This window comes from Biomphalaria glabrata, chromosome 3 (assembly GCF_947242115.1).
Source record: "Biomphalaria glabrata chromosome 3, xgBioGlab47.1, whole genome shotgun sequence".
Classification (NCBI taxonomy): domain Eukaryota; kingdom Metazoa; phylum Mollusca; class Gastropoda; family Planorbidae; genus Biomphalaria; species Biomphalaria glabrata.
Genome location: NC_074713.1, coordinates 16,293,389 through 16,354,336, shown reverse-complemented (window position 1 = coordinate 16,354,336; position 60,948 = coordinate 16,293,389). Strand labels below are relative to the sequence as shown.

Genomic DNA, 60,948 nt, shown 5'->3' with positions numbered 1-60,948 from the left:
TCTTGACATTCAGTATAAACTATAACAGTCCCAGCCTAGTCCACTAGTTCTTGACATTCAGTATAAACTATAACAGTCCCAGCCTAGTCCACTAGTTCTAAAATCCTGGAGATATACTTAACAAGGGAGAAAGTGATACAAATGTTTTTCTCAGTTATACTGTAGCCTGGAGAGTAGCCTGTTGATTCCTAGTTCTTCTAAATAGTTCACAACTCTAGTCTGGATTTTTTTTTCCGCCGATAGTCCAAAAAAAAAAAGTCAAATTAAAAAAAAAAAATGTCAACGAATTATACATAATACAATACAAGAAAAAAGTAAGACAGACAATGTGAAGATGTGATATTTGAGCTATTTTAATAGCACTTGGATCAAATCAAAAGTTCGCTGCACACAAACTGGCAAACCAAAGTGTACATGTTATGAAACTAACATAAAATACTATGTGACTTCTGTTGGCTAACATCGTTTCAATTTTCTATTGGCTAACATTACTTAAGTGTAAGATCCTATCACAAGCAGACTTAATCAAGATCGACTGACAGTATCAGAATTTTGTTGTCTACCAAAATAACATTTTCGTTACTTTCTACTTTGACAAACAAAAACTAACAACCAAATGGAGCATAAAGTAATAGCTCTAGGAACAAAGACAAACTAAAGAGAGTCCCATGCATCAACGCTATTCAGTGGTGTCACAAGAAAGTAATTTCAACAACTAACATAGAAATATATAGACTAGCCAGGGAGACAATGTTGATTCATTCATTTTAGTGAGCTATCTAAATGTTTAACTTGATAGTGGGAAAACATAATGGCAGCCAGGGAGACAATGTTGATTCATTCACTTTAGTGAGCTATCTAAATGTTTAACTTGATAGTGGAAAACATAATGGCCATTAGAGATTCTGTGAACTGGCTCTTCACCCCATAGAAAATTATCTTTGGTTTAGTGAATCTAAATACAACACAATTCCCATAGTTCTGATTCAGATCCTACATCAAAAAGGAGTTTTTATAAATTCAACAAATTTTATGAAGTCATTATATTTTTAGTGCGATTTCTGAGGAAATAATAAATTAATCTAGCCTAGAGTTTAGTCAAAATCTAATAGGAAAATGAGCCGAATGTGCTCTCAGACTTTCAATGCTGTGCCACATGATTTAAACAGTACAAGGGATAATTTGTTTAAGTTAAAGTCATTTTCAACAACAGTGTAATGTCTAGACCAAGTTCTCAACACCTAGATTTTAACACCTACATCAAGTATAGACATTTTGTTTTATATTGGATAAATGTATTTTTAAAAAATAGACACACTAATTTGAACATTCATCTTCCAAACTGAAGACAATGTGCCATTGATTACAACCAAGCCTAGTCTAGTCTCTCTCACTATATCTATATAGGTTTGTGATTTCAATTTTGTAGAGAAAAAGAAAAAAAAAGGAAGGGAGAGAATTATATAAAGAGTAAAACAAATCCAATGTGATATAGAAGGTCAGACAAAAAAAAAATTAAGTTTTAAAAATTACAATAATTATATTACACAAATGGGAACATTGGGATGATGTCCCAAACAAATGAGAAAGATTTAGACTCGACTTTTAAAAATTAACAGCATAAAGATGAAGAATATAGAGAAGTGATTGACCAGTTGGTAAAAGATTTATAAATTGTATATTTAATAAAATAAAATTTCAAGGTATTGCTAGGAGGTAAAAAAAAGAACTAGAATCCTGCACCTGCAGACAACAGTTTTGTTTCCACGGGATGTGGCAAATATAAAGATCCTAGCTAGGACTGCATAGCCATGTGAACTTGTCTTTCATCTTTGAGCTTGAAAACAAGCAATATAACTATAGTTTAAATATCCAGGCTTGTAATAACTACTATGGGCTGGTAACTTTCAATACAAAGTGGCAAGTGCCAAAATTTCTTTAAATTTTGCCAGTAAGTTCTTTGCACACTTTTGTGCAGGTTTTTCATTACTTACAAATTATTTCCTTACAAATCTAAGATCTGTAGGATCCATGTCAAAGTAACAAATATGTGGAGAAGCAATTTAAAAATATTTCAAAACTTCAGACTCTGATCTCCCTTCAAAAAACAAAAGCACCTGTCAAAAACTTTTTTTTAAACTCTTTAATTAATGAAACAATCAAAAATTTATTTTAAAAAAAATAAAAATTAGCAACATTACAATAGGAATATAAACAAAAAAAAACACTTAATTATCAAAAGTGACCAAATAATTAGGTAAATAATCACAGCAAGCCAATAAAAGCAATATGTAAGTGGCAATAGTTAAACTCTGCTTACAGTGTGATGCTTTCAAAACATAGCTTCAAGGCATTGTCGTCAAAAATATCATACAACACAAAATATTGTTTCTAAAAAAAAAAGCAATAAAAAAAAAACAAGGACTTGTGATGTGTAAGGCGTAGTAATTTGTCATAAACTGATCATCATTAAATCAACACAACATTCAAATCTAAATTCGCTTTTATCATGATAAATATAATCTTCATATGGTTGTTTTGACAGCATTCATTTCAAAATAAGAACATGGAAATCTGGGAATGCATCTGACTTATATCAATTCTAAATTCTAGCATCACACCCAATTTAAGTTGGAGAATGTTATGCCACAAATTAATTATATGCCAAGAAAATCTGTGTAGTTGTAAGTTTAATCATTGCATCAAGTGAGTGGCCAAAGATTAAACCCAGAGGTCACACTTGCACACATTCAGTCTATTGCATTGTGATTATTTACAGCTTTATGGCTCTACCTTCAAAACCAAGCTATATTGCTCAAGAAAACATAGAATAGAACAAGAGCATAAAAAAAGTCACATAAAATTTCAATATTTTTTGTTTTGAAATGAAATGTATCCATTCTTTGTGTACAGTCAAATAGTAACTGCACATTTTCTATTGATATTGTGAGATTCTGATAAAATCTAATGATCATATTTTAATCTATATTCCCTTAGTTTAAAATATTTTAAAAAAAAATTCAACCAGTTTATTAAAACATCTATAAAGCAGACATACAATAGCAAGCCCAAGTAACACAGATTTTTAAAACATGTTGAAATACTCTAGACAATTTTTTTTAAACTGTTTATCAAAAAAATTAAGCTTTCAAATAGAACAATTTGAGGTGGATGCACAAACCATCAAACCAGAAAGGCTAAGTCGAATTAAAAACAACTTACTTACAGCTTGTAATATACAAATCAGAAATAAAATGTAAACGTTTAATTTTTGTTAAGAGCTTTTTAATTTTTTTCATAATTTTTAATAATAAAAAAAAAGTGTCACAAAAACTTTTATTGAAATAAAGAAAATAAAATAGTTATACATTAAAAATAAATTAAAAATAATGTATAATATATGCAATAAAGTTTGTGTGCTGTAAAAGCCAATTTAAGGGCAATGAAGCTATTCAAGAAAAAGTCAACAAGACACACAAAGAAAATGTAAAAAACCCTGTAAAATAGTAAATGACTGATATTTACACTAGTCAATTAGACTAAAATATATAGTTGTACCATTGTGGAACTTAAATTAAAAAAAACAACTAGTCTAAAGTAATTGTACTATATTTTTTCAAAGAAAAAACATTCAATTTATGTTGAAAACAGCATTTGCCTGCACACTACAGGAACAAAACCACAAGCAAATTAGGCTACTTTGTAATGATATGACACTATTCAAACATGGATGAAAAAAAAATTCTAACTTTGAAATGTATAACAAAAAGGCTGCTCTTTGTAAAATCTTTCTTGCATATAATATAATATTATAATCAAAGAAAATAATACAAGAAGCTATCTACATGTATTTGAAGTACATTCTAGAATAACTTCTTTTTTTTTTTTTTAAATTCATGTAAATATCAAAAACATAATTTTTTTTTTTGCTTAAATATTCACAATAACTATTGTAAAATAAAACTCATGTCAGACAAACATAAATAGTTGAGGTATAACTTCACAAAATATTTCAATAAAATTTCTAAATATGGAAAATAAATAAATATATATACAGTGCTTTTTTTTTTGAAAAAAAAAAAAAAAAAGGTGCCGGTACTCAGTGATTGGGTGCCGGTACTCAGTAGTTGATTGCCTAACTTTTAACTACTAAAAATTAATAATGTTAAAATACAAGAAAAGTAATAATTTGTTCAAAAAGGTGCCAGTATGCCCCGTCACAAAAAAAGCCCTGTATATATATATTTAAATTAGAATACATGCTGAAAAAAAAAAGAAATATTCTATAAAACAGAATATAAAAAGCTTATTGATGCATATTGGTTCTATTGCACTACATATCAAAGCTATTGAATTGGTAAGCTGCTTTGTATATTAAAGATTTATTCATGGGATTCAAAGTTTGAACATGGAATGTCATGAACAAAACCAACCTGATGCCCTGCTTAAATCTCAACCTCAATCAACAGGTGAAACTGCCATTCTACTTATTCTTTATTCTACTTATTCTTTAGATAGAGTATGAGCAGGATTTCCATTCCGAGTTATCCTTTCTATCTTGTAAGAATAAGCCTTCAATCTTCTTAATCTCTCATTTATCAGAAGCAGCTAGATTCTGCAGTCAGTTTCTTGCCCTACACTTTGCCATCCAATTTTTTGCCTGACTTAGGGCATGGCAGTATATAATACTGACTAACAAAAGATGTATATAAATAAACCAATGGAGACAATGTTAAACTCTCTTCATAAAGTGTGTTTGACTTTGACTAAATGGATTTTAATATCCTTGTCAATAAAATATAATATATATATTTAGAATAAAAGATTTTGATTCTTTGGCTTTCAAATCTAAACAAACAAAATTTAAATAAATAGTGCCGAGTCAAGATTCATTCCAAGGGCTTACTAAAAGTTTCATCCTTGATTTCTCAGCACTTTGACAAAAATCTGAAATTCATGACACACATAGAGGACAAATACTGTTCTATATAGACTACTGTGCTGAAAAAACAATAAGATTTATATGTAATTTTTTAAAGTCAAAAGTAAGCATGTTATTAAATTAGAAAGCAAAAAAAAACTTGAAGTATCTTAATAACCAGTTTAAAGGTAAATATGGCTTAATGGTTGTCATTTCACTTTCTTTAAAAATGCAGGAAAACTTAAGCCTCTCTAGTTTTCAATATTGGCTCTCATGAAATGTTCTAATTGTTTGTTTCTTGCTTACTTGGTAGATCTTGCTTGTTAATTGTGAAATTATTTTTTTTTACAAAATCTATTTACTGAAATAATTAAATGTATTTTTATCATACTAATCCTGATTAAAATAAAAAGAAATATCATAATTAATTAGTTTATTGTTCATTAAAATTTCAATGAGAAAATTTTTTTTCATTATGATAAATACCTTCATTTAAATAATTATAAATTGAAATAATACTGAATATTATCTAGATATCACAAATTTACCAGTGATTAAAATATTATTATAATTATTTAACACAACTTTATAATAAACAATAAAGTAAAAAAAACTATTAATTAAATCACAATTAAAGTAAAATTATATGAAGATTTCACTTCTTTCTCTTACAATTTGACATGAAACTTATGAAATAAAGGAGTGAATTATTCATAACTTCTTCATATTATCTTCATTATTCATATTTACCAGTTTATCACTGAATCCTTTTGTTTAATACAACTTATTAAATGTTACAGTGCAACAGAATACTGTAAAATGAATAGCATTAATTTTGGTATTTAAAAATATTAACACATCCAAATAGTAAAAGTTGCATTGAATCAAAGTTTTGAAAGGTTTTGAATTTTGAAGGAATATAATATAATAGAGTGATAAGTGCACCTTATATATCAAGTATCAACCTCAGGTCGAAACACCTGAGACAACTTCCTGGTATACAATTTGGCAGCCACAGAAGCATAGCTGCGAATATCACACAGATCAGATTCCACTTGCTCCCACCTTTTCCTACTGAGATCCAATCTACACACAACATTGTAGCGGTAGATTCTAAAAGGAGACCGCTGGTACTCAGAGGTCCCCATGGCATATACGCAGCCATTGACATGCATGAGGCCAACGTTGTACATCTCCTCAGTGAGTTCAGGGCCTTGCCGCCACTGGTTGGCTTCAACATTGTAAATTTCACAGGATCTCATGGCATCCCTTCGGATAGTGTTGGTGGAATGCGAATATATCTGACCACCAGCAACCAAGATCTCATTATCAATGACACAGGCACCAAAATTAAACCTTGGTGTGGGCATCCCAGCCAGGGAGGTCCATTCATTTTTTCGCGGGTCAAACTTCATGACAATATTGTGAGCCCCCACCCCAGTTCTTCCTCCAAGAAGGTATATCTCTCCACGAAAGACAACAGAACTTAGATCAACCAGCGTCGTTGGCATCATTCCAACATAATTCCATTGATTTTTATCAATATCGTAGCTCTCCACTATCTCTGTAGGATGCTGGTTTAATGTAAGACCCCCAAAACTGTAAATTTTATTGTCCACAGATGCTAATGTAAAATTAGATTTAGGAAACAACATTGGAGCTTTTGCTATCCACTTGTTATGATCATTGTCATAGAAATAAACATCTTTTCGCACAGACTCTTCATCTTCAAAATCATCAAATGAAACAGAATCCTCATCAGAAGGAGACTCTCCGTAATTTGCATGATAAATATAATTACCACCAGCTGCATAAATCGAATTGTCCTCCGTCACTATGACAGCGGGGTCCTCCACACAGTAATACCTTGAACGCTCCTCACACTCAGGGAATGTTGCCATGAAGAAAGCTTCACGGGTAAGAGGGTTGTAACAGTTTATTGCAGAGGGTTTATTCTGATCAATCCCTCCTACCAACAGGATGCAGTGCTCAGGCTGGATCATGCCAGAACGCAAGGGGAATGGGTCTTTTGTGTTACTTGCGCTGTACACTTTTTCTGGGTTTTCCAAGAACATACGAATGTTCCGAATCAGAACCCTTCCTTTCTCTGTCTCCAGAAGCATGGAGTTTTGATAAACAACATCCATAAGGAATTTAACACTCACTAGAGGAAATCTAAGATGTAACATGAGCTCCCCAAGATGCTGCCGCCGGTTTTTTAAATCATGTGTCACCCATGTTACTATCGCTTCATACACAGTTTCTTCTTTCTCCACATTAAGTTCATCAGAGGAAACAATATCCACAACCTTATCCAATGGTAAGTCTAAGAACTCCTCAGTTTTGCAAACAGAAGTAAAGTTCTTCTCTATGAATTCCTTAGCCTTGGTGCACAGCTCTTCACAGTTGTGTACAGAGGCAAAGCACTGGATGCCCACACAGTTAGCCTCATCAAGCTGAGTCTCCATGAACTTGGCACAGGCCTTCTGGACAGCAGACATCTGAAGCAAGGAAGCAGTTGACAGCAGACTCTGTGCATTAGCTGAAGTTATCTCTAGTTTGCCTGAGTACGCAAATCCAATTAGTAATCGCACAGCATCAGGATCTGTCTCCCTAAGCCAAACCTAAAGTAAAAAACAAAAAATTACAATGTTAGAATAGTGTAGTAAAAAACAAAAAATTACAATGTTAGAATAGTGTAGTAAAAAACAAAAAATTACAATGTTAGAATAGTGTAATAAAAAACAAAAAATATGCAACATCCTACTTCAACAGATAAAAACAAAGAATATATTAGCCACCTTTAAAAATAAACAAGGTAATTATACTCAAATTTAAAAAAAAAAAAAAAAGAAAAGTTTTTTTCAATAATTTTTCATGATAAGAACCCAGTTAAGCAATTAAAATCAAACAAGAAACTTTCTTGAAACCAATATCAAAAACATTTCAGATTCAATCCTGCAATTCTAAATAAAGTTTGACATCATTTATCACGCATCATGAACTTCAATGATTAATTTTCCTGCAAATTTATATCTATATAAATTATTCAAATGGTATATTTGTTTGTTTTTGTTTTGCTTGGTTACACCGTAGTGCTGATTATCTTTTAAAAATGCTTATATGCTAGAATTATTAATAATTTAATTTCTAATTTCCTTTGCAATATGTGTATGCAAACCAATATAACTTCAGAGAAAAAAAAAAGATTGGAATAGGGAAAAAAATGTTGCATCAAAATTTAACCATTAAATATTTCTTTATTATTTAATTCATTTTGACATTCCTTTTTTTAAAAAACCACAATAAATACTAGAAAAATGAGAAAAGTAACAAAAATTCTTTCTTTTTCTGAATTATACAGTGAATATATCTACAAGAGTAAGATCAGAAAGCAAATGTCTTGAGCTCACTTAGCAGATTTAAAAAATTTCTTTCTGATCAAAGCATTAAAAATAAGTTCTGGATTTTTTTTGCATAAATACAATATATGTTTGTTTATTTTTTATAATTTTTAAAAATAAATTGTCAAACAGTTTTTACTTTACTTTTTTATCTTCAAGTAAAGTATTTGAGGTGAAAAGCTAACTAGTGTTAACAGCTTCAAATACCTCGGAGCTATTGTCTCAGATGAGGGAACAAAACCCGAATTATTGGCCCGAATAGCACAGTCCACAGCAGCCCTTTCAAAACTTAAAATAATATGGAAAGATAAGGGCTTAGCCCTCGGCACCAAAATTAGACTGATGCGCTCTCTGGTCATGGCCACATTTTTATATGCTTGTGAGTCGTGGACGTTGAATGCAGAGCTTGAGAGGAGGATCCTAGCAATGGAATTGAGATGCTACAGAAGGATCCTAGGCATCACATTCAAAGACCGCATCACAAACCAAGAAATCAGAGACAGGGTTACTGTAGCGATCGGAGCCCATGACGACTTGCTTACTATTGTGAAAAAACAAAAGCTTAAAACCTTTGGCCACATTACAAGATCTACGGGGCTCGCAAAGACCTTTCTTCAGGGAACAGTGCCAGGGAAAAGAAGAAGAGGCAGACAGAAAAAGCGATGGGAGGACAACATTAAAGAATGGACAGGCCTGCCATTGAGAGAGGTTCTGAACAAGGCAAAAAAAAGGGAGGAATGGAGAAAGACGGTCGACAAATCTTGCCTGGTGCCTCAACGGTCCAACAGACTAAGGGATAGGTAAAGGTAAAAAAAGTATTTTAGGTGATGCAAGTTACCTGGGATTTAGTATGAAATATTGTTTTTAGAATTGCCACAATAAAAAGAAGCATTTTAAAAACAGCTAAAGGTTTCAATGAGTATGGCTGCCTGGTCAGTTAGGAACATCCCATACATGTAAAACAAACAAGTTATGTAACATTCCCTTCACATTTTTTTTTTTATTTTCTCATGAAAATAAAAGTAGAGTGTGAAAATGGGTTTACCCATTCAGCCATATTCATATCAAATCAAAGAAAAGTACTGTGAAAACGGGTTTACCCAAGTTGTTAAAAGTTTTGTTCTTTAAAAGCGATACAATTAGGTACTTTTTGTCTATTTTTAGAGCCCTGCGGTTGTGTGAGGGTCATTAAACATACACTACGTTTTTTTTTCAGGACATAAATATATACATACATATGCCTTTCTTATTGCCTTATGTTATAAAATTTCACAATTATCATAAAAAGTTTCTACTGACCTCTTGCTGCCTAGATTCATGAAGGTTTGATGTGAACATAGCCTTAAAATAGGGGCTAGCTGCAGCTAACACAGCCTTGTGGCATGGAATTCGATGATCTTGAATGCACATTGTGACATCCACTAGTTGGCCTTCCTCAAACATACCTTTCAAAGCCTCCAGTAGCTCTGTCTGGTGTTCTCCACACTCTAGTGTAGTGCGCTCCATTGTGACCACTCAAGACTACTCATTAATCTCAGTCGCTAAATGAAAGCAAGCATGGAAAATCTGTTAAGTTTATAAGTTTAGATTATTAAGCTCAAAAGATTCCTAAAGTATAGGTTGTAACTTCTAAGCTTTTCGAATCTATTGTCTGGTCTTATGAAGACATTTTTTCCTCCCCCACAAAGAACAATCTACAATCTTCCAACTTAGAACAGGACACACACCACTATTAAATTACCACTTGAACAAAATAAACTCCACACAACTCCTCCTTTGCAGACACTGTGCCCACCCCTTTGAAACAGTAAACCATATCCTCTATGAATGCCCCTCCCTAATCCACCTTAGGCAGACCCTACTTCCACTACAGCCCAACATAACCAACACCCTGTACAGCAGTGCTGAACAACTGAAGAAAACAGCACACTTTTTTTCCTTGGCACAGTCTGCAAAAGATCTCACAGCTCAGCAGCAATAAAGCTGACTAGAAGAAGAAGAAGAAGAATGAAGACATTTTACAAGGTCTGTTGTTGTAAGTCATTAACATTGATTTAAATGTGGTTGTCCCGTACAGCCTACAATTTAAACTACATTAATGGGACCCTTTTTGTGTTGCCTCTTATTTAGAAAAGTGACTTTTTTTTTATTTTATGGGGTCATTTTCTCAGCTATTAGTGTTTTGCTATTTTTAATGGCTGAACAAACTCTATCTATGGTACATTTATCTAAACATTCTAGACTAAAAAATATATAATCACCATTCAAAATTTCTAACTGATGTTACTGCAATGTAACACTAGAGAGTTAGAGAGAACCATTTATGTTTCAATGGTTTTTAAACAAGATTATCTAAAGATTTAGATTTTCAACAACATTATCCTAAGATTTAATTCGCACTCATCTGTATATCAGTTTCAGTAAACTGTTTCACTAGTTTAAAAAAGATAGTTTACTTGAAACATTCTGGTCATCAAGAGAAACTTCAAAGAAACTGTGGGGTCGAGGCCTTGAAATCTTGTGTAAACAATTATAATGGCCATCAGAAAAAAAAATTCCCAAAGGATATTTAGAGGAAGGGTTAAAAATAATTAGATTAGTATCTCTAGAATTTTTTTTTATGGGAAACTATAAATAGAATAATTCACTAGTACTATTAATCATGTCATCATTCTATCAGCCAATCTACTTAATTACATAATTATTTTGATAGGTAGATCTATATAATTTATTTAGTGATGGGAACTAAACTAACTTTTAAAAGTTAAACTAAAACTAGTTTTCAACTAAAATAAAGTAGTTAAACTATTAGTTTATCATGAATTTCAAAAGATAGTTAAACTAAACTAAAGAAAGTTAATTAAAATATATTGAACTAGACCTATATAGATATAATCATCCGACTGTATGCCTACGGTTCAATCTTATTCTTTTAACATTCTAGTAATATTTATCTATAATAAAATCAGTATTAAGGAAAATGTTTCTTACATAAACGTTAATGCACAATAAAATAAAATGTCTAAATAAATATGTGTGCTTGTATTTTTGCCTTGAATTAAAACCTTTAGAAAATAATGGTACTCTTTTTTTTTTTTTAAATTATATTAACTTATTATACAATGGAAAATCTTACTTATACTGGTAAAGTTTAACATCTCATTAAATAACATATATTTAGAATTTCAAATTTAGATCTAGTATCCAAAGAAATAGAAACGAAATCGTTGGAGTTTTTAATACATTTGACCTGTATAACTATTTTATAGTGTAAAATACATGCTTAACTATTTTCTTGTCTGACCACTAAAAATATAACTAACACTACACGTGTACGTCTATGTGGCCAGGTTGTTAAAATCAGTCTGACACACTGTCTATTTACTTTCTGGGCTGGGAGGGTGTATAACTATTTTAGTGTAAAGATATATCTACGAACATGCTTGACTAGCCAGGCCAGTGTGTTATTTTTTTTGTCTGACCTCTCCACATTAAGCAAACACTATTGCATAACGCTTAATTCAGGGTAGTCTTACAGTATTATCGACTACATACTTACAGTACACTAGGTCTACATGTGGTCATGTGTATGTCTAGCTGACCAGGTTGTTAAAATCAGTTGGACACAGTCTATTTACTTTAGGGTCAGAGAGGGTGTGGATTAAAATTTTTTTTTCTAGAGTTGGTTACCCTTATGCTTTTAGATCTATATAGGCCTAGCTGTTGATTTAGACTTAATAGATCTCAATAATAAGTCTTAAGACAATAAAAGGGTGTACTTGATGTTCCTGCAGTTAAAAAAAAATATTGTTTGCCGCAAATAAATTGATTAAAACCACTAAATATTGACCTAACTCACTAATCAGATTCCCACTAGAAACAGAAATTAAACACCTTCACACGGCTCACAAAAAAATTAGGAACAACCTCATTCATAATACTGCATAGAAGCTTTTGGCAAACATTTTATAATACCTGCTACTTTCAAGTGCAAATATTTACTCCCATAACTTCTACCAGGATCATACTTTACCCTCTTCAAATGCAGACTGTCTAAATAGATCTAGTTGTTAACTGCATCATTTTTTTTATTATCAAAGTTATTGATATCACATGACCAGAAAACAGGGAGTGCGTTTCAACCACATGTTGAAAAGTTTTACAAATTTTAATTAAACTTTTTAGTTAGTAACTAAAAAAAAATTAATTAAACTACGATTTTAACTAAACTTTTTTTTCTAGTTAAACAATGGCCTTAACTAATTTTTTTTAGTTACACTAAAAGTTTCTAACTTTTTAGTTAACTTTTGCCCATCACTAAATTTATTTACACACATTAATCATTATTTTTATTTGATGTAAAATGTAATATCATTTAATATGTAATAGTCTAGATCTAGTAATAGAATATAGATTCTAATAATTGGTGGATTATATAGATTATTATAGATCTATGGTAGATTCTTATAACTGAACACCGACTTTCGGGAACTAGGTCAATTTTTTATTTTATTTTTTTATTTGGTGAAGGTTTAACTTACAAAAAAAACTGAAAGCAGATTCTTATTCTGCAACTAAAGGACTATAAAAATAGCTGTGTTCCTTTGTATTACCACCCATAGTCAAGATTTTATTTTAAAATAAATTGGGTCACCTCATGCTCCTATTTTGAACGCAGTTTTTGGGCTTTCTCCTTTAGTTGAACAGTGAGCACCGGTGTTGAACACCACTATGTAATTGCTAATAAATTATATCTGTGTTACTTAAAAATTATTTAGATTGTAGTAAAAGAAATAGATTCACTTTTGCAATATGTATTTATAGTCTATTTCCTCATATACTCTCTCTCTATATATATATATATGTATATAATATATATATATATATATATATATATATATTATATATATATATATATCGTATATAGTTTATAACAGACAGAAATAAATTTATATAGATTATAGAGCTATAAATTAATTATTTTAATTTAATAAACATGATATTTTCTACTAGGCTACTTGTATTTTCTCTCTGTCTTTCTTTTAACTCCCATCCAAGGACCCTCTTCTTGTTTTCATAATTTGGATGTTCGTTTTGTGAAACCTTAACATCCCCTCCCTCCCATAGATGCTTATAATTCTTTTCATGACTCTCTCCCCCTTCCCTCCACTGCCTTTTGGATAGTTTGTGACACTACTCCCTGAGTGTATACCTCTCCTCACCGCCAGCTTATCTTGCGTGATCACATGCAGTGGGCATGGTCTCTGGCTTCAAATTAGCAGCCCACACTTTTTCTTTCATTCATAAGTTATATATTCTAGATAACTCTATCTAGGTCTTGTTTATTCATTGAAAAAATCATAGATTTATTAATCCCAATAATATTTCATAATACGATTTTGCTGTGTTCAAAAAGGAGAATTAGCTGAATTCATTATTATTTGTTTGGACACCCACTTTTTTAATTTTATTTAACAGCTAACGGTAAAAATGTGATTGGAATGTCTTTCTAAAGATGTTTGGAAGCTTATTTTGATATGCCCATCAGCCTACGATCAAACAGGCTCATGATATAGCCTTCATCCCTTATATGGGTATGAATTGCCGGGGGAGGTTAAAACAACAGCTTAACATACATGGTTACCGAGAATCTAAATAACTGCCATCTGCTTTGGAAAAACAGAACAAAATTACCGGAACTTATCTAAAATTGGATATGCACTGTCCCGAAACATCGTTTTTAGCTCCTAACATAAAAACAAATGAATTACAAACAAAAAAAAGCAACCCGTTCAAAAAGGAGAATTCAATGGGGTGTTCAAACTATAAGAGTATTAAGAGCCTCCTCTACCTTAATCATATTATTGACTTATTGAGTTAAACTTCTATCAACTTAATTTCAACACTGCCTTACTGCAGTGTGTTACAAAAAGTATTTGTAGATCTATGAGTTACTCAGAGAGACAATTACAAGTAACAATAGAATTACTCCAACCCTCCATAACAAAATGAAAATGTCTCAAATTCAAATATAGACTCTACTACCTTTAATCTATTTATTAATTTATATAATAACTAGACTGTCTTATATTATTAAATAAATTGGGAGGAAAATTATGACCCATTAGCCATTAGTAGGCATTAGCAGCCATAAATGATTACGTAGATCTAGATCTGGCTAGATTTAGATAGATTAAATAGATATCTAGTCTAGTATCATCTAGTATCTACCTGCTCTGCCCATGTTGTTTACTGTAATCAGATGCATCAGCTAAAATATGAGTCATCGAAGTTTTCTACAATTGGCATCTCTTTTAGACTAGTCTAGTGTTCTCCCTTTATTTTACCTTTTTCTTTGCTTCGGTTAGCTTTGCTGAACGACCATAACTTCCGGTAGACATCAAATCAGAGGAGACTACTCAATAATAAAAGGTTTAGACGTTTCTCCCTGCTAGCCTGCCTTGGTCCAAGTTAATCCCAATCCAATGATTGTGGACTTTTTTTTTTCTTCATACACAAATCACACATAGAAATTAGCACTTACATCAATACTAATAAAATACTCAGAAAGACAACAAAAAAAAAAATATGCTAAGACAAATTTATACAAGTGCTCTTTTTTCCGTAGTGACATTAGTAGCCTATTAGATGATTAATGTCTGGTGCAGGTTGCCTGAATCAGCCAGGAAAAGCAATGACTTAGCATATTTTAATTCTGTAATTTGTATGAATAGATTAACCATGCATTAACACTTGAATACGCATATGACGCAAATATTTTGTGTCTATAATTTATAAGATGAGACAATTCAAATATTGTAAGGTACATTTACCACCACGAAAAGGCCTACAAACAGGATACTAGTAGATAAATATTAATTAGATCTTCAACAATATTTAAAATAATGTTTAAATTGTAATTTTAAGCAAGGATTTAAATATATTTGTACCACAAACTATCTAAATAGCTAGCTACTATTAGAATTAACCCTTACCTCTAAGGGCAGCGTTTCTATAACATTAGGATGCAAAAGGGTGCTGTCAGGGAAGTTGGAATGCAAAGGCAGCTAGGAATTTGCCATCATTTAGGGGTACGGGGAGGCTTGACCTCTTTGGGGGGGGGGGGGGGGCTACAATTTGCGTAATATTTAATGTAAAAAAAAACACTCATTTGGGGGCCCCCCTCAAGTGGGGTCTCAAATGGATTTTTAAATTCTCCGCCTCCCTCCCCCACTCTAGCTACGCCTCTGTGCAAAGGAGTTTTCATTTTTTTTACTCACTTTAGCTTTATATTTATAAATACATACTTACTGAGCATTTGGCATAATCTAGTAAAAATGTTTAGAAAATGTAAAAGTTCCATCATGCGCGCGCCCACGCAGAGGCTAAAAAAAAATTAGGATAAATAACAAAAAATATAAATAATTAAATGGTTACTTTCATTGCACAAGGGAAAAGTAACAGTTCTGTTGTCACAGATAAATAAATAAATTACTGTAGACATTAATTAATAATAACATTAATAATAACAGAGACTTAGTGTTTATACAAGTAGACATTGAAGACTATCATTTTTTTATTACGCCACATCCTACTTTCTCACAAAACATGCACAACAATGACGCAATATTAACATATTAGCACAGTAACTAAGGATGCCCCCCCCCCCCAAACAACCCTAATCCTTTAGGACGGTGGAGTGTAAGGTGTTTGGTATTTCTGTGGAGAAATTACACAATTTTTGCGAAAAATTTATACATTTTTGTAAATGATCTGCTATTCCTATTTCAATACATTATTTTGTTTTTCTAATTTAAAAAATTCCAACAATAGTATAATAATAATAAGGCTTGTCTTTGAGTCCGACTATTAGTGAGGAGTGCAGTATTTACCGTGGATGAGCAGCCCCAGCTGTGACTTACATATTTTGCCACATCCAGGGCAAGCATAACCATTGTCCGCAGGTGGTCGATTTAGATTTTCTTTTCGCCGTCTGCGTTTGTCCTCGGCAGCGAGCTTTCTTTTGGTCTCAAATGTGTATCCCGCGGCCTTCGTGAGTGACCTCCAGCTGTCTCGTTCTGAGGCCGCATGCGACCAGGTGCTCTCTTCTATGTCAGCCAAGGAAGGTTGACGCCTAAGCTGGTCTTTGAAGCGTTTCGTGGGGCGCCTCTGTTACGTCGACCACCTTTTGGCTCACCAAAAAGGACTGCCTTTGGCATACGTTCGTCTCCCATACGGAATACGTGCCCCACCCAGCGTAACTGGCGGACCATAGGGGGTCCCTCTATACTGTCCATACCGGCGTTAACAAGGACATCGCTGTTTGTAGTGCGGTCTTGCCATCGTATGTCCATGATGGAGCGCAATAGTATAATGTTATACAATTATGTACATAGAACATAAACTTGAGTCTGTGTAATGTAAAATGTAGCACAGGCTTTCGTTTTTAAAACACATAAAAAAGAAGAACATTCTATGAAAAGAGGTTATTTTAACTTACGGTGTATATACATTGCAAGGGTACATGAAATCAAAACAAGCATATTTAAACCTAAGACAATATAATAAAGACAATGGCGTGATGATGCAACAGTAATACACATGGAATACTACAATATGAAATGTTATTAAATTGTTAGTTTTATGTAAATGAGGAGTTGATGCGTTTGCGCAATGTAAGCGCTTCCATAAATTTTATTAAAAGCAATTGATGTATTTATGACTTACAAAAACCACAAATTTTGAAATTCTTATACCTATTTTTGCAAAGTTATTTTCAACTTTATGTTTTTGTGGATAAAAAGAAGTTTAAAGAGTTTTAAAAATATATACAATATAATTGCTCATTAATATTATTCTTTTAGTTATCAGATAATAACAATAAAAAGTTATTTTATATAATTAATTAAAAGTATTTTAAGATAAATAGTACATTTATATAAAAATATATAATATATATATATAATATATTTACACTGGGTAAAGGAACATTTTCGTGTACTTTGACAATTTCTTTGTTACCTCCCCGTTATGTATGTCACCATGTCTGAGCTATGGATGACATGCTAAAAAAATGCAGACGTCTCATATCGTCTACCTTTATAATTATACATCTATCTATCTATCTATCTATCTATCTATCTATCTCTATCTATCTATCTATCTATCTATCTATCTATCTATCTATCTATCTATCTATCTAAGTGGCATGTGGGCCATATAGGCCTATAGGATACAGGCCACGCGAATGCAAAAAGATTATGGGTTTCATTATTGACTGTGAGCAGAAATTTCAATGGGCCGAATAGCTTCGCCAAGGGCCAGAAGTGTCTTACGGACCGTAGTTTTGAGCATCACTGATCTAAATCAACTAAGGCTTATTTAGGCCTACATCTATCTTTTTATCTTATATCCATTACAGACGTTACTTTAAAAAAATATTATAATAATACGCATTTCATTCATGTGTAAATCTATTCATGCGTGTCAATCAATGACTATAACATTGCTGAGTCGTTGGTTTTCCTGGCTGATTCAGGCAACCCGTTCCATTCACTAATGATGGCTCTGGGGAAGAAGGAGCACTTGTACCGACTATGGATCATCTCATGGAAATGACATGAATGCCTGGGCATTAGCTATGGTCGGAACAATGTCGCCCACACCACTGGCGGATCCAGGGGGGGGGCGGTAGGGGCGATCGCCCCCCCCCACTCGGCCGACCCCCCCCCCCCGAAGGGGGGGGGGCGGACGAATTATAGTATAGAATTCACACAATTTGTATGCGAATTTATTACTTATGTTAATAATATATACTAATTATTTATATTTCAACCTATTTTTAGATTATTTCGCCCCCCCCCTTTCTAGTATTTTGGCCGATTTGGTAGGGTCGGGAGGGGCGATGGCATCAATCCGCCCCCCCCCCCCACCATAAACTATCGAGTGGGGGGGGCGGTCCTATTTATTGGTAGAAATCACAGCTTGCTAACAGAATCAATTATCTATATGATTAAAACTTGTTATTGGTATTTTAACCGGTCTTTATATAATTTCGTTCACCTGTTGGCCGATTGGAAGGGGAAGAGCGAATACCTCCACCGCCCTTCCTATCTAAACCCTTTGAGTGGGGGGGGGGCGGTCCTGCTTTTATGGAGAAATCATAGTATGTGAACAAAATTAGTCGAATATCGGACAAATCAATACTTTTTCTTTTTGTATTATAGTAAGAAATTACAAAATTAAAAAAAATCTGTCACTAATATAATTTATATATGCTATAAAGTAAATTCTTATATCGAGTCGCCCAACCCCTATTCTTTAATGCAAAATGCAATCAATAGCAGAAATTATAAAAAGGAGCGAAAATGAATAGTTTTCATTTTACCGCCCTTGCCCTTTCCAGACAGAGTTTGTGTAATTTGACATGAATTTATCATAACTATTTTAAGAAAGACTTTGCTTTGGAAAAGTTATAATTCAAACGAAATTTTTCAATATAACAGTCTCGGTTGAGATGAGTTCAAAAGCCAGATAATCTTTTCCTAGTCGACTTTTTCCAACCTTTACTCTATCTCATATTTTTCTAGTTAAATAAATTTAGGACTATACCTCACAATGTATGCTAGAATTTTATTGAATATTATTAATCGAATTTTTTTTTTTTCGGCGGCGATCCTCAAAACCTTAATCTAAATATGTGGGGTATCTAATCTTTTCAAAGAACAAATAGGTTTTATTTGCAATGCAATGATTATAAATTCATATTAGAATATTTTTCTCATTATTCAAAAGGCACTTTATAATAGAATGAATAATGAGCTGTAGGGCACGAGAATGCGTTACTGCAGTGAAGAATGCCAGAAAACGCTTTTAGCGTCGAGGCTTCGCCCCGAACCTCACTGATGAATAATAAGCTGTAGATGTCAGGAGAATGCGTTTCTGCAGTGAGAAATGCAAGAAAACGCTTTTGGCGTCGGGGCTTCGCCCCGAAAACCACTAATAAGTAATGAGCTGTAGATGTCAGGAGAAGGCGTTTCAGCCGTGAAAAATCAAGAAAACGCTTTTGGGCGTCGGGGCATCGCCCCGAACACCACTAATAAGTAATGAGCTGTAGATGTCAGGAGCATGCGTTTCAGCCGTGAAAAATGCAAGAAAACGCTTTTGGCGTCGGGGCTTCGCCCCGAACCCCACTGATAAATAATGAGCTGTAGATGTCAGGAGAATGCGTTTCTGCAGTGAGAAATGCAAGAAAACGCTTTTGGCGTCGGGGCTTCGCCCCGAAAACCACTAATAAGTAATGAGCTGTAGATGTCAGGAGAAGGCGTTTCAGCCGTGAAAAATCAAGAAAACGCTTTTGGGCGTCGGGGCATCGCCCCGAACACCACTAATAAGTAATGAGCTGTAGATGTCAGGAGCATGCGTTTCAGCCGTGAAAAATGCAAGAAAACGCTTTTGGCGTCGGGGCTTCGCCCCGAACACCACTAATAAGTAATGAGCTGTAGATGTCAGGAGAATGCGTTTCAGCCGTGAAAAATCAAGAAAACGCTTTTGGCGTCGGGGCTTCGCCCCGAACCCCACTGATAAATAATGAGCTGTAGATGTCAGAAGAATGCGTTTCTGCAGAGAAAAATGCAAGAAAACGCTTTTGGGCGTCGGGGCTTCGCCCCGAACCCCACTGAAATAGCTTACAGCGCTCTCCCAGACCCCCAAGCTTGCAAGAGAAAGAATGTTTTTTTTTTCTGTTTTTTTCGCCGAAGATTGAGAAACAGTCTTATTTTATTCTCATATATCGAATATATATATATATATATATATATATATATATATATATATATATATATATATATATATATATATATGCTGTACGCACGTTTTTGCATAGGGTTAGGGTTTATTGGGCGTTAGGGTTAGGGTTTGGAAAAAAATCGCCCCCCCCACTCCAAAGTTCTGGATCCGCCAGTGGCCCACACACAGCCCCTCCCCCCCAACTCCACGCAGCTGATGTATTCAAAGGAAAAATCAGGAGCAGGCGACCCTAAGGCAGTTTGCAGCACCCAGTGCTACACTCTGGCAGAACCTGCGACGCCGCTGACCACAAACTGTATCGGCACTGCCGTTCCTTTGGGTTTTGCTATAGTATGGCGTTTACTCTAAGCAAAGTAGAGCTAGCAATAGGCCAACATATTTGTTAGCGTGTACGTAAGTATAGAATTCTATTTACATGTTAGTTAGTTATTTATACGTTACCTTAGCTTATTCTAGATCTATATGGGAAAGGACCAATGGCGAACGCTTTTGTGCCAGTTTTTAGTTTAGAATTTATAACTCTGCAATAGTTAAACTTATTTAAAAAAATGAAAACATCTGCGGACTCCTCAGCTATTGGGCGATAAAACTAAATTTGACTCTTTTTTCCATATCAGCTATTAAATTTATAATTCAAGTCAACTTGCGGTAGGGGTACGTCGGACCTAATCAGCGAACGCAATTTTCGCGGGAGTCATAAGGAGCGAAAGGCCGTAAAAAAATAGCGAAATAGCATGTTAAAATATAGGAAATTATGCTTCAATTAGTTCTATCATCTAACTTCTTCCATGAAGCATTATAACTATTGTCCTCCTTGTGGCATAGGCCTAAATTTGTTTTCACTTTTCTCGTGCTCCACATCTTTTTCTGCTTGGAACTGATGTCTATATAGCCTACGAAACTTGCGATCAATTTTTTCTTAAAAGAAAGAAACTACAAAATTCTATCTCGCCACCTCCCTATAGGCTAGTCCACGTCGTTTTACTCTCCATTTCATAAACTCTCGTTACTGCGACTATTTTTTTTAAGAGCTTATGTTCAGTGAACTTAATCACCATCAACTCGATCTCCCCCCCCCCCCCCCGCCACACACACACACACACGCTGATTGACCCAAAGGCAGATCTTGAATGCGATGGATTGATGATGTATGGAGACAGATCTACAACAGCAATTGCAATGGGCTTCGGGCATGGAGACGAAATGCTCAGGAGAGATCTTGTAATTTTATACATGTAGGCCTATATTATATGGTAACTCTTATATTTATTACTAAATATATAGTTCGCGTTTTTTCCGCTCCTGAAATCGAATATTTTCTCCTGGAAAACTCTTGGAAATCTCCTGAAATCCTAATCTAAGAATGGTGGGGGAACCCTGTGAAAATGAATTCTGCACTTCTTTTAAACATTTATACACATATTAATATCATTAATTAGTAACAAGAGGTTATAACCAGCCAGTTAAAAAAAAAGGAGGACGGCAGGTTTTATATATACCGGTATATATATATATATATATATATGTGGTGGGTTTGGCACAGAACAAACTAAAGGACAAGGCGACTCGTAGGGCGATTCAAAACTGTTTATTATACATTAAAGACCTGCAGCCATACGTGAACACATGGTGTAGAACCAAGCACAAAAGGGAGTGGAGACAACTTAGGTCCAGTAACATACGGACATTACAGCGATAAGAGATGCCGGTCGAATGGACAGTGCCCACGTTGGTCTGCCTTGTCATGCGCGGACACAAGGTGCCATCTAGGGTGAAGGGTCACGTGGATATCGAGGTGGCCGGTGTTTTCTAAAAAGATATCCACTCCACTACAGAGCCCCTAGCTTGAAACGACCCGTCCCGGGGCGTTCAGCCTAGTAGGTTTCTGAAAACCGAAACAACTGTTTCTTGTCAGTGTCTTCTGGGACGACAAACATCTTTCCAGTTTGTAACGTGCTGGTTCCATCGGTCATACAGAGTGGTCTGTCTTTCTCTAAACATAATGACTGGGAAGCTGTAGAAAGTGTGATAGGGAGCAGTGAGCGAAATCGTCTTTGTGGCTGGTTAAAATGCTTGTAGTTTCTTCTTTGTCTATCTGGCCTCTGGACTCTGTTATGCTTGTTCTTGTTTGGCTGCCCAGAGTTAAAGTTTCTATTTCTCGATGTTTGAATTGAGTGACTTGCATCTGTATTGTACATTGCATCAGCTTGTTGCTCATTGGTTCGTTGTTCTACTTGGTGGGTTGGCTGTGAAACAATGGGTTCACTGTTGCTCACAGATTGAACCTCCGCTGTGAGTTGTGGTGATTGCTGACAGTGACGCCTTACATGTCCAGCTTCCCAGCACTGGGTGCAGACTGGTGATCCATCATCAGTGTATGGGAAGAATCCTCTCTTCGTCCTTAACCACACAAGACCCGGCGGTGCTGTTGGTCGAATTCTGTTTTGGTTGCTATGTTTCGTGTGTCTTTGTGTTGGTCTGCGTTGACTATGTGGTTGACTAGAAAGTGGGTTAGTTGAGCTTGGCAGACTGTTATAACCAGACCCCTGGTGTTGTTGACTAGAGAGTGAGTTAGCGTTAGTTGAACTTAGCAGAATGTTATAGCCTGACCCCTTTATCTCTTCAAGTTGCTTCTCTAACTTGGCCAATTTTGCTAAGAGAACCTCAGACCACTGCTCTTGGGCTCGAGCTGCATCTTTGTTCTGGTTCTCCAACTTGAATGCATAGTTTCGTAGACTTTGAAAACTTATCTGGGGATGTTGCACTATGAACCTAAACAGCTCTCTGCGAAGTTCTGGATCTCTGACTCCATAGGCATATTGGTCCCTCAATCTTTCCTCCTTGAAGCAATCTATTCCTTCTCTTTTTTCTTGTCTTATGGCCGTTGTGAACTCCTTAAATAGTCGGTGAGAGAATTCGAGCAGTGACTCACTTCTTCTTTGCTGCGACATCAGAAATGTTATCTCTGCCTCTCGCACCGGTATGATTACTTCAAACGCAGAGGTAAGTGCATCGAGCAGAGCTTCTGGATCACTTCTGATATGAGGTGGCTGAAGATCTACCTCTACTCTAGCTGGACCACTTATATTCGCAATGATGGTTGCTGTCTTCTCTTGAGGCGAGAGGTAAGGTCGAAGTTCCCATAGATCTCTTATTTCTCTGACGAAATCTTCAATTGAAACTTCATCATTTCTGCCTTCCCCACTGAAATGTCTAATTTTTCTAGCAGGTTCTATGATGTAATGAGGGCGCTGCGAGGCCAGCTTCAATGCCTCAAGTTCAGCTTGTAGTCGAGTCAACATCCCCTTTGTGACACGTTCCATTCCCTCCGGCTCTCCTCCACTGCACATGGGACCCACGTTTCTCCCCTTCACTGAACTAGGTTCCACCATATTTCCCTCCATCTGGCTGCAGGTCTTAAGAAACTCTAACAATAATAGTAACCTAATAACGAAATCTATCTCAACAGAAACAATGTTCAAGCGAAGTAAAATCACAATTAAGAAAATATAAGCAAATTATATTAAAATAAACTAAACTAAATCTAACTACCCTGAAACAAAAAGGAGAAAACAAAAAATAGAAAATATTTGAAAGTACAGAAACAGGAATAAACTAACTGTTACTTGTTGACATCTACGTCTGGTTGTCACTTTCTTAGTTTCGGTTGTCAGGAAGCAGATTCTGAGACGACTTCTGGTCCCACAGTGTAGTCTCTCTTCCTGACCCCACTCGTGCTACCAAGTTTCTGTGGTGGGTTTGGCACAGAACAAACTAAAGGACAAGGCGACTCGTAGGGCGATTCAAAACTGTTTATTATACATTAAAGACCTGCAGCCATACGTGAACACATGGTGTAGAACCAAGCACAAAAGGGAGTGGAGACAACTTAGGTCCAGTAACATACGGACATTACAGCGATAAGAGATGCCGGTCGAATGGACAGTGCCCACGTTGGTCTGCCTTGTCATGCGCGGACACAAGGTGCCATCTAGGGTGAAGGGTCACGTGGATATCGAGGTGGCCGGTGTTTTCTAAAAAGATATCCACTCCACTACATATATTGCAATTTAACAATTACACATAGAATTAGTGAGGGGCCTATGAAAGTGCAGGGTCCACTGCGACCGCATAGGTTGCAGTGGCTTAAGACCGGCCCTGGTCTTAGATATATTATATTGCCTAGACCTAGAGCAGAGTAATTTAAAATTATTATTATTAAGAACAATAAGAGTTAGATGTTAATGTTAGATCAGATAATCAGTATAACATATAATATATATATATATATATATATAACCACTATATATATAGTTCTATATATATGTATACATAATTAAGTATAAACGTTAATAAATAAATTTTTAAAAATCTATTTTACAGAAAACATATGACATGTGGCATACAGACACGTTTACTAGATGGATCTTTCATCATTTTGGAAATACAAGAAGAGTTAATATTCCCTGTTTCTATTGTGAAACAAATCACAGAAACATTCTACAATTTTATTTTATATAAAAAATACCAATAAATGTAAATACAAAATCACATTTTAATAGAGTTCTTCATTATACACACAACATTATTTTAGTATGTTCCTTTTCACTTGCTAGGTTTAGACAAAGCTTCGAATCACGATTTAATATTATTATGTCATAGCCCAAAACTCCAGCAGGATGTTAGTTAATGGCAGTGGTCAATGTTTGAACCTGAGACCACAGAGAAGACAGTTCGGAGCGCAAACCACACAACTTTCTGCGTTTCGAAACGTATTGAAATTTTGATCATTTCTATGTTATTGCAGTTTTGAATGTCCATTGCAATGATGACTTGATCTGTAAAGGGGTTACATTTTTAAAAAATAAGAATTGGATCTCATTCTTCGAATGATAGCTATTTATTAGAAATTGCAAGGTGGAATAGATATTAGAGGCCAAAAGAAAATCCACTGCCGAGGGAAGACGTAGACGTCGTAAAGAACATTTAAATTGACCACCAGCTAGGGCTGCGTAGCCATGGAAAATACTGCATTCCTCATTAATCTTTTGACTCGACTGCCAGCCTTATTTATTTAACACTTTAAATTATGAAAAGCTCTGCATTTTTTAATAACAATAAAAATTTTAAAAATATTTATATATATGTTCAGTGATTAACTGGCAATAATTGGGTTACTAAAATTTAATAAAATGAGTTGCATATATAACTACATCAACAGTAGCCTATATGCATTACTGAATATTATATTGATGCTACAACTTATTTTCCACTTCCCAGAGAAAATAAATTTAAAAAAACTCCTTTTCCAGTAGGATTATAATCTCTTCTATTTATATATAGTCTAAACACAATTTAAAACTTTGTTACAGTTACAGATTAACTTGCTAACTTAACTATCTAATGATTCTATTCGTGAGATCAATGGAAATTCAATTTTTACATATAGATTTATAGAACTATTTAAGTAAGAGTGTAACAAAATCCATATTTCGTATATTAATAATAATATAGAATTGGTAGATCTGGGTCTAATTTTTGCCTGTTTTTAAAAATTTAGATCTAGTAGATCTAAATCAGACTACCTTTAAGTCTAGGTTAAGGTTAGAGCTATTTGCTAGTGTTGTACGAGGTTGTGACTCTAGATTCAAACTAAATATAATCGTGTACTACAATAACTACATTGAATGAGCTCAACATTGTAATTAATGTTGTTTTTTCCCATATTTGGCCTATTTAGGGACGACTATAGGTTAATAATCACTATTCAGTGTATAGATAGAGTATATAATTTTAAACTTTGTTTTTCTAGATCTAGGCCCAGCACCTCGATCGGATCAGGCTAGATAGATCTATATAGATATGGTCTAATCTCTAAATATCCAATAGGCCTACTACTATTACTAGATCTAGACTTCATCTAATTAAATTTAGGTCTACTTCATACATCATTAATGATCTGAGAAAAGACGATCTAGCTCTTGATCAAAAGCACTAGATGTAGAACTAGAATACGCCTGAAGCAGTAACATAAGCCATAAATTGCGTAACTTGACTAAAACGAATTGAGGCGCGCGGTACTGCGTGGGCTGAAACGATGTTCGCTTGACTAGATCATCAAGAATAAGCCGACAAACAGCAGATCTAACATGCAAAGCCATAAATTGCGTGATTTGACCTAATTTCCCCAACTCTAACATCCACTTTTTATAAATTGGTGTGTTTTAGTCGCCTTTGTTTTCAGAAACTGGCATTCCTGTAAAAAGGAATAGGGAAATACGCTAAGCCATAAACTGAAAAATTTGACCTAATTTCCCTTAAACTACGTCATCGACCTTGGTTGTCTGGGAAATACTGATCTCGAATGGCTTCGAGATTGTGAAATTTAATAGTCCCTAAAACGCACATTAAATTGCTTATATCTAAATAATTACAAAGAATATATGTCTAATATTTCGTATGTATGTTTTTTTAAGCATTATGAAACTAAAAAAAAAGTATTACACCGGTTTCCGCGTCTGACCCCAAAACCTCTTCAGTTGGTCTAAAAAATATGCCTATTATTTTAATATTTCAGTTTACAAACAATAACAATAGATAAGACAAAAAGAAAAACAGATTAAATCAGTAACTAAATTATTATTAATGGCTTTTTAAGCTTATAATAGGGGTTTCGCTAAATAGGTTTTCAGTTAAAATGGTCATTTTGAGCGAACACCCCATAATATTTTTTTTTCAACGGAATGAATAGCCTAAGCTATTCTAGCTAACTATTTCCTCATCTATTTAGAAGCATAATATGCATTTTTTTTTTTTTCGGCCGTTCTCGTTTATCCGGAAACGTTTTGAGAATGAAATTTCCATACATGTCAACTTTGACCTTCAGCTATGCTTTATTTTATGAGGGAAAACGAAAGTGAATATTTGGGAAAACGTGAATATGTGGGAAATGTAGAAAAATGGAGTCTTTGTAATACCCATATACATAAATAAATATAGACTGGCCGATTAAAGAGTTTTATGAAACGAAAATTTGTGACTTGCAATTTTGTGTACTTTATTATACAGCATTTATGAGTAGTATAAAAGTTAAAGTCTTTATTAGTTCTGCAGTTACTTTTGAAATAAATAAGAATGGATAAAAATTACGGGAGGTGTTCGCTTTATATGCCATTGATTTCGCTGATGGGCCTTTCCTATATATAATATATATATAGATATATTCTATAGATTATATCTTACTAGGTCGGTCAAAGTCTGATCTGTGTTTCAATTTTTTTTAAATATTATATATTATCATGTTGATAATCATTATCATTTCTAGTCTAGATCGATTAGCCTAGACTGGCCTAGACTTGACTAGATATAGTCTAGATTCTAGATGCTATACTTTCAGTTCCAGTTTCGGTGGAAAAATTATCTTTAGCCTCTACTGTGACACTACACTCTAATATTAGGCCTATTAAATTATTATAGTAGTATTAGTTGTATTAGTATTAGCTAATTTGTTTTTATTATTATTAAAAAGGATATTATTATAATTATTATCTTCCTCTTTTGACTCATTTTTATTTCCTAAGTGACCTAAGATTTCTTTTTAAGATGTTAGAATTTATTGGGTTGGCTTGCACCTCTCTATGCCCAGTATGTATTGGGATCATCATTGTGACAAGTCTGATAGTTATTCTGGCTGATGCAAATCTAATGCTAATTGTAAAATCTAAATGTGGAAAGAAAATTGGTAAAAAATGAATTAAATATTTTTTAAAACTTAATTCATACAATAAATAGTTTCTTAGTTGTTGTTTTAAATTGGCATATCTATATACATATATATTATATATAATTCTCTTCTTCCCTCAAGAGTTTAAACAAGAAGTAAAGGAAAGATCACTCTTTTATTTCTGCGTATAGTCCACGAGAAAACACAAGTGTAGTGTTCACACTACGGATGACTGGCTGCGCGCTAGACTGTCGTTTAAAAATTTATCAAACCCTGCCCGCTCCCATCCCCCTTTGTCCTGTGGAAGGTTTGGACTAGGAAGTAAACTATCTTTAACTCTGACGGAACATTCGAAACATTGTAAAACATTTTACAAACACAAAACAGCAGCACTGGACTTTATCATTGTGACCAAGAAGTCATGGAAAGAGATTAATCTACTATGTATATATATGTAAATAGCAGGGCCATACTTAACCACCGTGGGACCTTATGCAAAATTTCGCGGGGCCAAGTTTTGGTAGGGAAGTGGACAATAAGTGAAATTTAAGAGTTTGTATTACAAAGTAAATTCGTCTATGCATTAAATCCATTCTTAACTACTTACAGAATTACTTTACAAACCTTGCGTGTAGCAAAGTCATAGAGTATATCATAATAATTCTGTTTCCTACATAAATCACAATCAATAGCAAGAATTACCAAATGTTTCAATTTATCTTTAAGAATTGTTGACCTCAAGTAATTCTTCATTAGTTTTAGGCTCTAGAAGGTTCTTTCACCAGGTGACACAATTACGGCTGATGCATAATGCCGCTTGTATGATTGGCATTTTCCATATTGAATGACACCCCAAAATGACAATTTTTGTGTATATATTTCTGTATATTTTAAGGACTTTTTCGTATATTTTGATTTCAGGAGATTTCCAGGAGCTCATGGTAAATCGACTGGAGGGTGCGGGAAATCTGTTTTAAGTTATAAAATGGTTTAATTTAATAATTTATACACCTTGAATTAGCGCGGGTCCTATGAAAGTGAGGGTCCTATGAATCTATATATATATAATTCTCTTCTTCGCTTAATAGTTTGGATGAGACGAAGATGTAAAGGAAAGATCACTATTTTATTTTCTGCGGATAGAGTTATCCTACGAACTTTACGAGCCTTGCGTGTAGCGAAGTCTTACAGTGTATCATGAAAATTTTATTTCCTACATAGATAACGCTCAATAGCAACAATTAATGAATGTTTCAATCTGTCTACGAGAATTGTTGAACTAAAGTAATTCTTCATTAGTTTGAGGCACAAGAAGCTCCTTTCACCAGATTACACAATTACGGCTAATGCATAATGCTGTTTTTATTTATCGCCCGTAGCATTGGCGTTTTCCATATTGAATGACACCCCAAAAGGACAATTTTTGTCTATATATTTCATGACATTTGTATGAGTTTTCAAAAGATTTTTAATAATTTCTGGAGATTTCCATGACTTTTTCAAATATTTTGCAATTTCAGGAGATTTCTAGGAGCTCCTGGTAAATCAGGCGACCGCTCAAAATCTGTTATAAGTTATAAAATGGTTTAATTTAATAATTTACACATAGAATAAATGCGGGTCCTATGAAAGTGTGGGGCCCACTGCAGTCAGATAGGTTGCTATGGCCGGCCCTGCAAAATAGCGCGTATGCTACGCCTCCGGTCGACTAGTATATAGAGTGGATCTCAAATTATCAACTAAATTCATTCTTGAATAATATTTTTTTTTTGAGAATGTTTGTAAAAAGTTTTTTAAAATTGCAATTCATTCTGCAATTTCTTTTTATTATACTGGTACTGATTACAATAAATCCTTTTAAAATACTGCTGACCACACCACACCTATTAATAGTACTGGCCACACATAAAACGTATACAATATATTCTGTCAAATGTACAACATAATTTTTTAATATTTATTTTATATTTATATGATGATTAATTATTAAGCAATTTATCCATGCACATTTACTGAAAACTTGCATAGACATTCTTTTTTATTTTGTACATTTTGGCAGTACAGTAATATTTTTTCAATAATAATAATTTGACTGATATTTAAGATTACAGCTATAAAAGAATCCCCAGAACATACTTCTTAAAATAGTTATCTTGCATCCTTCCTGCACTTGCCACATGACACTTTCATTAAGTTGTGTTTACAGAAATGTGTATTGCACTTATTAAATCAAGTTTTTAGTCTCTTTGCTTTACTTCTTAATAAGGAACTTTTTTTTCCCTTATAAGACAGTGTTTGTATTAAATTGAACAATATTTTCAACAGAATGTTTGTCTGGTAAAGTTGTATGGATCACAGGAGCATCCAGTGGTATTGGGGAACATATTGCTTACCAGTTGGCGTCTGTTGGGTGTAAGCTGGTTTTGTCTGCCAGAAGAAAGGAAGAACTAGAAAGAGTCAAACAAACTTGTTTAAAGTTAGGTAAGTGTTCATAGACTTTGTTAAACAAAATTCTCAAATAATATTTCATTGGTAGACTTCCTCCAACAGACAATTGTAGTTCATTTCCAAGATGTTAGTTCGGACCTAAAGAATCTCTGTTGTACCCGCTTGAACCAAATAATACACTAATCCCATTACCTTGCATTTGATCATCGGCTGTGTTATCAGCAGCAGACACCTTGCCTGGCTTGGCCATGTTCGTAGAATGCAAGTAGGTTAACTTTCACAAGACATTCTGTATGGCGATCTAACAGAAGGCAGGAGAGCTGCTGGTCGCCCACTTTTACGGTATATGGATGTATGCAAACGAGACATGAATCTCTTCAAAATCGACACTAGCAGCTGGGAAAAGTGGCACTGTATAGATCCACATGGAGAGAGAGCATAAAGGAAGGGTCTTGGATTGCAGATGCCATACACAACAATACCACAGATCATTGTTATTATCTTTTACAACATTTTCTGCTTGCATGAGTGCCTATTAGCATACGTCTTACACACACAACATGACTTGCACACACGTTTTGTACACACATTTTTCACACATAAAATGTCTTGTACACATCTTGCACATGTAACATGGTTAGTACACATGTCTTGCACATACAATGTATCGTGCACACATGACATGTCTTGTACACACACACACATTACCTTGAACACACATCATGTCCTGCACACACAACAGGTTTTTCACACACACTTGTTTTGTACATACACCATGTGCACACATCTTGCACACACAGCATATTTTTCATACAAACTCGTCATGTCATGCACATGTCTTTCACACATATGTTTTACTCACACACCATGTCTTAGCTGTTTATTCTATTTTCAGTTCTTTTCTCTGTGTATTTTGTATAAGCCAATGACTAGAAACTTCTTTAAAAGTGAAAAACATTTGACTTACTTATCTGTATTTGTTTACATTTTGTTCTAATAATTTAACCATGACATCTAACTACATTTTGTTGTTTAATCTAGCTTTTTTTTCTATCTTTGTTGTATATTAATAACCCTTTTCTGGTAACCAAAGGATGCACTCTTAAGGTAGAATTTCAATTTAATTTAAAACTTCCATTTTCATTTAATAACATTGTTGTTGTTGTTTTTTTTTGGGGTGGTTGTTGTTTTTTGTTTGTTTGTTGATGTTTTTTCTAGTACTGGTACTAGTAATACCTTTGAGACAAGTTAAATTTAACATTTTTGTTCTATCTTTGTTCAAGGTAGAAGTCATCTACAAGATGAAGATGTTCTTGTTCTGCCAATGGATGTTCTTGACTTTGACTATCACAAGAAAGCAGTTCAATCAGTCTTAGACCATTTCAAAAAAGTATGATCCTTTATTTAATATATTGTGTTCTGTGTCTATATATTTTGGTCAATGTCTATTCAATATGTTTTGTTCTCTATTCTATATATTTTGGTCTATAACTATTCAATAAAATGATCCAAAAGATTATATATTCTATTCATTCAGTGTCATAAATTTCTCTTGTATTAGATTGACATTCTTGTCAATAATGCTGGGAAGTCTCAAAGGGCAGTTTGGTCAGAAGTTCAGCTGGACGTGGACCGTGAAATCTTTGAGATCAATGTCCTTGGACCAGTATCACTAACCCAGGCTGTGCTGCCACATATGATGGAACGTAAGCAAGGGCATCTGGTAGTTATGAGCAGCTTAGCTGGTATTTTAGGTCAGTTGATACTTTTTCTTTTTAATTGTCAACAATGTTTGATAATATGCAATTTTTTTAAAATGGGCAATAGCATTATTGTAAAAAAAAAAATATTTTCTTGTTAAAACACTAGATTGAATTTTCTTTTAATATAAAAGCTACTTTGCATTATAAAAATGGTCATTGCAGAATGTAATCAATCAATAAATGTCTTCCACTAAAAGTGTCTGAGAAGTTTTGGTTCCACTACTCTTATTTTATTAGGAATAAGGTTCTGCTGTAACAAAGGGACATACTGTCAGTGGGGGAATCTTCAACACTAAAGGGTCAAGTGGATAAGTTATGTCCTTAACTCTATCCCATAGAATTATAGAATTTGTAAACAATAATAAAAGAGAAACCCATGCATGAGAGCAACTTGTAAGACTTGATGATACACAATTATTGAATCTGAGAAGTGGAGAATGCTGGCTACCCAACATGAAATGTTTGAGACCAAGGAATTTTAACTTCATTTTAACAAAGCTTATATCAGTCACTCAGTCTAGTAAAAAGATTTTACATGTTATTTCTCCCACATCCAAGTGGAAATTTTGCATAATTATTTCTTGTACCTGATAATACATAATAAAGTATTGCCAAAATGTGGCACTCAAGTAATGAGGAAACAGGGATGTGTTCAAGAGACAGATTGTATTTTAAAAATACAGTATCACAGTATCACAGACATTCCACAAGAGGCCTTAATTGGAAATCCAAAGCAAGAAAAAAGAAATTGAGATGGGCCTGCACTCCCCTTGGCACTAATTAGTACATTGTTATAATGTTGGGTCTCAGAAAATGAACTTTTAAGGAATTCTGGATACCAAGTGAGATGTACTGCACAAGTGGACATAGATTTTGTCTCTTGCCATATTTCCAAAATAATTTATTTATTTTGTACTGTTTCTGTTAAATACTTCATTTTTCACGTGCAGGGGTTCCAGGGTCAAGGTCATACTGTGGTAGTAAGCATGCAGTTCATGTAAGTAATGTAAAACACCAAAAACTGATAGGAGTACCCCGAGTTAGAATTTAGCTATAGATCCCCTACTGAAGAGAGTAAAATTCACTGAACATTGTGTTTGACACTTGGTAATCTTGTGAACCACTTGCCAGAGAAGCCTGCAGTCAACTTCCCCTGCCTTTCAATCTCTTCATCTTCTAGGAAAAAGTAACTTAAAGAATAAAAAAACACTTGCAATTCTTTTTTTTTCCTTAAATTTTAATTTTTTCTTTTCAATCTGGTATTGATTGAAAAAACATTTATAGAATTATAAGACACAAAAGTTTTTTGCTTTTTTTTTTATATTTAGGACATTCTATCACAATTGAAAATTATTACATCTTAGTCTTACCCTTCTGCAGGATGGTAAAGGGAGAGCAGTGAGCCATTCTCAAGCTCATGCCAATCCTGGTGACAGTGCCTACCACTTGATAAGGCCCTAAATTTAGTGCTCTTCTTAAAGATGAAAATATTTGTTCAAATTATTGTAAAAAAAATGTAATTATGCCACAAAAAAAAAAAATTGAATTTGATGTTTTGATGACATTCTGCTCCTTATTGTTCATCTTTAATATGTTTCAACTACTAGGGTTACTTTGACAGCCTGCGCACAGAACTGGGTAATAATATTGACATAACTTTGATCTGCCCTGGCCCAGTCTTTTCAAATTTATTTCAACATGCGGCCACAGGCAAACAAGGAGAAGTAAGTCTTTGACCATTGACTTTAACTTGAAAATAAATACATTTAAGAAAAGCACTATAATTTATAACTTCTGTATTCATTACACTATTCAATATTGAAAGTTTACTATTTTGAATCAAGAAGTTTTGGAAACATTCTTCAGTATCATTGTAAAAATAAACTATAGATAGATAAATAATAAATATTTATAGATAAATAATAACTGTAAATAGAATTGTTTTTCCTTTTGACTAAATCCTGTAAGTCATCAGGATTTAAAGGGTGCCCCTAAGTCCACCCAGCTCAACCTGACATCAGTTGAGGGAAAAGTTAAGGCAGTTGGTCATTGACACCCTGCTTGTTAACTGTTTGCCAAAGAAACAGATCTTATCATCTGCCGTATAGATTGCAAGGTCTGAAAGGGGAACTTCATTCAAGTGTCCACATATCAATAACAACATAAAGGCATACCTTGATCACAATAATAGAGATTTAATTAGGGCTCACACCCCCCATGACCAAATGCTGCTCCTTCACAGCCTACAGTGTATTTCTACATTTGGGTCTACACCCTGACTCCAAAGCCTGATACCCCTTAAGACAAGACAAATATGAATTCTTAATAATCCCTTCTCCACAGAACTATAATGATGAGCAACTTCATAAAGATTAAATTAGAAATATAATTAAACTTAACACGCATGATGCCAGCACATTAAAGAAATATTTCCTTTTTTCTATGTTCCCGTAGTGGGCAAAGGGAAAAACAGAATGAATTACTACTTCAACATGTGCATGACAAAATGTTTTTTTAACTTATTGGAATTTTATTCTATTTTAATGAATATGCTTCAGTTAGTTGGTCGAAATATGGAAAATTCTGAGAAAAGAATGAGCACTGAGAGGTGTGCCTACCTGTCTTGTGTGGCCATTGCCAACAGGATGTATGAGGTGTGGGTCAGTCAGAACCCCATCTTGTTTATGACCTACATAACTATTTTCCTGCCTGATGTTGGAAAGTGGTAAGAAAAATATTTGTTTTTATAAGATACCATACTGGACCATATAATAGCTACATAAGTTATTAGAATATTTCAAATGAATCATGCACCATTCTATGGATCATACTGAGACCATTTGTTATAGAAGGCCTCAACACTGACCTACAACGTCACAATCTGTGGGCAGTTTAGATCAGTAGCTCATTGTCACTTCAAACAGACCTGGTGAAGACTGGGATTTTTCATTTCAGGATCTTTGGGTGCCTCTGAGTTAACCCAGCTCTATTGAGTACCTGACATTAGTTGGGGAAAGTAAAGGTGGTTGGTCATTGTGCTGGTCACGACACCCTCATTAACCATGGGCCACAGAAACAGATGACCTTTACATTATCTGCTATATAGATCGCAATGTCTGAAAGGGAACTTTACTTTCGTATGTAGACTGCTGCCTTTTGGAGAAATAAAGAAAATAAAATAAAAAGGTGTAATAGAAAGCTTTGAGGGTTTTTTTGGCATATGATGGTCCTCAGAGATTGGGAACCTGTCAAAAACCATTCTTAGTGAGCGTCTAGGAGGTGTAAAGGAACCATGCGGATCTGTATGATGGTTTTAGAGATCTCTCGATCAATGAATGAGTGGTATTTTACAAATATTTAGTAGATATAAATACATTTAACATAATCTTCTGTTAAAGAGCTTTTGACTTTAGAGTTTTTCAGATGTTCTGTAAGAAGATTATTACACCCTAGCCCAAGCCTCCTGCAGGGCAGCAGAGGATGGCAACATGCAGAGTTTGAACCTGGGACCATTGTGATGACAGTTTGGTGCACCTACCACATGACCATGCAGCCATCTTTTGTAATTTATATTGAACTGTTTACCAAAAACAAAAAAGAAAACAAGATCTGTTATACAGCACTCATTAAAACAATAATAGCCACAATGGGTTATCATTGAAACAGTAATAGTTATTATGAGCTATCTAATGTAATGTGTTTACTATTTCCTTTCAATCTCTCTAGGCTGGCTAGTAAAATAGGTGCAAAGCAATTTCTCAAAATGAGAGAAGGAAAATAACTGGAACTACATGAATAACTAACATACATAACTATTTTTAACTATCAGTATTTTGTTTCAAGAATTGAATTAGTTATACAAAGTCTATTAAATTGATTGTTATTTGATTCAAACTTTAATTACAAATATTTTTTGTTTTTAAATCTCTTTGGCATTTTCTTATGTTTTAGATTTTCCTCTCATAGTTACAAAAACAAAATTATGTTCTTTTTTTTTTTTCTTAACTTCATACAAATGAATTCACTAACTTTATATAAAAATAGTTATACATTTTTTTTTTTAATTTTAAAAGATACAGAAAATATTAAAACAGAAACATTTACTCCAGTCTTTTGTCTCCGAAAATAATTGCAGATTATTTCTGATTATGCATGATTGCTATTTGACATTGAGACTTATTTTTTTATTATCAAAAAAAGTCATGATATGAGGTGTTGGATATGTCTTATTTTAATGTTGGATTTTTAAATAATTTTGCTTATAAATTTTCTTTGATTTGCATGTAGGTCTAGGATAATGGTCCATTGTATAATTAATCATATGTGAAGTAGGCCTCTTACATAATATTATCATTGAAAATAGTCATTATTAAATGTTTAATGATAACTTTTTAATTATATAAAGTTTATTTAAACTCTTTGGTGTAAAACTACCAGTCAGTGTTTTAATTAGTATTTTCTATCAATTGAAAAGTCATTAGTACTACAGTATTATTACATACTTTTTTTTATTTTAGATGCAAATTGTAAGATATGGTTTATTTGTATATATTTCTTTTTCAAAGCTATCAACTCACTCCGTCTGTTGGATTCAAATATTGTACACATTTGTATGCTATACACATGCTTAAGTTAATTTTTTATGTTTGCATTTGCTCCTTGTTGCTGTTTTGGTTAATTAATTGCCTTGGTTTTTATGAAGCCTAAGAACTTCCTAATCACAATTTTTGTGTAACCAAAGAACTTTGTTGTCATTATGAAGTAGTGCGCATAGCACAGCAATATTTTTCAGATCCATTATTAAAATTACTTTTTATTATTGTAAATGCCAATCTGTCAACAAAAAGTAAATGTATACAGTATCACAGGGGAAACAAAGCATGTAAGACCCCTAAATAATTACATGCTCTACCATTTTGGAAAGCCACTCTACCCTTTTAGCTGTCATACACTTCAGATTTTAGATTATCATTTTTTTTATGTGTAAAGAATTTTTTTTAATTATAAATTTCTGTTGATATATCTTACTTTAGTATCTCGTTTATTATTAGTCAATCAGAAAAAAAAGTTTTACATGTGAAAGAAATAGTCACTTTTTAAAGGGTTATTTTAGCTATGGTTAAGATTTTGTTAATATTTTCCTAGTTCACTTGGTCACCTACCTCTATGCCCCCTGTCCTATTATTCAGGACTACAGAAAATTGTATAAATTGTGAAAATTAAATTTTGCCATCCCAATGCCTAAGCCTGTCTATTATTTTACACACAAATAATGTGTATTTAAGTACCTTATTTTAAGAATAACAAAAGTACATTATTTTATCTTTTTTTTTTTCTATTTAACTATTTTTTTTAAATATTTGTGTGTGTTTGTTGATTATGAATGAATGAATTATGAATATTTATGCAAATTGTATTAACTTAGTAAAAGGAAAACTAAAAAAAATATATTTCAACCAGATCAGATAAACTAGAGGGTCGTGTTTTTAAACTCACAAAATTGATTGGAAACCCATTTTGTATTTCGTTTTGGTTATCCTTTACACAGATTTGTGTTTATCTCTGTGTGTGTGTGTGGATTTTTTAAACTGCTTCCCATTTTATTGTTGGTATTGATCCATAATGCCTAAAAAAAAATAATAAACAAATAATCTGAATTTTGTTATTTAATCTTATTTAGAGAAATGTTTGGTGTGGTGCTCAAGTGTCAACAAGAAGGTTCAACTAAAAAAAAATTAATATTTTGATGATCTATCAGATCATGTAGGTTATTGGCATTAGAAAGATAATGAGATCTCTTTGTCTATGAAGAATGATAAACCTGCAGTGTAGTCTGTAGTGTCGACATCCAAAATATTTGCTCTTAATAGTAAATGTTTTGTGTATTTCTTGTTCTTTCTTATCAATGACACATTTTTTCAATCTCAATATAAAAATGATAAACTAATGTATTCATTCTACTTGTCAAGCCTTTCCCATTCACTGCTGTTACTTTTAGAATTTTTACATAGCCTGGCTCATAACATCTTTGTGCCTCTTGCAGCTAGGTTCAGGTTTAAAAGTCTGAAGTTGGAATAGATAAATCGTATTCTTATGGGGTTACAAAACCAGCTGTTTTAGGATGCAGTTTATTTATTAACTATAGCAGGCAACACAGCTAAGAGCAATAACAATAAAAATTTCTTGGAAAAGTCTGATTATCAAATCCTGGTAATAAATCTGAAGTCTACCCAGATTTTATGAATGTTGTTACCAGTCATTGACTAGTAACACCAAACTGCTGGTACACAACTAAACGTTGTGGGCATATTGTATCTTAGCTAATAAAGCTTTAAATAAGTAAATAGAACTGTATTTATAATGTAGACAAAATCACCTTGTGATCAAAATGAAATAACTGTAGTAGTCTTTAGTAAAAATATCTTTAAGAAAATCTAACTCACTACAATTTCCCACCACTGTATATTAACACACACACTCCATCCTATTAATCTCTTTAAATTTTAGTCTGGAAAAAAGATTTAAAAAAAAAAAAGTAAGCAATGTTTTAATATGAACTGATAACACAAAACATGATAGTAAAAACACAATTTTAATGCTGTTTTAAATCTCAACAAATAAAACAAAATTGATAGTAAAAACAAACTTTCATACTGTTTAGAGTCTCACTCCTTCAAAAAACATTTTTTTGTTTAATTTCAATAAATAATTACAAAACTAAGTTAAATGTGTGAAATGAACTGGCATCCAAAACTGTTATTGGCTATCAACATAGGAACAGGACCAAAGTTTAATAATAAGAAAGTATTTTAGAAAATTGTTTACTTTATTTTTAAAAAATGTTTAAAAGAATATAATAGTTTTCTCATGCAGGTTGTGAGTGTGGTGATGTGGGCTTGTTTGGTACAATACAACTTGTCAATAGGATCATAATTATTTTAAAGTATTAGATATGACAAAAAATGAACATTTCATTAAAATACAAAAATATTTATTAAAAAAATTATTTCAAAACTCTTTTTTACAACTACAAACACAAAATACACAATTTGCTCTCTATCACATCATTAAGTCACAGGTATGTTATCACAGGTAAGAAAGCATGTTTGGGGTGTAACTGAATAACAACTTGACAATCATTTACTTTGTTCCTTTTTTTGTATATTTTAGTGACAACACATTTATTGGTAGAAGGAAATCTGTATTCAATCCTTGAGCATTCTTTTCAGGCCAGCTTTAAGCGTCATCCTGAAGACAAGTGAAAATCATTTTTGAACTATATACTTCATTAATATTTATTTAGGCCATGAAATTAAGTTTCTACAAATGAATGGCAGCTGTGTGGTTGTGAGATGAAGATAAGAAAGCTTTACAAGCATTTCATTATAATCAAAATTATCTTTAACATCAAAAGTAACAAGTAAGTAAGCACCTAAGCTAATTTGCTGATATCATTAATGTCAAAATGTATAGACTACAATGCATGCACAATCAATAGTCTCACTAATGTCACTATCCTCACTATAGTTAGTTAAGCCTTTGAAACTTGTATCATATTCACTGTCTTCTTCCAATAAGAGAAGCATGTTGGCAGCAGCAGTTGGGTCATAAATCAATTCTTCATCACCATCATCATCGTCAGTATCAGCATTTACATTGTTATAGAATCAGAAATGTGCCTTAGCCTCTGTGTCTGCCTTTATATTTTATTAGGTTGTGTCTGTGTATTTGTAAGGTATGGTTCAGTGTTTTGAATATAATATAAAAATATATATGTATATATATGGAACTTGCTAATATAAATGGTTAAAAAATCTTATAAGCAATTTATGTTCAAGATGTTTATAATGAAGTACAAATGATAATTCTATTTTTTTTTTTAAGCCCTGTCATGACATTATCTAAATGTATTAGTATTTAGGTAGCCAAGCTGCCTTTAGGTATATAGCAAGCACAACTCAGATCAAGCCAAGCTGCCTTAAGGAATTTAGCAAACACAATTCAGATCAAGCCCCCTTGTATATAAGTAGCCAAACTGTTTATGCCTTCATTCAGACACACATTCCACAAAAGAAAAGATATTCTATAAAAACATGAATATCTATGAATCAACCTGCACTCCGTATCTCCTAAAACTAGCAAACTCATCTGGTCCAGGTTTATTCATAGTGAAACAATAAAATAAAAAGTTGCAAGAAGAACCAAGCATAAAAAGAATAAACTATCCCTACCATTTCCCCAAGTCTGGCAAGAACATATAAATGTAAGTCACTATCAGTATAGGATTCTGAGTGATCCAAACTTCATACATCCTGTTGGCTATGGCAACACAGGAAAGATAAGCACATCGCTCTGTGCTCATGTGAGATAAATTCATGTCTAAGCCTTTCTGAACAGCCTGAAAGAAAACAAAGTTTTTACAGTACAATTGAGTAAACATTCAGATGTTGAGACAGGAACTAGTAGGGGCGTTTCATTTTAAATTATTTTTCATGTTGCATTCAGCTACATTCAAGACAAGGAAAACATTGTGATTATAAGAAATACCAGGAATAAAGATGTAGACAAGTGGCATGATAAGTTGTTGCGTAGATCATTTAACCATGAGACAACTGAAGGTGAAAAATCAACTATTAAACTATTAAATATATGGCAAGGCAGGAGATGGATCTAGCTGGAGTTTTTTTTTTAGACATCAAAACATTTTTAAAAAAGAAGTGGCTTGTTTGTTTGTCTTACATGTTTGTGATGTTCCTTCAGATTTGAAGATTATTACATCCTATCCTAAACCTCCTGCAGGATAACAGAGGTGGCAATGGAGGATGGCAGCAGGGAGGGTATAAAGCCAGGACCACTGAGTCAAGAAAGCATACCACACGACCAGGTAGCTTGCATTGTACAAGTTACAGCACATTTAATTAAGCTTTTAAATAATTCCACAGAAACAGAATGGCCTAATTACCTTTGACCACCACATTTTTAATATGTGAAAGAGTTTCATTTCCTAACAAAAAATTGACCAACATGTTTATTATACATGCCAGCAACACATAAATTCCTTCATTCTATTTACTTGTTAATATTTTGCATCATGATTGAGAGGCTTTTGAATGTTTATATTTCTAGTATTAACTCATTAGCTACTAATGCGCCCTTCCCCCCTCAGTACTAATGCGCCCAAATGCGCCCGCCACAGCACACATACAGCGTGACTTGCGTAGCTCTCGTTTTCCTGCGCGACGCGTGGTGTTATTTTGAGCTGGCTGGGTTTTTTAAAAAGTAGAAATATAGATCGTTTCGTTAAAAAAAAACGGATGTTTTTACGTCTTTCGCTTCAGTTTCTATGGGCCTTCGAAGTTTGTTGATTTTTTTTTTCGATTTTTCTTAGCTGCACAGGCCATTTTCTCAACACCTTTCAATTTTTAGACCCGTTATCGCAAATAATACACTAAATACAGCTAATAATGAACTTGATATTGATCAAGACATTGATCATTAGAATTTAGCGCTACATTTAGACTTAGATCTAGTCCGATTCAGAGATTGAGTGAAGGAAACATTAGATCGATCATCTAGCCTAGATCTAGACTATTCTGGATCTAGCGTCAATGAATCTTCAACATCTTTGACTGATATTTTGAACAGTTTTTATTTACCACATGAAAACTTTTGATGAAATAGATCTAGTTGGGGGTGTTTGCAACGTTGGTTTGGACAATGGTTTGATTACTTTTACTTTGTTATGTTAGAAGTCATGAAATCTGAGACACATTCAGAACCACATCAGCATGATGCCATGTTCAGGCAACTAAGGGCCTCACGTGTACCCAGTGAAAGTCAGTAAATACTCAAGACATATAAAGATTTTATATAAAAGCATAATGTTTATTGTATAGGCCTACTAAATTCCTACTTAAAAACATTACTGGTCTTTGGGTAAAATTTAAATATTACCAAAAATTACAGATCTGATTGGGGGGGGGGGGGGGGGGTCCACCAGTCTTCAAAAAATCAGGCACTCGAACAAATTTCGTCTTTACCTGTTGTTTTTATTGTTTTAATCTTGTAAAACCTATTCAAGTTATACATCATTTTAAAGGTCATCCATTTCTCTTTTTTTAGAAGTATTTTTTGTTATTGATAGATGTTGTTTTATGTTTTTTTAAATATATTTTGTAAAGTAAGTCTATTGATGTTTTGGAGTTACCTCCCTTTGCTTAGTATTTGGAGAGATGCTGCTTAGGAATGGCTTAGTAGCTAATGAGTTAAAAAACAGTAGTCTGCTAAAACTTCTTCTCCTAAGTTCAGAAATCTGATGTTTCCTATTGGAGGAAGACAAAGAAGAGCTTTTGATGATATGACATGAGTAGTCACAAAAACCAAGGGCTTCTACTTACTCTGACAGATGTCGGATATTGCGAGATGGGTGGACTAACGGTCAGCTGTTGCTAAATAAAGTTAGAAATGCAGCATCTTTGGTCACTATATCTCCAAATAGGTTTATTTATTGTAATTTTAAAGAAGTAATGAAATAGCACATTTTATGAATAATAAATTCTATTTTGAACAGTTGATTTCATTAGTATTTTATCAACCAACAATTTATTTGGTCAACTTTTAGCAAGTTGTTTTAATGCTTGCATTAGATTAAAATGTAGCATTGGGTTACCTCCCCTTGTCTGCCGCCTACTGCATGTTCAAGAATTTGAGAGACAACTGGTCCAGGACAGATAACAGTCACATCAATATTGTGCTCTCCAACTTCCATACGCAAAGTGTCAAAACAACCCTGTTCAGTAAATACAGACAATATTAAGTACAGATGAATTAAAATGCTTTTTTTTTCTTTGATACATCATTTTTTTAAACCTCTTCATATAGGAACAAATTTTTTTTTTAAACCGTATCAAAGAGAAACAAAAGCAACATTTAAACAAAAAGCTGCAAATAAAGTAATTTTGCAAAATGTATTGATAGTCCATGGATCTCATGTGAAAAAAATACCTAAAAGCAAAAGCTAAGTATTGTTTAAAATTATGTGAGTTTTGTGAAGTATTTTCTTTTCTATCTATCTTAGTAAGTATTCTATTTTCAAGATTTAAAAGTTGGTAAAAAAAAAAATAAAAGCCTCTGTAATTAGTTTTTAGTAGATACATAACTAAAGAAAAAAGTCTTATTGGTTTTTTTTTATTTCTAATTTTTCTCATCAATACCCTTTAATATGGAAATAAAGAAATTAAATGTAAGTATCAAACCCAAATTATCAAACTCAAATCCTTAAATACAGAAATCAAATCCAAAAAGATTTTTACCAACTAAATAACTTAGGGGGTAAGAATTACTAAAAAATTCATTTTTTTTAAATGACCCAAAAATTTAATTTTTATAATTTTTAACTCCTTGGCTCATCCCAAATATACTTGCAATGAATATTCCACTAAACAAGTCAAAAACATTTCTGCTGATGTAGAATTTTACCACAATCAACAAGAAAAAAAAATCATTGTATCAAATGGTGTAACCAATTAAGAAAAACAATTTAAAAAAGAGAAAAGTTACATCATTGAAATTAATTATCTAGTTACATTTGTTACGTTATGATAGAATATTAAGTACTCTGAAACTACATCCACTCACCTGAAGAGCATGCTTGCTGCTACAGTAAGATCTTGAAAATGGGGCACCTTTAACATCGAATGAAACAAAAAACAGATAAATGAAGAAAGCTGTCTAAAGAATGTAAAAACTGCCATAAAAATTCAGAGAATAAATAAGAGAATATCCTTAGATAACACGAAATAGAAATTCTTATTTAAAAAACAAAATATTTGGATACAACTCACCCATAATGCCTGCAAGGCTACTCATAACAACTAGTTGCCCTTTATTACGTTCAGTCATATGTGGCAACACTGCTTGGGTCAAGGACACTGGCCCAAGAACATTTAATTCAAAAATCTCACGATCAATTTCCAATTCTGTATCTTTCCAACCACTTTTCTGGAATTTGCCAGCATTATTTAAAAGGATATCAATCTGTAAAATGCAAAATTAAAAATTAAACACAGATCTACTATTCAATAAAGAAACTGTCATGCTTAACACCTTGCAGCTAGCATTACATAAGAAAACTAACAGGGTTATTGGGTCACATTTGTGTATGTATAAAAAAACAAATTGTTTATGTCATATCAGATTTTTCAAAGACCTTGAATAGATGTAAACATGCATAATTTAGAAATATTTAGAGAATGAAGCTTAAAGAAAAGACTAACAATTATGACCAAACAAAGTCTTTCTACAATACTATAAAAGGGAGGCAAAACTGACTGTCGGGGTCATTGTTTCAAGTAGATTATTTAGTGTCATTATTTTGTGTTAGATAGTTAGTGATCATCAGTATTTTCTCTGTCCTTTTTTTAGTCAACAATAATATTTTATGTTTGTCAAGTTTTTATTCTATTTGTACAAGGGATTTATGCTTATGCTTTAATTTTTTTCAGCACTGGACGACTTGTTTTAATGAATTGAGTTTGAAGGCCTATACTGTGTTTTGAGTGAGTTCAAATAGTTGCACAATCTTTTTAAAAATTGCTCCTGTTAGCCTATTTCAATTTGATTTAAAGCTATGTGCCTTATATCTCTACAGCTTATAACCTATTGGTCAATTAGCTTGATGATTACATTAAATTCTTCAGTGTGGATGTAACTTTAATATGTAGGCTATAATAGGGCAAGAGTTTTGAATCCTTAATGAGGTGGGGTTTTTAAAGTAAAAAAAAAATTAATGCTGAGCTTATTCTTAGTATTAACATGGGATATAATATGACAACTTTTCAATAAGTAAATACCAGTATTCAATTTAAAAAAAGAAACCTTATGAAAATGATCCAAAACTTTTTGCACAGCTGCTTTGTGGCTTTCAAACTTGACAACATCCAAGGGTAGTATTAATACATCTTCATCTGAGATTTTATTTCTGTGTTAAATATAATAATAAAATGATCTTTCAAGAGTTATGTGATCATTAATTAAATTGGGAAATGTTTGGAGAACTAATAGGTGTAGCTGAATAAGTGACTCAGATGTAAATTAGCAATGCACATGCAGCTTCTGAGTTCATATCCTGATGGAGATAAGATTGTACTGAGAATGTAGACCTTGAGCATTACCAGCAGAAAGTGACTATTTGGTATTTGATAAGGAAAATAAAAAATGACTAAAATTTGTCTAAAAAACAAGTGAACATTTTTTTTTCTTTTGTATGAGCCTTAAAATGTGTTTCATAAGTTATGGCATTTAATGGCGTACAACTAGGCTATACAATTTAATTAATTTTTTACATTTTTTTTTTAAACTATAATAAATGTATAGAATAGTTGTATAGAAACCTTCTATAGTACACTTCAAGTGTAATCTGTGGAGAAAAAAATTATAACTGGCCTGCTTGATAATAGACAAGTTTGTTTGACTCTTTCTAGTTCTTCCTTTCTTCTTGCAGACAAAACCAGCTTACAACCAACAGACGCCAACTGGTAAGCAATATGTTCCCCAATACCACTGGAAGCACCTGTGATCCATACAACTTTACCAGACAGATTTTCTGTGGGGAATTACAAATTAATTAGTAACAATGAAAGTTAATGTATATATAATGCAAATTCATTAGATTATTGTTTTGTTATTTTAATTAAAACAAAAGAAAATTTTTTCAGTCCTGACAATTAATTTTCTTCTGACACTATAAGAAGCCTTTTTTTTTAACAAAAAGTAAAAAAAAAAATTCTCTTACTTAAAATAAAAGTTGACTATTAAATGCAAGATAGTAACCATAAGACACTATGATGTTTAACGACATAAACGCTTATGTTTTGCTTTTGAACTTTTCCTAGACCAAAAAAAAAGCTATTTCCAAGATATGAGTGAATGAAATACACTTTGTGGCTACCATGGCAGAATCAGCTCTCAGATATGACTGATTCCTGATATTTCAAAGACAACTGATCATTTACTAAGTGATGTACGCTTTTCTAGAACCTAGTATCTATACAGCCTCCAATCTTGCCTGTGACTCTCAAATGGCATTAAAATTTTGCAAGTCCTGATGCTAGTCTTAGGTTAAACATAATCATAATTTAAAATGCAGTCCTAGATCTATATATTATATAGATTAGATTTAGATCTATAATTATAAATAATTAATAATAATAATAATATTTAATTTTAATATCCTACGCACTGGTTCGACACAATCCAAACTTTGACAATGGACTTGTCTGTCAGACTCAGACTATGACACTATATCGTCTAAGTGACCTGTCTATTTCTTATTCTTACCTAAGTTAGGACACCACTTTGCTCTAAACATCAGCATTAAGTTGCCATCTGACAATACTAAACATAACGTCAGAAGTGCAAAGAAGGAAAAAGCAACAAGTGGGCCTCTTCCTAGAATACATGATGATGATAGATCAAAGTATGACAGCAAAGTTGAAAACATTTCCACAATTTCGTCGTTTGTAGTTTTATTATTAAATTATTTAATGTATAGACTCTAGGGCATGCCGACTCTAGATCTAGAATCTAGTATAGTCTATAACTATAGTTATAGGTCACTTATAGAATATACTAATATAGTATAAGTATACTATAGTGTCTATAGCCTAGCCCTAGGCCTAGGCTACTTATATTTATATACTAGTCTTACTAGAGTCTAGTCTAGACTATCTAGAATCTAGATCTACTCTGTGGCATTTTACGTCTCGAGAGACAATCTTTTTCCTTTGCAATTTATTGTGTGTGACTAAAGAAACGATAATCTAGAATCTAGATCTAGCCTATCTATATTCTATATCTATCTTCTACCTCTAGATCTATGTATATCTAGAATCTAGATCTATAGTAATAGTACTATACTGAGTAGATAAAGTAAACGATGTCAAAGGGAAACTCCGATAGTTTTTCAAATTTTAGTTATTGACATATTTAAATTCTGCGTAAAAAGTTGTAATAGTAAACATTATATCATTTTTTATTTAAATGCTCGGAAAATTTTATATTTAATAAATTAGACAGAAAATTCTCCACGCCCCCAAAAAAACGGGATTCTGCGAGATGTTTTTAGTTTTTAAAAACGTGACGTCACGAAGGTGCTGGCTAAATATAGATCTAGACCTATATAACCGATAAACTCTCTAGTCTAGATCTAGACCTATCGGATCGCATTTATTGTTACGCTTCACAGCTAGATCTAGTCTCCACGTTGATTTATAATCGGTCATTGTTTATAAACCTCTATTTCTACTTGAAGAAAATTAAATATTGTTCTTCAGCTTGTTGCAGTAGTTCCAATCACAAAGATAAAATCAGCAAGTATGCTGATACAGAAATTAGTGTCTCTTTTCATTTGTTTCCAAGAGATGAAGTTTTAAAGGGAAAATGGGGAAAATTTATTCGCCTGAAGAGCAAATATTTTACAAAGGCATTAGCTAATTCCTGTTTATGCTCAAACCATTTTGAGAGAAGCTGTTTCAGCAACTTCACTGCTGTGGAAATGGGATTTTAAAAAAAAAATGAAGTTAAAGACCAACTGAAGAGGTTTTTATCGAAATTGAGATAACTAATGATTATGATAGTAGATGGTATCAAATATAGTTCCTAAAAATTTGAGTTAAAATAAATACATATTTATACTAGAAAAAGTCATTTGAAAGTGTAAAAAAATTAACGAGATTTGAAATGGCTCTGTCATGGCCGAAAGCGGAAGTGACGTTATAGTATGGAAATCACGGAAAAATGTCGAGCTCAAGACACTAGATCTAGCTAGACCGCCTAGAGGATTCTAGATCTTGTTTTTTTTTTGTTATTAAGACCAACTTTACGTAGACAATTTAGTCTTATTACTAGATTGTAACTAGATATGGATTTAGATATCTAATAATAGATTTTTAGCTACATATATTTTTTTTTTACTAGTCTTAGTTTAGATGTAGATCTAAATCTAGTCGTAGATCTAAAATCTAAATCTAATTTAGTATAAATAAATAACTATAAAAAATAAATACAAAAAACAATAATATAGGAATATAAAAATATAGTCTTATGACTTATATAGTGACTAGCCTAGGCTATAGGGCTAGGTCACTTCACTAGTGGTCTGTAATATTAATATATATAGATCTATATCTATAATATAGATTCTATGTCCTGGGGAAGGTTCTGTCTAAATCTTTAGTTGGTCTATAAAATTTAAAATTTAAAAGTCTATTCTTGTTTTGTAGTAGGGCCTACTATAAGATTTAGAAGACTATTATCACTTATAGTCACTATAGTGTCTATAGTAACAATACTTTTTAGAAAGCATATAATTTTTACATATCATTTAAGGAAGGTATAGATCTAGAATAATCTAGATTTATAAATTAATAAAATCTAGACTTAGTTTACTAAACTCTTTCATCATTAGACTCCAAGAATTATAAGAATTAAGATAGATCTACTAATCTACTATAGACCTTTATAGTATATAATCTAGTTATATTCTAGTAAAGTAGCACTAGATTCCTCTAGGCTGATATTAATGTTCATATATAGCTTTTATATAGCGCTACTTTCATGCTTATAGCATGCTCAGAGCGCTTTGGTCCAATCTCATTTGTGGACCGGTGGGGGGGAGGGGGTATCTAGGAGTGTGTTTTCCGTGCTGCCTTTAGGCGCTCAGTAAACGCAACTCCGCCCGAGTCCGGTGTCAAACCTTGAGCCCCCTTCTAGGTAGCCAAGCCAAGTTCAAGCGCACTTAGCCTCTCGACCGCGCTTCCCACCAATATTTAATATTACTTAATTTTTCATTTATGTATCTATTATGTATCTATTACTAAATATATATATAAATATATTTTATTTTATTGTAGAAACCTGACATTGGCTAAAAGATGATCTGACGCGTCCAACAGTGGGTGGCTGCCTGATTGTGTGTTATGCCAGCTGGACTGTTATTTTATAAGACTGTTGAGCATCTTTTACTTGCAAATCTAAAAGCTGATGCTATATATATGACACTCAATGGCTTAGAAGAAATCCTGGCAGTTTTATATGGTTATGACAATAATCTTTAATAAATAAGTCTTATACAAGGACAGTAAAGATTATTATTATTATCATATACAAGGACAGTAAAGATTATTATTATTATCATATACAAGGACAATAAAGATTATTATTATTATTATCACATTTTCAGTTGCTTTGTTTTAAGATAACGTTGTCTTAAATTTTTGGAATTAACAAATTTGTTACATTTTCTTTATAAATACTCAAAAATGAAAAAATATTCTTTTGGATAAATTTCAACTTTGTGGGACATGCCCTTTATGTTTAATGCAAACATAGTTATAAGGCATTATCTTCGATTCCGAAGATTAAGGATGAATGCAGCATTTCTCTTGATCACACGAACCCAGTTGCAACTTGTATATTTTGTCATATCTAATTCATTATACAGACAAACCAGTGGTTTCTATGGCATATAGGAAAGCAGATTGCATTTGAAAGAAACAGCTGAAAAGCTCTGACGAGCTTGCTAAAGACAGATGCAGACGACGAAAAAAAATTAAATTATTATAAATGTGGAATGCATAGTTTGTTTATATTTATAAATTAATTAAATGTAAATATTTCCAGTAAGACATTGTTTACAAAGATATTTTAAAGAAAATTTATCACCCAAAAGTTATTTAGCCAGATAAATAATTTAATATTAGAACTTGAAATATTTAATAGCTTGAACCTAACTGATCAAATATATTACCTCAGCTGTTTCTGCTCTTATTATCTTATTTAAATTAAAGTATTCTGATAATATTCTTAATAGTTATAATGTTTTTTGTTTGGACAATAAAGATATTTATTATTATTATTACTTTGAAAATATGTTAATATAAGAAAAAGTAAAAGTGAACTATTAGTTAGCAATTCTGCTTTTTAACAGCATTAGGAAAAACAAATTGGGCTCTTTATTGCTATCAGCTTTTCATTGAGCTAACTGCTTCCAATATGGGGATTACTCTTAAATTTTTAAATCATATAAGTTAAGGAAGCTGAATTTGTACTTAGTGTGCAAGTAACTATCAAGCTTTGACTTGTTTCTCCCCCACCCCATCTCTACACACAATTACACATTATCATTCCAAGGGCATTTGATTAAGTGAATTCCATTAGTCAAGGAGCTGTTTCTGCAACCATAGTTTCTAGCAAATAGATCTATTTTACTATCATCGTTATCAGAACGAAAAATACCGGTAATTGAAAATATTGGTGATAAAAAAAAATTGCAGGTGTACTGCACGATATGGTGGACAGAAACACTGTGTTGTGGTCAAATACTGGGTACGCATGAATGGATCTAAGTTAAACCGGCTTGCTAATTGTGATTAGCTTACACTCATAGTCATAAAAAACCACACGTGGACTGTAACAAGAGGTATAGTAGACTGATCCACGTTGTACGGTGGACTAAACCTCGATACTAGTACGCTTGATTGGATCTAGGCTAATCCGGCGAACATTAATTCGCTTACCTCTAAATTTAGTAGCGTGACCTAGTTTCCATACTATGACGTCACGGACCAGTGTAGTTAGGGAGAAAGACCTCTCGAATGGCTACGAGACTAAGACTTTTTAGTGTCCCTAAAACCCACATTAAAACGCCAATATCTCATAAACGGCTGAAAAGTTATAGAAAATATTTTGCATACACGTTTTTTTAAGCATTATATTACAGAAAACAAGTATTAAAACGGTTTCTGTGATTGACCCCAAAACCTCTTCAGTTGGTCTTTAATACCAGGTGCAGTACCAACAATACATTGGATTTCCAGGCCAAAGAATTCAATTAATGATACTACTGAGACATTTTAAACAACTGAAGTTCATAAATATAAATGAAATCAGATTTGTGAGCTAGAAATTTACTACGAATACTAGATCTACTATTAAATTTCTTATTTAATAAGTAGATCTATCGTCTACGAAACTCAATTCCAACTTTTTAACTTTTGACCTTGGGGGTGTGTCTCGCCGGCTGAGCCAGCGTCAAGCTCTCTCATCACTTTTTCCATGTCAACCAATGTTAGGTCGAAACAGCACAAAAAAATCATAATTTTCTTACGGTCAAACATACAGTCATAATTAATACACCATTAGAAATTTCTTTTAAAGTATTTTAATGATGTAATAACGAAAATTTTTTTTTATCAAAGATAATTTCTTTTTCGCCTCCCTATCAATGAGTATCAATAGGATTTGAGTGCACCGTCGTGACGTCACACAGAAATTCAGTGAAAATCTGACTGTTTTGGATGCGCAGAAAAATTATGTCACAAAAACATCAATTACTAAGTTATTCTTGCAAATAAAAAAAAAAAGAATAATATATTCATTATCTATAAATCAAAACACATATTATATCAAAAATTGTCAAAACCATCGGAGTTACCCTTCAAGGACTGTAACCTCATTGTTGCCAACTAAATAAAAAGTATTGAGCTAGAATTTTAACAATGTCTCAATGCGTAGCAGTTTATCTTGGTAGGCCTATCTAATCGCCTTTAATTCTCTTTTCAATATTCGGACTAGTCTAGGCCCAGGGTAGGCAACCTGCTCTTTGGATGTGAATGTGAAGCTGCTGCTCTTTAGTTCTATACGCAAATATTATTTATTTTATCGAAACATTAAAAAAAATAGTTTTGAATAGTTCTGAATCTTTTAACGAAGATTAGGCGCCGATTCGATCTCTCAGCCACTTGTAGGCCTACTCTCTTTTCACCACACCTTCCCCCATTACAGGCGTCGTCACCGTTGTCAGTCCGTCGGAAGCTCTCAGATGACGCCGTCGTTTGATGTTTCTATGTAGGTTTTAATTCGCTTTGACGCAGGACGAATTGGCATCTTAACCACGTGTTTTGACTGTGACGCATAGTTTGTTGTTTCAAGTAAATGAATTAGCAGCGAATTAACTTCTCAAAGTTAGAAGCAATCTACAAATAATGTTATTCTGGCAAGCTTTGCGGCACAACTAGAAATTGCACAAAAAGGCAAACATTTTGTTTGTCTGTTTGGGACCCCTCAACTCAAGAAAACATTAAGAAACTAGAACAGACACAAAATAGAGCAGTGCGATTCATAACAAACGAATATTCACATTTGACTAGAGTAACACCTTTAGTAAAATCGCTAAATTTAGAAAGCCTTCAGGACAGAAGGCTCAAAAGTAAATTAGCAATAATACATAAAACACTGAACCATAATCTTCAAATACAAAAACAAAATTTAATAAAATACTCTGAAAGACACAAAGATAAAGGCACATTCCTCGTCCCATATGCTAGGACAAATTTGTACAAATACTCCTTCTTCCCTAGTGCTATTAGAGCATGGAATGGGTTGCCTGAGCTAGCCAGGAAAACCAGTGACTTGGCAGAATTTAAGTCATTGGTTAATATGCATGACTAAATGCATGACGCGTAGGACGTAATCATCTTCTTTTTTGAAGTAACGTCTGTATTATATAAGATAAGATAAGATTTCACAGATGATAAGTAGGCCTATGTCAAAGACTGCTTCCTGCATCCGAAAAACTGTTTCGTGATTTCAAAAAAATACCAGAAATCTTGAAAAAAAAAATCAAAGATTTGCCACTATCCGCTGAAACAGTACAAGATAGATTAGCTAAAATGTCTTTAAATGTAACATATTTGCAGGTGGAAGATATTCAACTTTCTTCTGCCTTATCACTTGCTATAGATTAGTCTTGCGATATGAAGCCACGGCACAAGTTGTCCATTTAGTTAGCTCTATGTCTTCCAAAGGATTGTTACCGCTCTCATGACAAACGAAAGAGCGAATGCTATATAAGATTGAAGTAGGACAGGAACAAATAAAAGGGCAACAACGATTCGTCGGAGCAAAATAAACCAAGAAATTCTTACGTTTCACAGAATAATACATCAAGACATGATCAAGAAGCGCTTTGTGCCCGAAACGATTCCGACCGATATAGTTGAGGTCATGAATTTGGTAATCAAGATTATTAACAGCATCTTGTTAAAAGCACTCTACCACTTAAACGAAATGGAGACTCAGTATTCCGACCTATGACTTTCCAAAGGTAAGGTGATGAAACGTTTTGCTTTGTGCTTGAACGAAATAAATACATTTCTAAATGAAAATGGCATTTATCACACCGAATTAGAGAACAACAAATAGTTGCAAAATTTTACTTTATGATTGATATAACAGAGAAATTAAATGTGCTGAATCTAAAACTGGAAGGAAAAGAAAACCCATCCTACGTTTCGGTAGAAGAATTGGTTTGTTTTGAAGAAAAATTAATTCTTTTTACAGAATATATGTAAGTAAGAATAGCAGATTAGGTCAGCCAGGAAAACCAATGACTTGGCAGAATTTAAGTCATTGCAAGACTAGATTGACATCTTTTTGTTTTTAAGTAGTGTCTATATTTCATATGATAATATAATTTATTTTACCCTTTATTTAAAAAAAAATGCATTAGGCCTACCCACCTCCTAAGCTTATTGATTTGTTCCAATGTTATATGTTGTTTATTTTACCATGGACACGTCCTTTTTTTTTTTACTTAGAACATTTTTAAAAATTTTCAGGGCCACAAGAAAACAAACGCTCCCCCATGCATTCCTTTGGCCAGTGAATTCTAGTAAGTAATACATTGATTTGGACCGGCCCTAGTCAGATCATGTAAACAAGACTATTTGTTAAGGCGGAGATGGGGGGGGGGATAGGGGTAAGTCGGTTCCACGACAATTCGTTCACTGACATTTCGTTCACCGACAAATCGTTCACGACTTTTCGTTCACGCGACTATTCGTTCACCAGACATTTCGTTCACCCGACAATTCGTTCACGCGACATATCGCTCACGGACTATTCGTTCACAGACAACTTGTTCACCGACAGTTGGTTCACGACAAATCGTTCACGCGACAAATCGTTCACGCGACTATTCGTTCACGGCACGGTCAAATTGTTCACAGACAAATCGTTCACTGGATAGTAACATATTGTTAATATTATATATTCTCGTCGCGTGTTAAATTTATTTATATTAAAACTATTATTTCCAAAAACAAAAGATTTCTAGAGATCAGGTTTAATCCGAGTTTATTTAATTTCGTTGTTGTTGTTAATATTTTGGTTAATGAGGACAGTATGTGATAAAAATAATACTTAAAAGAATAAAAGATCTTACAAGCTAGCTGAAAAATGTAAACGGGTCCTCACTTTACAATAGGTAACATTTTTACTTTCACCTTTAATATACCTTTACACCTCCCCCCCCCCCCCCATCTTTTTTTTTCATCTACCTGGAATCTACCCATTCATCTGGATACTCTAGTTAACACCTAGTGGAGTGCTAGACAGACTGGCTCCTCTGGAAGTAATAAAACTTTATTGGACATTGCCTATACACATGTTCAATCTGTTAACATTGAAAATATCTACTAGACACTAGTATAGTACTTTCCATCAAGTTTAAAAGGAGTTCTATTTTATTTTTATTTTAGTTAACTTGTTTCTATATGTGACCACCCATTGGTAGACTAATTTTATTGCTTGGACTTCAATATCAAATTTATGGAAACAATTTTGCTTTGTTGTATTGCGATAAATTTATAATTTTTTTGATAGGGAACCGAAATATTTCCTAGTGCTGTATATGTAATTAGTTTTTTTTTTTTCTTAGATGTCTTAATTGATAAGTATTAACCTTAGATATGTATCTAGTATGTGACGTTTAGAGTTGAACAGTGAAACCACACATATTGTAACAAATCTAGTAGGTTACCATTGTTAAAAATCTAAATTAACTCTCGTAAGAACACTGACAGGATTGTGGAAAAAAATACTAGTGTGTATGTGCGTATATTTGTTTTTGTTAATAAGATATCAATAAAATGGGTATGTTAATTAAACATCTGGACCGCAATTAAGAAGATAAGTAAATATGGGTAGGGCGAACAAGACTACATGACGGACATGAGTGTAAAAGAAGGTCTACATGTTGAAAGTAAAAATGTTACCTATAGTAAAGTGAGGGCCCATTTAAATGTTTCAGCTTGCTTGTAAGATCTCTTTTTTCTTTTAAGTATATATTTTATCACATACTGTCCTCATTAACAAAATATTAACAACAAACAAAAAAAAATTAACAAAGAATTTCGAATTAGGCCCGATCTCTAGCAATTTTTTGTTTTTGGAAATATCCAGTGAACGATTTGTCTGTGAACAATTTGTCTGTGAACGAATTGTTAGTGAACGATTTGTCGCGTGAACGATTTGCCGTGAACCAACTGTCGGTGAACAAGTTGTCGGTGAACAAGTTGTCTGTGAGCGAATAGTCCGTGAGCGATATGTCGCGTGAACGAATTGTCGGATGAACGAAATGTCTGGTGCACGAATAGTCGCGTGAACGAAAAGTCGTGAACGATTTGTCGGTGAACGAAATGTCAGTGAACGAATTGTCGTGTCCCCGGGTAAGTCGGTCCAATGCAATGTAATAGATACTGGAATTTGCTGTTGGCCTTTTTATTCTAATTGTCATAAGAAAAAAAAATAATAAAGAGGGGTGCATCGTCCATGGCAAAATTAACACTATACATATAGCGCAAAGAATTGGAGACTAAAATCAAATTCTATGAAAGGCTTAATGATTTAATGATAATGCAATGATAATATAAATGAAATGGGAGAGAAATTTTAGTAGTTATAATCTAAACTAGTATTACCCACCGGCTACGCCAGTTGATTTGTTCCCAGGCGTTATAATGCAAGACTGTGCCTCGCTCTTAAGTTAAAGGGGAGGCCTCCAAATTTCAAAAGTATATATTTCTTTAACAAAAATATGCATATTGAATATAAGCGAATTAGGCAAACATATTAAATGTACAAAGTATTCTAGCTGCTTTTTTTTTCTTTTTCACACCTAACAATGTTATTAGTGCAAACGTGATTTTCTATTGAAACTTGAAGAGAGTAGGAGCGGGCCATCACTTACAGACAAATTCTTCCCTCTAGGACCAAACTAGGTGTATACTGTACAAGCTTCAGTCACTTGACACACTATGCAAACTCATTAGATCAATGGAAACCGTGCAAATATGTAAATGTATGTAAACTACGGTGATTGCTATGAGCAATTACAATGCAGTTAGAATATCTGGGTCTTTGTTTCATTTTGAATATTAACATTCGCTTAGTTTTCTCTTCAGAGTTCTTTATACACATTTATCTTTGTATTCGGGACAGTTTGAGAGGCAAACAATGTTCCCAATTTAAAAACACTGAATAGAATGTTTAGAAGAATTGTGAGCAGAGCATAAGGTGTTTTAAGGTCTAAAAAAAGTTTTATTTTTAAAAGAGTTAACATTTTCACTTTAATTTAAAACTGATGATTTTCTTTCACACTGTACAGAGTAATACAGACCATGGCATAGACATAGAAATGAAGTTTGGGGTTGGGGTTCTTTCTCGCCCTTCTATGCCCTCTTCTAATAAATGTCATTTTTTGTATACATCGAATTTTTAAACCAAAAAGAAAACAACAGCAACCACGAAGCACAGTTCTAGAATGTATTCATTGCATGTTGGCAAATCTCCACTCCGGCTCTTCGAGAAAAAAAAACTGTCCAAAAGAGTAGCTTAATGACTGCAGCTGTTTTCTGTACAATGAGATTTTTCGTTCGGCGCATTGGGCGGCAAGCTGTCTCCACAAAGATCTGTCACTGGCAATGTCTGAAGCTACCTCCCACATGGTGTCCACTGCTTTGAGGACCTCAATGAAAGTGTGGCACCAAGTAATACGAGGACGTCCCTGTTTGCGCTTTCCTCGTAATGGCTTCCATGTCATCGCAACTCTTGGTATGTGTAGTTCATTTTGTCGGACAACATGTCCCGCAAACATCATGCGACGCTCTGTCACAACCTCACTAAGTGTTCGACTCCCAGTTCGGCATAGGATTTCCCTGTTTGAGACCCGATTCTAAGTAGCACCAACAATTTTATACTCAAAATTTCGGTTCGTCTTCTTGATCAAGAGCAGTGGATGCAACACTCAGTGGATGCAACACACAGTGGATGCTTAACTAACTTATATTGAAACACTAAAGAACGCATTCTTCCAGAGAACCACATTTAGGCTATTGAAGCAGACTACCAAGATGTTGTCAAGAGATGCGATACTTTTCTAGCACTTAGACTAGTAAACATAGTGCACTAGTACGTTTGAGATCTGATCCTATTTTATTTTTCTCTATTTTTTTTTTTAGTTTAGTCTTGTACCATTTGATCGTCTTAAGAGCTGAGCCGAAGGCTCTTCAAGCTCTAAGTTTGAAAAAAAACCTGCTTGAGCGTCAAACAGTAAAAAAAAAACAACCTGTCCGAACTACCGTTGTCGGGGAGAGACCCAAGTCAATGCCTATGTAAAGCATTGCTGTTTCCGATGCCTTTGGCCGCGGACGCATGCTTGGCTGGACATGGCCGAAGGCCGAGAGCACCGGGAGCCTCCACCATTTTCCTTCGTTATACCAAGCTAACCGTGGGGAACCCGCCATTTATGTAACGGTCCCTTGAGGAACGGCGCATGGATTTGTGACAGGTTTGTGGGGACTCTTTTACAACTCCGCGCCGTGCAATGGGTGGACTCTCGTCTACCCGTGGGCACCCCAACGGGAGTTTTGTTTTTGCTACCCATTTAGCCTAACCACTTCCTCCAATGGCCGTTTCCACACGAGCGCCACGATGAGGCAGAGTAGCGTGCTCGCGAGTCCTGTACAAGAGCACAGACAAGCACATCCACACACACACACACCTTTGATTGGAGGCCCTAGGCGTCGGCCTAGTTTGCCTATGCTTAAGGCCGGTTCTGTCATCATGTAATCTCTCTCTGATCTTTTTGCAACTTAAAAATAGGCCTAACGAACATTAAGCTAACATGGTTCTTCTATTGCATTTATTTTATTTTCCAGGATCGTGATAAAGATTTACATTATACATCAAAACGTGTTTGTTTTTTTTAAGTAGCATTGCTTTTTCTTGTTGACTCCCCTCGAAAAGTCTGTGCCCAGTTCATAACGAGTCCGCAAAAGTTCGGTTCCACGGGAGTTGACATTTTTTTAAAAAATGGTAATGAGGCACGTGACACATGTGTCATAGATGTACGTGACTCAGGTCAACAAAGGTTGGGCTTTATGTTTTTGCAGTAGTTTAAAAGGGTTAACATCTAAGCCATGCCTTTAATATTGTGAGTCTAATTAGTATACGATTATTACAATGAACAAAGCACGCTTAACTCATTAACATAATAGGAGTTTTCGATAAAGAACATTTGAAAAAAATTAAGAATATACATTATTTTAGGCTAAAACAGCGTTTCTCATCATGTGGGGCAAATGCCCGGTGGGCCGGTACCCAAATGGGCCAGTAGGGCCAAGGAAATGGCTTGGTCGAAGCCACTATGGCACATATCAAATTGTTAAAAGCTGTATAATATTCGTATTATATTATTATTATTTGTATAAAAGGCCCTCCGAGCGTCGTGTTTAAACAAAAGTCTTTCACAGACATTACAGTGTAATACTATTTTAATCGAACACATTTTCCGAAAATAAAATGTAGAATGTAGACTATATATATAGTAGGCTTCATCTTTTTAGGGCCTACATATTTGCTGATTTAAAAAGACGCTGTATTGCTTTTAAAGATATAGAGTTCACTGTATGCATGCATATCAATACATTATTAAACTTAACAATGATTTTGATCCTAGAGGACAGGTACACCTAGAAATGGATGCCCATCACATGATAGAGAATTTGTTGGCCGAATTTTATAGAAATGCCTGGGCCGATTTTGACACCCAGTCCGCCCCATTGTGGGGCGCTCTCCCATATTCTTCTTATCTTATCTTATTGTCACAACGTGTGTTGTGGTGCCGGGGATTTTACTTGAATTAAAATAGTTGAATAAATGACGATCTAGGATTCACAATAAAAGATTCTTTGTTAAAACACGACTCTGGAACTTTATTTAAATATAAAACGTAAGTACAGCTTATGTACAAGTTACAGATAACAAGCACAAATAATATTACAAAGGCTTTAAATCAGAGCTCTTAGAAAACGCGACTGTCTACTAGGAAATTCTTTCATCGACTCGCCTTCTTTCTTTCTCGTCAATTCTCTGGCGCTAACTCTTTTAAAAAAATGTCTTTATTTATTTTCAAATCAACCAATAGATTTGCAACATCGTAATTACGTCTCGGGTAAAACCTGAGGCGCTGTCAAGGATTTAGATTTGTGGGGTAATTCCTGAGGCTCAGTCAAGGGTTTATATTTCTATTTACACACAAGCTTTTAAATGTGAAATATACAAATAAATCTATAATGGCATCTGTGACACTTATATAATACAGACGTTACATCAAAAAAGAAGATGATTACGACCTACGCGTCATGCATTTAGTCATGCATATTAACCAGTGAATTAAACTCTGCTAAGTCACTGGTTTTCCTGGCTAGCTCAGGCAACCCATTCCATGCTCTAATAGCACAAGGGAAGAAGGAGTATTTGTACAAATTTGTCCTAGCATATGGGACGAAGAATGTGCCTTTATCTTTGTGTCTTTCAGAGTATTTTATTAAATTTTGTTTTTGTATTTGAAGATTATGGTTCAGTGTTTTATGTATAATTGCTACTTTACTTTTGAGTCTTCTGTCCTGAAGGCTTTCTAAATTTAGTGATTTTACTAAAGGTGTTACTCTAGTCAAATGTGAATATTCGTTTGTTATGAATCTCACTGCTCTATTTTGTGTCTGTTCCAGTTTCTTAATGTTTTCTTGAGTTGAGGGGTCCCAAACGGAGGATGTATATTCTATTATTGGCTTAACCAATGTTAAATAACATTTTAGTTTTATGTTCTTATTTGATTTATAGAAATTTCTTTTAATAAATCCTAATGCTTTGTTTGATTTTTTTTATAGTTTCATCAATATGTGGATTCCATGACAGTTTTTCATTTATTATAACACCTAGGTATTTTGCGTTTTTAGTCTGTGTTACTGGTTTGCCATGAATAAGATAAGTGGAATTAATTTGTTTTAGTTTTTTTGTTACTCTTAACAACTGACATTTTTCTGGATGGAAAGACATGCTCCAATTTGATTCCCATTTCTGTAATTCATCTAATTCTCTTTGTAAAATATCTGTGTCTTGTGTTGTTTTTATTGTTCTATATATTATGCAATCGTCTGCAAATAATCTGACTTTTGTTCCTGAAGTAATGCAATTTGGTAAATCATTTATGTAAATTTAAAATAGTAGTGGACCCAAGACTGTTCCTTGAGGTACACCTGAGTTTACTGTTATCGGTGTTGATTTAGAGCCATTTATTATTACAGTTTGTTCTCTCCCTATCAGAAAATCTTTAATCCACTGATGCAGTGGACCATTAATGCCGAAATATTTTAATTTTTTAATCAAACTATGGTGATGAACTTTGTTAAAAGCCTTAGAAAAATCTAGTAAGATAGCATCTATTTGTTCACTATTATCTAAACCTTTTGAAAAATCATCAATTAGTCCTATTAGTTGTGTTTCACATGATCTATATTTCCTAAAGCCATGTTGGAATGGTGTAAGGACATTATGTTTGTCTAAGTGGTTTATGATGTTGCTACATATTATGTGTTCTAGGATTTTACATGTGATGCTGGTAAGTGATACTGGTCTGTAGTTTCCTGGGTCAGATTTTTCTCCTTTTTTAAATGGGGGGGGGGGTGACATTAGCTTCTT

The 60,948-nt window shown here is 33.6% G+C and overlaps 3 protein-coding genes and 1 long non-coding RNA gene across 18 annotated transcripts; 2 read left to right on the top strand and 2 right to left on the bottom strand.

Annotated features, from left to right (window-relative positions):
- Positions 1-333: 333 nt before the first annotated feature.
- On the bottom strand, positions 334-14,722 carry LOC106073602 (kelch-like protein 28). The gene is made up of 3 exons (XM_056023681.1): positions 14,557-14,722; positions 9,625-9,866; positions 334-7,545 (listed from the first exon to the last, which is right to left on the bottom strand). Exons 2-3 carry the CDS (start codon positions 9,829-9,831, stop codon positions 5,875-5,877), a joined length of 1,878 nt encoding a protein of 625 aa, XP_055879656.1. The 5' UTR covers positions 9,832-9,866; positions 14,557-14,722; the 3' UTR covers positions 334-5,874.
- A 12,262-nt stretch (positions 14,723-26,984) lies between these two features.
- Positions 26,985-37,724, top strand: LOC106057135 (dehydrogenase/reductase SDR family member 7-like). Of its 15 annotated transcripts, none has more exons than XM_056023682.1 (9): positions 26,985-27,049; positions 27,714-27,874; positions 30,182-30,337; positions 31,588-31,694; positions 31,866-32,058; positions 33,018-33,064; positions 33,675-33,791; positions 34,626-34,792; positions 35,794-37,724. In XM_056023682.1, exons 1-9 carry the CDS (start codon positions 26,985-26,987, stop codon positions 35,846-35,848), a joined length of 1,068 nt encoding a protein of 355 aa, XP_055879657.1. In that variant the 3' UTR covers positions 35,849-37,724. The 15 variants fall into 15 exon arrangements, with proteins under 15 accessions (XP_055879657.1, XP_055879660.1, XP_055879658.1 ...); XM_056023685.1 differs by having other exon boundaries at positions 35,483-37,724; XM_056023683.1 differs by having other exon boundaries at positions 27,007-27,084; positions 27,736-27,874.
- A 916-nt stretch (positions 37,725-38,640) lies between these two features.
- LOC106057132 (dehydrogenase/reductase SDR family member 7-like) lies at positions 38,641-46,707 on the bottom strand. Its single transcript, XM_056023698.1, has 8 exons — positions 46,405-46,707; positions 45,511-45,670; positions 44,944-45,046; positions 43,911-44,103; positions 43,705-43,751; positions 42,737-42,856; positions 40,299-40,465; positions 38,641-39,315 (listed from the first exon to the last, which is right to left on the bottom strand). Exons 1-8 carry the CDS (start codon positions 46,565-46,567, stop codon positions 39,273-39,275), a joined length of 996 nt encoding a protein of 331 aa, XP_055879673.1. The 5' UTR covers positions 46,568-46,707; the 3' UTR covers positions 38,641-39,272.
- A 928-nt stretch (positions 46,708-47,635) lies between these two features.
- Positions 47,636-49,294, top strand: LOC129925146 (uncharacterized). Its single transcript, XR_008776929.1, has 2 exons — positions 47,636-47,976; positions 48,978-49,294. It is a non-coding gene; the product is annotated as an uncharacterized LOC129925146 (long non-coding RNA).
- The last annotated feature ends 11,654 nt before the right edge of the window (positions 49,295-60,948 follow it).

What these genes read in the sequence shown, in the direction of transcription:
- LOC106073602 (XM_056023681.1), bottom strand. Translation starts at nt 9,831, where the DNA reads ATGGAGCGCACTACACTAGAGTGTGGAGAACACCAGACAGAGCTACTG. An exon ending in ATGAATCTAGGCAGCAAGAG is followed by an intron (nt 7,546 to 9,624) that starts GTCAGTAGAAAC and finishes TTTTTACTTTAG; the next exon opens with GTTTGGCTTAGGGAGACAGA.
- LOC106057135 (XM_056023682.1), top strand. Translation starts at nt 26,985, where the DNA reads ATGAAATTTCCATACATGTCAACTTTGACCTTCAGCTATGCTTTATTT. An exon ending in TAAATGTGGAAAGAAAATTG is followed by an intron (nt 27,875 to 30,181) that starts GTAAAAAATGAA and finishes TATTTTCAACAG; the next exon opens with AATGTTTGTCTGGTAAAGTT. An exon ending in ACAAACTTGTTTAAAGTTAG is followed by an intron (nt 30,338 to 31,587) that starts GTAAGTGTTCAT and finishes TCTTTGTTCAAG; the next exon opens with GTAGAAGTCATCTACAAGAT.
- LOC106057132 (XM_056023698.1), bottom strand. Translation starts at nt 46,567, where the DNA reads ATGTTTTCAACTTTGCTGTCATACTTTGATCTATCATCATCATGTATT. An exon ending in TTTTGGATCATTTTCATAAG is followed by an intron (nt 44,104 to 44,943) that starts GTTTCTTTTTTT and finishes TGCATTTTACAG; the next exon opens with ATTGATATCCTTTTAAATAA. An exon ending in TAGCCTTGCAGGCATTATGG is followed by an intron (nt 43,752 to 43,910) that starts GTGAGTTGTATC and finishes TCGATGTTAAAG; the next exon opens with GTGCCCCATTTTCAAGATCT.